This window comes from Dermacentor andersoni, chromosome 1 (assembly GCF_023375885.2).
Source record: "Dermacentor andersoni chromosome 1, qqDerAnde1_hic_scaffold, whole genome shotgun sequence".
In the NCBI taxonomy this organism is placed as follows: Eukaryota; Metazoa; Arthropoda; class Arachnida; order Ixodida; family Ixodidae; genus Dermacentor; species Dermacentor andersoni.
In genome coordinates, this window is record NC_092814.1 from 122,025,603 (window position 1) to 122,081,971 (window position 56,369).

At 48.5% G+C, this 56,369-nt stretch overlaps 1 protein-coding gene and 1 non-coding gene across 2 annotated transcripts; one reads left to right on the forward strand and one right to left on the reverse strand.

The window, feature by feature from the left end:
* Positions 1-6,687: 6,687 nt before the first annotated feature.
* On the reverse strand, positions 6,688-36,482 carry LOC126544025 (guanidinobutyrase-like). The gene is made up of 7 exons (XM_050191210.3): positions 36,104-36,482; positions 19,003-19,128; positions 15,884-16,068; positions 13,331-13,531; positions 10,368-10,515; positions 9,262-9,356; positions 6,688-6,926 (listed from the first exon to the last, which is right to left on the reverse strand). Exons 1-7 carry the CDS (start codon positions 36,294-36,296, stop codon positions 6,825-6,827), a joined length of 1,050 nt encoding a protein of 349 aa, XP_050047167.2. The 5' UTR covers positions 36,297-36,482; the 3' UTR covers positions 6,688-6,824.
* On the forward strand, positions 7,694-7,766 carry TRNAS-CGA (transfer RNA serine (anticodon CGA)). The gene has a single exon. It is a non-coding gene; the product is annotated as a tRNA-Ser (tRNA).
* Positions 36,483-56,369: the final 19,887 nt, after the last annotated feature.

A 56,369-nucleotide genomic window follows, 5' to 3' on the forward strand; every position in this document is an offset into this window, starting at 1 on the left:
ATCCAATGGCCCAAATTGTCCAATAGCTTGGACCGCTAGGTATGTACTCGTGGTCATCGTGGTCGTCACGTCATCGTCGTCACACAGTCGTCATGTATTAATTGTCATACCGTCGCCGTGAGGCCGTCGTGGTCGTTTCACCGTCAACCCTCCAGCTTCGTCATTCTACTCTCGTCATGCTTTCGTCGCCACGCCACCGTTGTCACATAGTCTTCGTAATGCATTCGCCGTCATGCCACCATCGTGAAGCATTCGTCGCCATCCCATTGTCCTCATACCATTCGGCGTCTTGACATTGCCATTACTGCGTCGTCGTCATATATACAGTATAAGTTATGCATTCGTTGTCATACCTTCGTCGTGATGCTATCGTGGTCATTCTATCGTCGTCACTGTTACGTTTCGCCTACAACGCGCGGTAATGCCGGCGCGGATGCAACGGACGCCGGGGCTTTGTTCAAAACGGCGGACATTTTGGCCTGTTCGACGCCGCCGCAACGCCTACCCGCCAAGCGTGTCCAGGCGTGTTTCAGTGCCACGTGTCTTCGTGTGTGCGTGTGTGTGTGTGTGCCCTCGCTTGTCAAAGCGCGGCAGCCGGGGAGCGGAGTTCCCCGAATGAGGAGCCTGGACGTCTCTCGGCTCAACTGTTCGCGCCGTCGTGTGGGTGAGGGTTGGCGGTGCGTCACTACACTCGGTTCAGCAGGTCTCTCGGCCCGACAGTTCGCGCCGTCGTGGGCTCATGCTCCGCCGTCCCGTGACCTTCATCCCGTGACCTTCCCTCCTTCCCTTTTGGACCGCGACGCCGGGAGTATAAGAGCAGCTGCCCCCGGACGCCAGGGGAGAGGCTCCGATTTGTACTGTTGAGTTACGTGCTCTCCCGTCTCTCCACTTCGGTCGAACTGACCGGCCGCTCTTTTGCTATGTTAGAATAAACAAGTTGTTCTGTTACCAGTCTTCTCATGCTTTGCCGGGACCTTCGGATGCTTCCAGTGCCCCAGGCCGCCAGGCCAACGCTACCCTTGGGGCTTGCGACCCATTGGCAATAACGGGCGTCAGCACCGAGACCCCAACAACTCGGGCCAGCGGTGCGATTCCAACATCTGGTTGCCAGCGGTGAGATCGCGCCAACGGAGGCCAGCAGCGAAGAGATGCGGTTGACTGTATGCTGAGCAGCACAACGACCATCCGGGAGCAGCGCAACGAGCCCTGTGTGATGACTGGTTGCCTGCAGCGGAACGACTGCGCTGAAGTCTTGGCTGCAAGGTTTGGTGAGTGCGGGACTTTCTTCTTCTGAGTTTTGCCAGGCTTTTGTTAGTGTTAGAAACAGAGCTGGTAATTGTGGTTGTCGTTGCTACCGGGTTAGTTTGCGGCAAGACAATAGTAGGCAGTAGAGAAAGCAGCATTCAGAGCAGCCATGGATTTGAAGTCGTTGCGCAAACCGAAATTGCTGGAGCTTGCAAGAGAGTTGGGTCTGGATGTCTCAGACAAACTCAGAAAACCAGAACTGCTAAGGGCTATTCTTGAGTTAGAAGCTGAGGATGACGAGCTGTCGGAATGCCTTGAGACCATTGAGGAGAGGGAGCTTGAACTTAAAGAACAGAAAGAGAAAGATGAGCGTGAACTTAAAGAACAGAAAGAGAGACAGGAGCGTGAACTTAAAGAACAAAAAGAGAAAGAAAAAGAAGAGCGCGACCGTCAACACGCTTTGGAAATGAAGCGTCTCGAGTTAGAGATGGAACGCGCTCGTAATGGAAGTCAGGCACACGGTGCAGGAGAACGAGTATTGTTCAAAATGACTGACCTGATGCGGCCGTTTAAGCTTGGAGAGGACATTGGTTTGTTCCTGGTTAACTTTGAGCGAACGTGCGAGAAGCAGGGGTTCTCTCGGGAAACGTGGCCACAGCGCTTGCTCACTTTGCTACCCGGCGAGGCGGCCGACGTAGTCGCACGCTTGGAGAGAGAGGAGGCAGAGGATTTCGAGAAAGTGAAATCGAGTCTGCTAAAAAAGTACAGGCTGTCAGCGGAGGCGTTCCGTCGGAAGTTCCGGGAAAATGAGAAAGGCAGAAGTGAGTCGTATACAGAGTTTGCCTACAGGCTAATGTCAAACATGCAGGAGTGGCTCAAAGAAGAGAAAGCGTTTGGTGACCACGAGAAAGTTCTGCAGTGTTTCGGGCTAGAACAGTTTTATAGTCGGTTACCTGAGAACGTGCGGTACTGGGTCTTGGATAGGCCAGACGTTAGTACGGTGGCTAGAGCCGCTGAGTTAGCCGAGGAGTTTGTGACGCGTCGGGCTCGCGGAGCTAAGGACGGTCAAAAGGGTGAATTTGGCTCCAAGTTTGAGAGGCCGAAGTTCACACCCATGAGAGCAAAGGGGGATACACGTAGTGCGGATGCGAGTGAAAGCAGTCCGACCGAACGTAAGGAGACGGCGGCAACCGAAGCCGAACGCAGAAAGCGGTTCGAGACGAGGCAAGCGCGCGTTTGTTATACGTGCCAGAAGCCGGGTCACTTTTCGGCGCAGTGTCCAGAAACAAAAACACAAGTCGTGTTTTTGTCTATATGCAGCACTGACGAGAACATGAAGCTTCTCGAGCCTTACATGCGAGACCTCCTCGTGAAAGGGAAAGAGTGCCGAGTGCTTCGCGATTCCGCAGCTACAATGGATGTAGTTCACCCCTCTTACGTAGAACCCGATATGTTCACGGGCGAGTGCGCATGGATCAAGCAAGCAGTGGAAGCTCATAGCGTGTGTCTGCCGGTAGCAAAAGTGCTCATTGAAGGACCTTTCGGAGCACTTGAGACGGAGGCCGCAGTGTCATCTATGCTGCCCCCCCAGTACCCGTACCTATTTTCGAACAGGTCCGATCACCTCCTGCGCGAGAAGGGGCTTTTGTTTGGTGAGGCTAGCGTTCAGGCCTTAACCAGATCGAAGGTTCGGGAGCTCGCTGCAAAGGCGGTAGTTGCGGGGCCGACGTTGTTGAACGATGAGAAAGGGTCAGAGGCGCAGCAAGCTAGTATTCAGAGCACGCCCGAACGGGATAAAATTGAGCCTGTAGCGTTAAAGGCACCAGATACTGGAGAGGAAATTCCCGATGCGGGAAATTTAGAAGAGCTTCCGGTCGAGCTTCCGGGACTAGGCTCAGTGACAAACAGGAAAGACACCGATCAAGTCATTAGTGACTTAATAAGTAAAACCTCGCTGTCGCCTGAGCAGAAAACAGAACTACACCAGCTCTTACAAGAGTTTCAAGGTCTGTTCTCTGAGAGGCCTGGTAGGACTTCTGTCCTTACTCATGACATAGAACTTACCTCCCCAGAGCCAGTACGATCCAAGGCGTACCGGGTGTCACCCCGCCAGAGCGATATTATGGAGGCTGAGGTAAAGAAAATGCTACAGCTCGGTGTTATTGAAGCGGGTGAGAGTGATTATACCTCCCCTTTGATTTTAGTTGAGGTACCGGGCAAGGAACCTCGTCCTTGCGTCGACTACCGCAGGCTTAATTCCATCACTAAGGATCAAATTTATCCGATCCCTAACATCGAGGAGCGCCTTGAGAGAGTGAGTAGCGCTCAGTTTATTTCCACCCTAGATCTTGTCAGGGGTTATTGGCAGGTTCCACTTACAGAAGAGGCTAGTAGGTATGCGGCGTTCATTTCACCCATGGGGACATTCCGTCCTAAAGTTTTGAGTTTTGGTTTGAAGAACGCGCCATACTGCTTTTCAAGCCTCATGGATAAAGTGTTGCGGGGACAGCAAGAATTCGCTTTACCGTATCTAGACGACGTAGCGATATTCTCCGCATCCTGGCCGGAACATATGGCGCACTTGCGGGCAGTGCTAACCCGCCTGCGCGATGCGGGCTTGACAGTCAAGGCTCCCAAGTGCCAGTTAGCACAGGCCGAGGTTGTCTACCTCGGACACGTGATTGGTCGGGGTCGTCGCCGCCCCTCTGAAATAAAAGTGGCCGCTGTGCGAGACTTCCCGCAACCGCGCACGAAGACCGATATTCGGTCGTTCTTAGGTGTCGCCGGCTACTATCAGAGGTACATCCCCAGGTACTCTGATATCGCGGCTCCCTTGACGGATGCTCTGAGAAAGACAGAGCCGCAAACAGTCGTCTGGGATGAGACGAAGGAAAGAGCTTTTAGCGCCCTAAAGAGCGCCCTAACAAGCCAGCCTGTGCTACGATCGCCCGACTACACAAAAGGGTTCGTTGTTCAGTGTGATGCTAGTGAGCGAGGCATGGGCGTTGTACTGTGCCAACGGGAAAATGGAGAAGTAGAACACCCCGTCCTGTATGCTAGTCGTAAGCTGACGAGTCGTGAGCAAGCGTATAGCGCCACCGAGAAAGAGTGTGCGTGTATCGTGTGGGCCGTTCAGAAATTGTCATGTTACCTAGCCGGCTCGAGGTTTATCATTGAAACGGATCACTGCCCTCTCCAATGGCTGCAGACCATCTCTCCCAAAAATGTCCGCCTCCTGCGCTGGAGCCTCGCTTTGCAACAATATTCCTTTGAGGTACGTTACAAAAAGGGGAGTCTCAACGGTAACGCCGATGGCTTAAGTCGAAGCCCCTAACGTGGGAATCAGCCTCAAAATTGCTTGTTACTGATGTTTTTCTTCCTGAGGCAGGATTTTTAACCTATTGCTTTTGTATAGTGTTTCAAAGTGATGATGTGCTTTCTAGTGCAATTTTCCGATTTGTGGACGCGTTCTGAGTGCTGCTAAACTACTGTAAGGAACTAGGCAGCAGTATAAAAGGGGAAAGAGCCTGGCAGGGCTTAGTGAGGTTTGTGCCGTGCTTGCTGACTGAGCGGTTGACTTTCAGGCGTGGTTCTAACGCTTGCCGGAAACGAGAACAAAAATGTCAACTCTCCCGAAGTCACTTTGCAGTGTCCTGTGTGCACCTGAACGTGAGAACGAGGCCTTCTCTGTGCGCTGCGCTCAAGAAACGCCCAAGGACGCCCAACTTCGGTTATGAGCATCATCGAGCGACATCCCTCCGGACAGCGGATGCAGTCCCCTGACCATCGGGATCTCCTTCCCCCGGCGGGGCGGTCTGTTACGTTTCGCCTACAACGCGCGGTAATGCCGGCGCGGATGCAACGGACGCCGGGGCTTTGTTCAAAACGGCGGACATTTTGGCCTGTTCGACGCCGCCGCAACGCCTACCCGCCAAGCGTGTCCAGGCGTGTTTCAGTGCCACGTGTCTTCGTGTGTGCGTGTGTGTGTGTGTGCCCTCGCTTGTCAAAGCGCGGCAGCCGGGGAGCGGAGTTCCCCGAATGAGGAGCCTGGACGTCTCTCGGCTCAACTGTTCGCGCCGTCGTGTGGGTGAGGGTTGGCGGTGCGTCACTACACTCGGTTCAGCAGGTCTCTCGGCCCGACAGTTCGCGCCGTCGTGGGCTCATGCTCCGCCGTCCCGTGACCTTCATCCCGTGACCTTCCCTCCTTCCCTTTTGGACCGCGACGCCGGGAGTATGAGAGCAGCTGCCCCCGGACGCCAGGGGAGAGGCTCCGATTTGTACTGTTGAGTTACGTGCTCTCCCGTCTCTCCACTTCGGTCGAACTGACCGGCCGCTCTTTTGCTATGTTAGAATAAACAAGTTGTTCTGTTACCAGTCTTCTCATGCTTTGCCGGGACCTTCGGATGCTTCCAGTGCCCCAGGCCGCCAGGCCAACGCTACCCTTGGGGCTTGCGACCCATTGGCAATAACGGGCGTCAGCACCGAGACCCCAACAACTCGGGCCAGCGGTGCGATTCCAACATCACAAAGCCGTTGTCATGCTATGTCGTCATTACGTCGTTGTCACGCTATCATTTTACCACCGTTATCACTTCAGAAACGTAATCCCACTGCCGTCATGCCGTCGTCGTTCCTTCTTCGTCATTCTGTCATAACCATGTCTTCGTCGTTCAATCGTGGTTTGCCGCCCTTGTCATGCCATCGTCGTCAGACAGTCGCTTGTCATGCATCCGTTGTAATAGCGCCGTCGTCATAATGTCGTGATCAAGCCATCGTCGCCATTCCAGTTTTGTCATCCAGTTGTCGTCATGCCGTCGCCGTCGTACGCTTGTTGTCGTCCCATTGTCCTCAAGCTGTCGATGTCACGCTGCCGTCGTTAGACTATTAGAATTTCAGAATCGTCATATCACTGTCATCATGCCGTCGTCGTCACACCAACGCTGTCGTTCCAGCGACGTCGTTCCGTCATCATCACTGCGTCGTCGTCATGTTCATGAGCGACCTTGGCAAGTGAGTGCCATAGCAAAGCGAGCCGATTCTGGAGACAGAGTGCGTCATGTGCCGCCGAAGCAACTTCTCAGAATGCATGACCACTACAAATTTTAAATAAATGTGACTTCAGCAATACGGTGTCACTACACTGCTTGAATGCTAATCCCATTTCCGTCGACAGTCATCGTGAGATGGGTTGTGCCGCATTTTTTTGTCAGTGTATGTCGCTGCACTAAAGACGTGACCATGGTAAACGTATTCAATATTTCTGGTGATTTCAGGTTAACGCTGTCAGGTCCAGGAACGAGGACGTTTGAAGAACTTCCTATGTACATTACACAGCAGTCTGTCTTTCATGGGGCTCTCGATTGTATAGAGTAAGATTTCCTTACTGTAGAAATCATAAAGCTGGATTGTGTAAGCACAAGAGAATGGTAAAATAAGCGGTCGTTGTGTGCGCGTAGTTTATTGACAAACAATAACGCCTGGAGTATCGATCGGGTCACTTATGCTGCACCCAGCACATACACACTGGCCAATGTACGCTGTGCAATGGCACAACTTTTCTTTTTCTTCTTCATTGGCTTCTAATCCAGGCACTTCACTCCTGGTAACACGCATATCATCTCGAAGAGCAGGTTAGCGGCCGTCAGTGCAGTGTTGCCGCTTGTGTCGTATGGTGGTGAAACCTGCAAATGATGCGCGCACACAAGGAATACATTTAGGTGGCGTTTGATTAAAGACCCCTTTAACGTATCGCTTCCAAAGCGCAGTAAGGGACCGATTACGTAATCGTATGAATTGGAAAACCGTTTTTATGACAGGTGGCAACATATAAACCACCTGCTTTTCGAACAGACTTTCCAGAAGTCGAATGTGACAGACGGCGCCGTTCCGCCTTTTTACGTGGATTTTTAGAATAGGCGGACATTACATGCGTGAGAAATCGCAATGTAAAGTTAGCAACTTATAATATTCACCAATTAACTTTTTAATTATTGGCTTTAGATCACGTGTTGACAAGCCGAGCAGTAGTGAAGCCGTGTCTGCTTAACAGGCATCTTAAAATTAGTGCTACTTTCGAGATATCGTTACCCCATATCTACCAGAAATGCATTGACGTTTAAGATCGTCCCGAACTGCGTGACAGACGCTTTGGGGAAAATATTGACGGGAACGACAATGTATTTCTCAGCACATATTAAGTGCGGATATCTCGAAAGTGATCATCGTCTTTGGATTTCTGCTAAGCAGAAATGACTTCATTACAGCACTTGGCTTCAATTTCGCATATTTGTGAAATGTATCATTCCAGCCATTGTACCTATACCTATTTATATGCTTCAGCGCCTTCGAAATTATTCTTTTGCATAATCGGCGTAATAATTTTGGTCTTTATTGTGCAAACAGATTTTGGTAGATTTATAAAATGTTACTTTTTTGACAGACGCTGTCTGCCGCGGTGGCTCAATTGGTAGAGCATCGCACGCGAAATGCGAAGGTTGTGGGTTCGGTTCCCACCTGCGGCAAGTTGTTTTTTCATACACTTTAATTTCCATTAATTTATCTTTCTTTATTTCATTTATTAAGCACAAGTAATTTCCCCTATGTTGTCCTTGGTGTCAGTGTTTGTTGGCTTCTTATGATACTTTTTTCCCCGTGATATATGACCGATATCTGGAGTGGGCGGAAATGCATGTAATTTGCTTTGTCCAAGACAAGTGTCACTGGCTCCGACAGGCTTCTCAAGTTGACACTGTCATATGTTTGCTCAGCTGTTCAGAAATTTCTATCATTTATAGGCGGTCTTGTTGCTTAATTCGTAATGCTATGTGTTAGTCTCCCTTTCCATTGAATTTCCCTCTAATGTTTCCGTTGCTTACTAGACAGGACTCAATCAACTTTTCCAAATCCATTAGATTATTGGTCCCCTGGTAGGTGTATCCTCACATACTCTAAGTACCCCCATAAACCGTATACACCTATAGTGGGTATGCACCATTTTGGTTTGCTTTTTCTAAGGAAGCCAAAACAAACTTCTTCACTTAATGTGTTCTTCAAATGAAGTTCCACTGACTGTTCTGTCCCAAGTAACCCGAACGGTGAGCATTCACTATGATGCATTTTGTGCCTAGCCGTGCGCGCATATTTAATCGCCTTTTCTCAAATCTGAGCGTTCTTGTGCTCTTAAAATTACATATAAACAACATTTAAACACACACAATGCTCTTCTTCATGCAGGGAGAGTGCTAGCTTGATGCTGGCGAACATCGCGTCGAACTTCCAGGTTGGCCAGCCGGCATTTCGTTCGAACAGCTAGGTAGCACATAGTCTGCATCGTTCTTGAATTCGATAATGTCTCTGCAAATTCGCTGTTCGCGTCTCTGCCTATCTAGTACTGAACATGCAACCCTGGCCTGTGATAGGTGTGCGCGATCGGCACATGGTTATACAGTCAGCAAGAATCACTGTAGCATGGTGTTGGCTGCACACACTGATGTTATAGTGCGTGGGTGAAAAGAGCAAGGGAAGAACCCTGCTGCCCGCTTAGTTCCAACAGCACTATGTGCCGGGATTCATATCAATGTGCTCCGAAGTTGTTTCGCGTGTTAGCCCGTCGCTTCGGCGACGTATTTTTTCGTTGTTACAGCGAATCGGGCGCTAAGCAAGACTTTTGCGCATCACTTAAGGGCTTCATTGATTGACGGACCCTCGGAAGTTGACTGAGTCAAGTTGCCCACAGGTGCTCAAGCTAGCTCTCGTGCCGATCCTACTTGGAGAAATACCTGGTGTTAACGGCGGAAAACGTAAAAGGGACACGAGACGAGAAGACATCACAAGCGCTGTGAGAGGTCTGTGCAGCTCTTGCGGTGTCGTCGTCTTGTCTCGTGCCCCTTCTATGTTTTGCGCTGTTAACACCAGGATGGGAAACCAACAAGCCCAATCTACTATTCTTGGGGAAATGCGTCATTCTCCTTTCATAAAGGTGACGCTGTGATCGATGATGCAGCGACCGCTGTTTACCTCAACCAAGTCAGCGCCGACGATGTTGAGTCCCTTGCAGCTGCGTATGACCTCAAGCGCCTGTGCGCTTGTCAAACCACCAATTTCTGGAGTACCTGAAAGAGAACGCAGTACCGCATAGCACGCTGAGCGCTTACTGCAGGTGAAGCAACGCTGTCCTCATCACATAAGCATAAAACCCTCAACACCACTATCACACGGACGTGCCAAAATTTTAAAAGAATTAATTTTAATGCTTCCGAATTTCGAGCACTATTTGGCCAACTATAGCGTGCTCTTTCCAAAAACGAAGCGTATGAAATTGTTGCAGAGTCGGTTATGCACGATTGCACTGCGCAGGCGCTCGGCAGGCTCTGAGGCGCCTGTCCATGCGCAGTGAGGCCAAACTCACGCATGGCGCTGCAGGCAGGGACGCAGTTCCTGGTCTGCAGTAAAATGTTTACTTTCTCCACAGCTTAATGGCATAAAACCTTATTAACTACAAGCACAGCACCACCTACAGTTTCAGTCATGTCCTATTGAGAAAGGGACGCTAAAAAGTAGACCTAAAGGGCATGCTTATACGCGTATACATATATGCACGCGAAGAACACTGTTCAATGATTCGGCTAAGAAAAAAAAAATGTTAAGCACGAGAGGCAACTGGACACGAATTTAACGCAGAATCTGCTGTATGAAGTCGCCACGGCAGCTGACATCTTGGGGCCGATATTAGCGAACGCCTCAGCTCCCTTTCGCGGACCCTCCTACAAGCCCATATCGTCGTCGTTCTCGTCATCGCATTTCGCCAAGCCGCTTCCGGGCTTCCGTGCGACTTTCTTTTCATCGTCCTTTTGGCCCATATATTGATGGGCCGCAGCACGGGGGGGTGCAAATTCACAAGGAACATATAGGGCCAGTGGCAGCAGAAAAAGAAAGAAAGAAAGAAAGAAAGAGAAAACGAAAGAAAGAAAAAGGCAAGGGCACCGGGAGGACGGGAGCCCGGAGGCATTCATAAAGTAATGCGCGTTAAAAGCGCGCGAGCCACTCGAATGTCGAAAAAGCAATAAAGCGGGGCGGCTGCCGGGGGAATGGTGCGCGCGTGCTTAATTCCTGGCGCCTCTCACCAGTGCCTGGGGCGAATGCGGGGTCCAGACAATCGATGTCGAAAGATATATAGACGGGGCCGGAGCCCAGCACGGGCAGCACCTTGGTCTCCATGATGGGCACCATAGATTTGAACCAGCATTCCTGCGCCTGGATGATGTGGAAGCCCTGCACGCGAGCAAGCCGGCGCCGCATGTGGAGTAATGGCGGCGAGCAAGCGGCCTCCCCAAACGAGAACGGCCGCACGCTGCGGCGCAGAATCGCTACCCTGCACGATTATATGGCCCGCCCCTTCGACTACACCATCCCGAAACGGAAGCACTGTTCTCGCTTTTAGGTCCAAGGGTTAGTCCTCACCTGTACTCTCTCTGTAAGGCTACCTTTCCTTCGGGCTCGACCTCCACTGACGGGCCACCCAAGTGCAGAGATCTTAAGGTTCTAAATGAGGGAATCCGCGAGCATTTCACAATGGTACATCTATAGCAAAAGAGGAGAAGCGCTCATGACAAGCTCGTTCGCTTCTATATTTAACTGGCTCTAGTCTTTCGACATTCTTGACCATAGGTCAGCTGTGGTTTGTGAATTACGTGGCAAAATTTCTGAACAAAAAACAACATTGCTATTTGCGGCACATAAAAAAAAAAAAAAAAACACCAGCTGCGTGAACATTCGAACGGCCCGGATGCTTTGTCTGCTCATTTGTGTAACAGCCTAATGTATTGCCAAACAGTGTTCTAATATTAGTGGACTTTCTGGTGCCATAATATTTAGTGGAATAAAATACGCTTTTAGTTGATATAGCAGATATTTCAGTCGCTGTTGTATGAAAGTTCTTTGGCTGATTTACTGCGAGTTCACAAGGATGTTTAGTGACTTCTAGCGGACTTTGAATCTTGCTTTAGCGGAATGGCAGCAGTGATTTGTACTACACATAGGGTGTGTTCCAATTCTGGCCAGCATCGGATATAGTCTACGTAGACAGCTAAGGAGACAGCCGGAAACAGCTGTGAAGCCAAGTAACGGAACGCGTTTCGAGCAGTCTGGAAGACGCTTCTGCGACGTGACGCCACCACGCGGCGACAAAGGAAAAGTTGAGAAAAGCACACGTTCTTTCTGTATATTAAATCTTTGCGCCTGCAAAGCTATGAAGAACACAATGTGACTTACATTAAGGGCATAGGAAAGTGTGTCTCCATTCACTTGTGGGCAGACGACCTTCTCGTCGAGTTTCCAAAGGTCCTGCTCAGCCGCCATATTGTTTGGACAGGAAGGTAGCCTGCATCGTTTTTGACTTTCTTTTCTTTATTTGTTTCCATTGCTAAAATCCAATGACGGGGGCTAAGGTAAAAGCTGCAATGAGGCAGCTTGAGGTGCCCTTAGCCCCCGTGCTGTCGTTCTCGAAGCTGTCTACTTTGACGTCTTCGTGAGAATTGGAACGAGAATTAAGATGGCCGCTGTCCACTTAGCCGTCTACTTTGCCGTCTACGCCGAGTATTGGAACACAGCCATAATTAATAATAGACGCTGCGATAAAGTGACTATTCGCATATCTCTTACTGCTCATTTTATATTGTAAAGATCAATTTTTAAAAGGTTAAGAAAAAAAAAAAACCTTCGGCGTAGACATAGTTAGGCAAGTTTCTTTCGGTTTTTACTGCATACATACAGATGTCAGATTAATAATTGATGCTTTCTGGTATTAAAAATGCTTGTTTACAATACTCAATTTTCTCTTTAGGTAAAATTCTTCATAGCAAAATTTTAACCCATTCACTAAAATTCTTAGTGGATTATAGCGGCCTTTGAATGTTGTTTTGGCGGCATTCTGGTAAGAAGCTATGGCGACACTGCTTCCAACTTGAAACGAGATTCGCTACTAAAAGCCAGAAATGTACTCATTTGTGAAGCTGTAGTCAGGCAAGCCGTAGGGCTCCAAGAGACGCCGAAAGAACTCACATTTTAAAGTATGACTCGTCGCTATAGAGCTGAATATTGCTTTTGCTCTCCGGGGACTCATGCTATATCATTAAATGTTTGAATGGGTTGCAACCAGACGCAAAAGTATTATGTATGCATCTACATCGGTATTACAATTCGGAGCCAACGTTGACGTTACAAAGACTTGGACAAGTGCTGTTATACATTAGCTTTCCCAAGACCAGGACGCACAAAATGTCCAACTCGGCTTAGAGTTAGCTAGCCCTCAACGAGCAATGTATACAGTATATGCGTTCAAAGGACGTGTCGTGCGGGATCATTTGGTTCGGCAAATTTTCACCGTGTCACGTGTTACCTTAATAGTGGTCACTATCACTGTTAATCTAAATTTTGGTTGTTTAGAGTTTATATCTTATATCTATCGTTGCACTTACTTTTTTTACTGTTTTCTTAGTGGAATGCCCAAACACGTTAGTTCGTCTGGTAACGGTTTTCGAAACCCCAAACGATGCTGGATAGCCAGGTACCTGCAAAATGCTTCGAATAACATCGATTCCCACAGCGCGTGGGATCGGTCAGCACAATTTTTTTCTTTTTCTTTTTGACAGAAGTAGTCACCACAACAGAGGGTGGCGACGGTTGCAACACGCCACCACTTTCTAGACATGTGGGCTTCTACGGAAGCTTCGCTACCAGTTTACTTATACCTTGGACTGTACGCGATGGAAAAGCAGATCTGTTTTGCACATGCGGTCGACGCCGCGCTCGTTGGCCGGAACCATATCTGGAACATAGCTGGAACATCGCTATATCAGCCCTCTACATATTTGCCTCGTCACAGGGCTCCTGTGAAAAGCTGTGCCTTGTCTGCCTAACAATAGCTTCCAGTGTCCCACTGTTGAGTGCGTCACTGAAGGAATCAACAGGATTTATCGGGAAATCGGCGGTCCAGCCGAGTGAAACTGATATCTCCAGTTTTGTCCGCGCGTGCCCAGTCGCTCGCAAGTGGCCAGCAGGCCGCCACGAGCGGTGTGTGTATACGTACGTGCTGCAGGCTCCATCGCTCCTCGTTGGGCCCGTAGACGGAGCCGCGCAGGCCGATCTGTACGACGCGGCGTGTGTCCAGCAGGCCCTCCTGGACGGCCCGGTAGAAAGGCGTGCCGTGCGCCACCTCACAGTGCATCATGGTCGGGTTCACGTCCGCATGCGCGTCCAGGTGCAGCAGCCCCACGGGACCGTGCTTCTCCTGCAGCAGCACCGTATACCCATGGGCGCCGCCATATGTGCTCACGTGATCGCGCCCGACATTGAACGCCGTTCGATCGGCGTTTGCTCGCTTGTTTACCATGGCCACGGCAGCCGCAGGCACGGCTCAGACAGCCACTACTTCGGTCACCACGTTGAGCAGTGAGTGGGTAGACGACACAAGACGTTGGACAAAGCTGCAGTGGCAGTGTAAGTATACCGTCGAACGCCTCTACAACGAAATGACCTGTACAGCGAATGAATATATCCCGGTCAGATTCCTATCTTTCATATGTATTGTGAACACCTCTACAACGACGAACACTAGAACGAATTTGCCCGTACAAGAAGAAATTTAGGTGCTCCGACGGTCTTAGGTCGGCAAACTTATTCATGAATCGACTCACTCAGACTAAGACTCACCCTCCTGTCTGAGTGAGTCCGGCTGAGAAGAATTTTGGCAGTTTGAGTCTGAGTAAGCCCGGCTAAGCAGAACTTGGGTGAGTCTGAGTCCGATTGAGCCCGGCTGAGTAAAATATGGGTGAGTCCGAGTGATTCCTAAACAAAATAACGTTTTGTAAGTGAGCCTGAGTGAGTTCCGTTTATTTTGCCGACCTACGCAGATGGCTGATTTGTTGCTGTATACATGCAGCTGCTGCGCTGCTGCGCTGCATGCCCTCCACCGAAGACACGGAGCTGAGCTCTGCGCTAGTGCTAACGGCGGCGCTAGCGACGCACTTGACCAGCATGCCGATATCAGAAGTTGTTCCGCTGCACTGCTCCAGGAATCGCTGAACTCGTACGATGCTTGTTGTAACGCAGCAGCGGATGTGACCAATACATTGCAGTTGAGGATGACGTGATGATGTAGTCGTAACTGTCTACCGACGATGGCTTGAAAGCCATCTAAGGCAAAAAGGACGCGAACGTCAAGGAAGGCAACAATGATGAAGACACTGTAAACGAACCAAGAATTTTGACGGCGAGCGAGGCGATAATGAAGGTGTTCAAGAACCTGCAGTTCTACGTTGCGTAGTTCCTGCGTTTCGCCTCGGAGCATGATGTGAATTAACCTAGGGGCACATGGTTGGCTGCAGTCCGACTTCGGTCATACAAAGCGGGCACAGAAAAATGTGCGACTTATTTCACTAAGTCTCTCTTTATTGCATGCCAAAAAGGTTTTTTTCGCTTTTTTTGTCGAGCGTGTTTAGCCTGTACTATTGTGAGCGTTAGGATTCACGACCTTTACAGCGAAGTGACCTGCATAACAAAGGATTTTGTAGATCCCAAGAACTTCGTTATCAAGGCGTTTGACTGCAACTTCAATTTATTCATTCTATCTGCGCTGCAAATTTAATAGTGAGCAAGCTTACCAGCTGAAGGCGACGAATAGAGCAGCCTGATGTTTCTTTTTACCCATTACATTGTAGTCTTTACAGCGGCAGATTTGTAGGGCTGTTACGCCCGTGCTCCTGTTGTCCTTGTTAACTCTATGTGCAACAACTTCGTTTGGGAATAAGCTTGTGTGTGCACAGAAAATGTTTGCGACCTGCTACGACCACGGGGGTTAGCTCCGACTACGTAATTTGAATTTGAATATTTATTAGCCAAAGTATGGTCATACAAGAAAAATGTTGAGAAGCATACCCCAATTCTTGTCACCTGCACTGATCAGATAACTCGGGAATGGTTTTCTGAATACTTACAGCGCAAGCTAAAATGCATTCACGTTTGCGTGAAAAAAAGAAAAGCAGTTTCAGCCGAAAGGCGAAACATTAGTTGCGATAGCAAATTACTAGACAGCTATACACAGTAAGATTAGCAGAATTGAACTCTGTGCATTTACGTGCCAAAATCGCGATTTGATTATGAGGCACGCCGTAGTGGGGGACTCCGGATTAATTTTGGCCGCTGAGGGATCTTTAACGTGCCCTCAATGCACTGAACACGGGCGTTTTCGCATTATGAAACTGAAGGAGCAGCTAGTTTTTCATGCTTTCAGTGTACGCAGACAAAGGCGACACGCAGATGACAGTGGTCTGTAGCGCTTGGCAGCACCGCCTACGCGACCCAATGATTTTGCGATTTGATATGTGACGCCACACAAGTGGACATACCCTATAATATGAGAAATAGATGGTGACAAGCGAGCCAGTGTCGCTTACCAAATTCATGTTTTTGTCAGCGCCGTGTCATAGACACTGTCCGCTTTTGAGATGCTGCAGCTTCTAGCTCGTATACATCGTGTAATCTAAGTGGCACCGAGTCAAGGAATAAAACGGCGACGTCAGGACGTATATGCACTGTGATATGCACAACTATTTGGGCAAACGAAGGATGCAGTTGCGCCGACCTTGATCGCCCTCAGCACAGGATAGGTGGTGGTGTGGTCGCCCCCGATGCCCACGGGCACGCAGCCGTGACTCAGCAGGCCCCGCACGAAGCGCTCTATGTCGCCCACGGCGCGCTGCGTGTCGTACATGGTTACCGGCACGTCACCCACGTCGGCCACCTGCAGGTTGTCATAGGGCGCCGCGCCTGCGAAAGAAACAGGCTCGCCAAGCTGTCCATGTGACCACATTCAACGGCACGCCAAGTGATGCGGAAGGCTCCCTCGCTGCGTCCGTAAAGCGCGTATGCGAGGCTGTTTAGAATCCGTGAACGATTCTTAAAAGACCGAGGGGCAACCACACAGAACGACGCGCCTTCGTCACGGCGTCTTCCGGCGTCGAGGCGCCCATTTTTTACTCTGCATGATACTACGTGCTAGCATCTTGACCGAAATATTTTGCACCTGATTGCCGATTAATGCGTACAGTCCACGGTATATGCTTCTCGACCTTGCTAACATCATGATTATCGCGTGGTGGGATATGGAGATGTCAACACTCGACACCGCGCCAAAAAATCCGCATTTATGAGATAAGCCGAAAATACTCTCCGCACGTGGTTGCCACTTTATGGTTAATCAGTGTCGAACTTTAAGGGTGCGTCGCTGAATCGAGCGATGGAAGGCCTTTTCTTTTTTCGTATGAACGTTGAAGATGACCGACGCTGAACAGTTCTGATAAATCATATATATTATACAATGTTCTCAGACAGACAAGGCAGGTTGGTCGGAAGGCTTTATTCTCCATGCGAGGCTGGTCAGGTCAGACGGCATTGCGTCACTCAGCTCGAAGCCGGGAAACCGTGACGGCGCAATTGGGACTGTAATTTTCCGCACTCATCTTGTTCTTTAGATAGGCGCGCCCGGAACGTACGTTCCTTTTGTTCCCTTTAGCAATAGAAACAAACCCTGCGCAGGCTATGTCCATTTAATGCGTTTTGGCGGATCTGTACAGCCAGCATATGCTGTTGTTGATTACTTAAATCATTTTTGCTTGACGTGTCAGTGCGTAGATAATAACGGGATATCTCAACGGTACTACCTATGGTACTACGCCTGTGACCTGCCTTACAAGAAGCCACTGATGCCCTTCACGAATGATCAGAAAGCTAAAATGATCCTGGCTCTGGGGACGGCGCACGGCGACAAGAGGAATGTAGCTAAGCTATTCCGGATGTGGCATTGTGGAGTCCGAGAAAAATACTTAGAACACACGAAACCCTTTGCGAGACGGGTAGTTTCAACACTATGGTGTCCCTGCGCATTCTATTAGTTTGTCTCGAGCGTGGCTCGGCAAGCTTTTTTTCTGGGCAGTGGATTGGCCAACACGGACCTGTACCGTGGCCTACAAGGTCGCCGGACATGACACCACTGGACTTCTTCTTGTGGGGCTGCGGGAAATATCGCGTGTACAGCAGCCAAACTACCACACCGGACGCCCTAAAGGCACAAATAAGCATAGTCTGCCGCGAAATTCCAAGGTCGTTAGCCAAAGCTGCAACAGCACAAGTGTAGGAAAGTAAGTACTGTATTGCTTCAGACGGTGACCTGTTTTGAGCACGTGCTATAAGTGGCAGTGGAAAATAACCGCTCAAAACTGGTGTAAAACGTGACTGCTTAACGCACCTTCATGATGTCAAACTGTTATGTACTATCCTTACATAAAAAGGGCTTGCGACAAAGATAGAAATAGGTACAAAAACTGCTTTGTTTTTCCTCTTTTCCGGAGTTCAAGAGACAGAAAGGGTAAAGACTAAACCATTTGCACCTTTGGATGTTTCTTTTTTGGGGGCTGAGACACCTTACGTGCTATTGGTTTTTTTTTTTAATGAAACTCCTGAGTAGCTCTTTACTGTTCTTACGACAGCTGCTTTTTTCTTTTTTCGCGCTTTATTGCGCACTGTTTTTTTTTAACATTGATTGAATTTCTTTTGTAGCTTTGTTTCACGATACGCGAAGGTTAAAGCTATACCGAGTGCCTCATGATCGAGCACACCAGTCTTGCGTCCGCAGATGCTGACGCTTATCGCACCGCGCTAGTTAGGTCCGAAACCTCTCGAGCCATCCTACATGACGAAGCCTTGTACGATGCGGCGATAAACGAATGCAGCCGTATATCTTTCAAAGGTTGCTGGGAGGCGCTTGAGTAGCGGCGCGCGAGCACGCATCTATTTCGTATTTCGCGTATTTCGCGGGCTTTACCTTTTTTCTTGGAAGAAACAACCAGGCACACTTCAGCACGAAACAAATGCTTGATTCGGAGTTTAATTGAGGTGCGCTACCACTTTGGAAGTGATATGATTGCAATTCAAGCAATAATTAAAAGTTCACTAATTAAAAGCAATCAATTAATTAATACGTGATGAAAGAAATACAGCCTGTAAGTACACGCGACTGCCGCTACTATGCAGTCGGTACGATTTCTCTAGAGCTCTTTTTTTTTTTAAATCTTGGTCCAAGTCCATACAGTCCATACGTCTGGATATGATATAGACTATCGTTTTGTCATTATTATTATTGCTATTATTATTTAATTCCAACTGACTAGCTCGTCTTTGCCTGCGAACAGCTCAATAGATTAAATGTTTCACTTCCCCAATCATCACAATTAATTGATTGAAAAATTTATCCTTGTGCAGAAGCCGACGACATAATGCGCTTGTTGTCAAACTTTCCAATCCACAAATTAATGAATCAAGCGCAAGAAAAAAAAAAAAAAGGAACGAGACGCCTCTGTTGACTCTGTCTTCGCCTATCGGATTCCGCCTGCTCACTTTCTCTCCTAGACGCACCCGGAGCCGCGTTAGCCGTTCATTCATGACGCGGGTGTCCTCGAAAACCATTTATACATTACAAACTGAGCGGAAGGCCATTCGACTGGAGTACGAGCCAAAGAGGCGCGTGCACTCTGCGCTTTCGTCGTGCCACAACTCGGAGGGTCCTCGACCGCGCAATCGCGCGGCATAAGCGGACGCTGTCGAAAGACGGCGAGTAATCAAGCGCCGCGTTCGAAGCGCGTGTGCACATTGGAAGCAGCGGCACTACAGCAGTTGCACATACGTAATACAGCGTGAAATACCCACGGGTGGCCATATTGTGCGGCCGGAGGAGCGACGACTCGCAGCGCACCTGGCGGGGACCGAACCGGGCCCCGCTGCGGTTCGACGTGCCGCAGTCGAAGGGGACCCCGTACACGGCCACGTCCAGACCTGCGCCGCGCACAATCCGAAGTTTGCGAGAGGGACCTCCGACGCGCTTTTCTGCTGGCTAAACAGGAAAGTCGGGCAAAGATGGTAACCCTGCCGACTTTGACGGTGTGCAGTAGAGCTTAGTTGTACGGTAACACCGCATATATTCCGCTTGCAGTGAGCGCAAGTGTAGGTCACACAGTTGACCGCTTGCTTTCCATGAAAACAAACAAACAAACAAACAAACAAACAAACAAACAAACAAACAAACAAACAAACAAACAAACAAACAAGCAAACAAACAGAAGAAAACAAACGAGCTTGGTAAACAGTCACAACCCGACGAACCTATCGTAGCAAACGTATAAGCCACAGCTACGTTACCATTGGGCGAAAATGCAAAATTATTAGCGACCGCCATATAATTGCATGCAAACTGACATGCAAACTGTTCGCATTAAAGGTGACACAATCTAAGACGTGTTTCTTATTTACTGTTATGATTTTTGCAAATGTTATTATTGCTATATTGATTAGACAAAATGAAAATTCCATACCATATTTCAGATGGGCGAAGATGCTGCTGCTTCCTTTTCAGCATATAATATAGCTTAACATTTCTTCGCTTGTTTTTCGCTCAACTTCGTGGTTACACCGACACATTTATGCAAAAATGTAGTGCCTATAACTTCAGGTAGACACTGTTTACCGTACCGCGCAGTCGAACTAAGTACGCCTCTCAACTAAGTGAACATGCTATAGCAACATTTCTTGATCGTTTTTCTTTTGCATAGGTTGTGTCTAACGATATGAAACCCAAAGCTATTTAAACGTCTAATAGAATCACTCTTGTTATCTTGCATGTAATATTAACAGATCCTCGCATTCTGCTAAATATTTAAAATTTCTACCGTTATTGTTTGTCACTGTACTCGGAACTCTGAGGCAGCTCTGCCTCGCATCCATGAGTGAATGTTGTGTTGTTTATTTTGACCATGGAAGAAGAAAAAATATAGGAGGGAGCATGACGTCACGCAGCCAGCCTTGGCAAGCGAACGCTCCGTGAAGCCACAGTGGTGGTCCAACACGTGACCTCTTGCGTGGAGATCACGGAGCTAGATTTGAGATTTGCTGGGACGTTTGGTTCCCAGTAGCTATGCTAGTATAGTTTTTATTCGGTGCGCGCTTGCTAAGCTGGCCTGCCGTGGCACTGCCTGCAGATCGTGAACACTAAAACCAACCACGCAGTTCGACGAGCGATCACGTGTTGGGACACCAGGTTTGGCTTCAATCGCGTTGCGGTATGCTCCCTCCTATCTTTTTCCTTCCTCCATATTTTGACTATACGAGTGCGTCTGAGAGGGGCCCGTGGCCTCATCAGGCAAAGCCATTAGTCCTGTCGCCACTCGTCATTTTTGTAGATGCTTGAATAAACCATTATTCGATTATATTTTATACGTGAGGAAGATGAGGAGGGGGGTTGAATCTTCAGTTCAGCTCATGCCGGTAGCCGGAGTTTCCACATCGCCTCCTTGGACTTAGTATGCAATGTGGCGTCGGTACAATGAACTTAATCCACACTGTTGCGACTTGGGGGGTCCGAAGATGTGGTATATCGTTTCATCGTGGAGGAATAAGGGAACGTAGGGCAGGGTCCGATATCCAGCAGGTTTTACACACAAGTTTATATTACACATTTACAAACAGAGAAATAAGTTCATAAAGAAGTTGTAGCAGCCGATTACTCCAGGTGGCCGTCGCTCTTTTTATCCCCTGCGTGCTCACTGTTCAGTCGCCTCCCCCAATCTGGCTTCAGGAGACGGATGACATCAGGTCCCACCAATCCGGAGGTTTGTTGCCCTTTCCTTCCGAAGGGAGCTTTGTCGAAAACACACGCACATCATTGGGTACAAACAGGGGATGGGGGATAGCAAACTGACCCCGTCTCCGGCATAGACGCGCCAGTTTGGGCTGATCACAGGTGAAGGACAGTCGCCTCTTCAGCCTCTTTCATGTTCTTGTGCTGCCCTCTGACGCACGCCGCTGGAAACGTTTTGGAAGGGTGTCGGCGATTTCACCGGTTGAATTGTGTACCTGCGCCCATGTTGAGTGTGCGTCAGTTGTGCATTTCGTGGAGCGCGATTAATTATTAATAGTTTCTCCGGGGCAACATGTCGTCCACCCATCGACTATAGTGGGTGAACAGGCCCGAGTGCGCTGTTGTGGTAACAGCGCGGCCAATAAAGGCACGCTGAGTTCCGTCTGCCGACGCGGATGCCTTAGAGTTCGTTGTCGCTGATGTCTGTGCTTGCAGCTCGCTTTTTCGTATTCTTTTTACACATTAACTAAACATTTTGCATATTCAAAAAACCTCTGAGCGCAGCCTTCCACGTTGGATTTGCCAAAGCGGTGCATTTGTTTACATCTACATCAACAGCTTCAGATCGCTGTTAGCTTCGGATATTGTAGAAACGGCGCATCGCTTATGTGAAATAATCTCCAAACGTAGCAAAACATACATATCTGCACGTATCAGCCGCGTTGTTCCTCCCTGAGACGAGTCAATATGAGCGGCCGAGTCACTTGAACGACTACGACTGTGATCCAGACACATATATATTACGGGCTGTTACTACTGATTCGCTCTTTTCTTTAACTTCATCATATTTACAGTTTGCGCGTGTCATAAAGTATTATTGAGGTCCGTGGTTCGAATCCCGGTGCCGCGCAATTTTCCACCGGATTAAAAAAAAAAAAAATCCGCGTGTTGATAAAATTGCATAAACAGGCCTGGAGTGTGGCCTGATGCCGGTGACCAGAACCGGTAACACACTCCCTCACCAGAGCAGGATTGGCCACCCTGGTGCAGTACTTGGCCACAACCTCCTATATGAACACAACAATCAAACCCCGGCCCTCAGTCCCCAGCAGCTGCGAAGCAACTGACCACGGCGGCGGTCAGACCTGCGACGCTGCAGAGGGTGCTAAGAATCCCTGGCTCCGGACAGGCCGCCATTGGAATATGAACCTGGCAACGTTTAACGCAAGAACATTATCTAGTGAGGCGAGTCTAGCAGTGCTATTGGAAGAATTAGAGGGCAGTAAATGGGATATAATAGGGCTCAGTGAAGTTAGGAGGCCAAAAGAAGCATATACAGTGTTAAGGAGCGGGCACGTCCTGTGCTACCGGGGCTTAGAGGAGAGACGAGAACTAGGAGTCGGATTCCTGATTAATAAGAATATAGCTGGTAACATACAGGAATTCTATAGCATTAACGAGAGGGTGGCATGTCTTGTTGTGAAACTTAATAAGAGGTACAAAATGAAGGTTGTACAGGTCTACGCCCCTACATCCAGTCATGATGACCAGGAAGTCGAAAGCTTCTACGAAGACGTGGAATCGGCGATGGGTAGAGTGAAAACAAAATACACTATACTGATGGGCGATTTCAATGCCAAGGTAGGCAAGAAGCATGCTGGAGACAAGGCAGTGGGGGAATATGGCATAGGCACTAGGAATAGCAGGGGGGAGGTATTAGTAGAGTTTGCAGAACAGAATAATATGAGGATAATGAATACCTTCTTCCGCAAGCGGAATAACCGAAAGTGGACATGGAGGAGCCCGAACGGCGAGACTAGAAATGAAATAGATTTCATACTCTGCGCTAACCCTGGCATCATACAAGATGTGGACGTGCTCGGTAAGGTGCGCTGCAGTGACCACAGGATGGTAAGAACTCGAATTAGCCTAGACCTGAGGAGGGAACGGAGGAAACTGGTACATAAGAAGCCGATCAATGAGTTAGCGCTAAGAGGGAAAATAGAGGAATTCCAGATCAAGCTACAGAACAGGTATTCGGCTTTAAGCCACGAAGAGGATCTTAGTGTTGAAGCAATGAACGACAATCTTGTGGGCATCATTAAGGAGTGTGCAATAGAAGTCGGTGGTAACTCCGTTAGACAGGATACCAGTAAGCTATCGCAGGAGACGAAAGATCTGATCAAGAAACGCCAATGTATGAAAGCCTCTAACCCTACAGCTAGAATAGAACTGGCAGAACTTTCGAAGTTAATCAACAAGCGTAAGACAGCTGACATAAGGAAGTATAACATGGATAGAATTGAATAGGCTCTCAGGAACGGAGGAAGCCTAAAAGCAGTGAAGAAGAAACTAGGAATTGGCAAGAATCAGATGTATGCGCTAAGAGACAAAGCCAGCAATATCATTACTAATATGGATGAGATAGTTCAAGTGGCTGAGGAGTTCTATAGAGATTTATACAGTACGAGTGGCACCCACGATGATAATGGAAGAGAGAATAATCTAGAGGAATTCGATATCCCAGAAGTAACGCCGGAAGAAGTAAAGAAAGCCTTGGGAGCTATGCAAAGGGGGAAGGCAGCTGGGGGGGATCAGGTAACAGCAGATTTGCTGAAGGATGGTGGGCAGATTGTTCTAGAAAAACTGGCCAGCCTCTATACGCAATGCCTCAAGACCTCGAGCGTACCGGAATCTTGGAAGAACGCTAACATAATCCTAATCCATAAGAAAGGCGACGCCAAAGACTTGAAAAATTATAGACCGATCAGCTTACTGTCCGTTGCCTACAAAGTATTTACTAAGGTAATTGCAAATAGAATCCGGAACACCTTAGACTTCCGTCAACCAAAGGACCAGGCAGGATTCCGTAAAGGCTACTCAACAATAGATCATATTCACACTATCAATCAGGTGATAGAGAAATGTGCGGAATATAACCAACCATTATATATAGCTTTCATTGATTACGAGAAAGCGTTTGATTCAGTCGAAACCTCAGCAGTCATGGAGGCATTGCGGAATCAGGGTGTAGACGAGCCGTATGTAAAAATACTGAAAGATATCTATAGCGGCTCCACAGCCACTGTACTCCTCCATAAAGAAAGCAACAAAATCCCAATAAAGAAAGGCGTCAGGCAGGGAGATACGATCTCTCCAATGCTATTCACAGCGTGTTTACAGGAGGTATTCAGAGACCTGGATTGGGAAGAATTGGGGATAAGAGTAAATGGAGAATACCTTAGTAACTTGCGCTTCGCTGATGATATTGCCTTGCTTAGTAACTCAGGGGACCAACTGCAATGCATGCTCACTGATCTGGAGAGGCAGAGCAGAAGGGTGGGACTAAAAATGAATCTGCAGAAAACTAAAGTAATGTTTAACAGTCTGGGAAGGGAACAGCAGTTTACGATAGGTAGCGAGGCACTGGAAGTGGTAAGAGAATACATCTACTTAGGACAGGTAGTGACTGCTGATCCAGATCATGAGAGTGAAATAATCAGAAGAATAAGAATGGGCTGGGGTGCGTTTGGCAGGCATTCTGAGATCATGAACAGCAGGTTGCCATTATCCCTCAAGAGAAAAGTGTATAACAGCTGTGTCTTACCAGTACTCACGTACGGGGCAGAAACCTGGAGGCTTACGAAAAGGGTTCTACTTAAATTGAGGACGACGCAACGAGCTATGGAAAGAAAAATGATAGGTGTAACGTTAAGGGATAAGAAAAGAGCAGATTGGGTGAGGGAACAAACGCGCGTTAATGACATCTTAGTTGAAATCAAGAAAAAGAAATGGGCATGGGCAGGACATGTAATGAGGAGGGAAGATAACCGATGGTCATTAAGGGTTACGGACTGGATTCCGAGGGAAGGGAAGCGTAGCAGGGGGCGACAGAAAGTTAGGTGGGCAGATGAGATTAGGAAGTTTGGAGGGTCAACATGGCCACAATTAGTACATGACCGGGGTAGTTGGAGAAGTATGGGAGAGGCCTTTGCCCTGCAGTGGGCGTAATCAGGCTGATGATGATGATGATGATGATGATGATAAAGTATTATTAGAAAAAACTGTGCTCGGCATAAGCACCCGCCAGTTCTCTCACCAAAAAGCGGATGCCATCGCTGACACCGTTGGTTACTGAGCGAGTTTATGTTGCTGTACCGAATGCAGTCTCTTCTTTTCCGTTTGACGCAGAGGTAAACAGTGCTTCCCTGAAATTAAGAAATGTATCAGCATAACAACACACACAGACCCACCACCTACGGGAATGCGACCGGCAGCATTCGGGAACGGTGACCAAAGTAAAAGATGTTGGCACAGCGCTGTGTCACCGCTTGCCGCTTATTGTGTACGTGCCCTGCGAAGTGAAGATTAGTTATCAAATCGCTATAGCGTCACAACTGAACTATAAGAGCGGTTTCCTTCGTCCTGACTGCCTATTTTTTAAGTTCAGGTCCATCGGTAGCGGGCGCACGAACTCGACAGGGTCAGGCCTAACCCAACCTTCGTAAAACTGGATCAACATTGACTCAATTTTCACGTGCACGGCTTGAGGGGACTGAAGCTCGTGAATTTCAACTTCGAAGCCGTGTCTGCGCATTTTGAGCGCGAATAATTATATTTACAAGCGAATGAGCTGTAGCTATCACGTTGTCGGTTCGACGGCTGATTGCATAGAGTTCGGTCAAGCCATCATGGTCGGCACGATGATTTTGTCGGTGCCGTCGACAAGAAAGCCCGTCGCGCTGTATGACAACTCGCACCCGTCGGTTGCGTCGCTGTCGGCCTATTACGATCAAACGGTCTCAGTGACACAGTGCTGAATAGTCGGCCAATCGTCGGCGAATCGTCGGCGGCAGCGTCTTGTCGGTCTCGTATCAATCCAGTGTTACCAGGCCTTAAACGAGTACATCAAGCCAGGCACGCGTTGCCACCACCAGCAACAGTGGGCCGACGCTGCAAGAAGACTGCGCCAGCAACGTGTTTTTGTAGTGTCGCCCAAGTTTAACGTAAAGGTTTATCGATAAATTTGACAGCCGTCAATTCAAAGCGGCAACTACGTGGTTGACGGTGCAGTCCGGACGAAGTCCTGACCCTTTCCTGTTTTAAAGTGGAGCTGCAGTCTTACGCTACGCACGTTCTCGGCACCGCACCGGCGTCGAGCTACCAGTAGAGTTTCAACGCGGTACACGGCACAAGTGTTCGTTGCAGTGAGCGTCCGTGCGCTTTCTTTTTTTCTGGGGTAGTTTCCCCCGATATCTGGCCGCGTTGCGTCCCTTCCAAAACGTTTCGCGACTAATCCGCTAGGGCAGGGCGCATGCGCCGTCACGCCGTGAAAAAAGGCGCATTGTCCAAACCTCTCCTGACAGCGATGCTCCACTGGTGGCCATAAATAATCCAATTTGATAACAATTTTGACGAGGCCGTTGGCCCGTTCCCCATAATCGCGGTATCCGTGACCGGCGGTTGTCGCGGGGTCAACGGTCGATCACAACAACACCGGTTAATTTGGGGTATTTATGTTAATGCCCTTTGCTGATGATTTTATTATTTCGAATAGCGCTAAAATATTTTTGTTGAGTGAAACAACGTTTCTGAAGACAACCTGGATTTGCTAACTGGTTTGCTATAGTGGCGTTTTGTTGCATCTATGTGCTGATAACACGGTGGACGATAGAAAGAATACCATTTCAGCGTAACATTAAGTACGCACACGATACATTCACTGGTAAAAGTTATATAAATGCTTTTGCATATTCAGTGAGAAATGCGGCTATGTACTGTGATGGACTTACGTGTATGAGCTGCGCCTGTGAGGTTTGTCTAGTGCCTTGAGTACACAGCGCTAGCTCTTCAGCAGTGCGCTGCCTTGAACGTCTATCATTAGAGTTGTACCCGGGAAAATTTTCCGTCGCAAGGAAAGGGTAACATGCTGCATTTGCGCTGTCTTAACGGTGTCGTAAAATTCTTTTACGTCGTTGCCGGTTCTCCTCGTTTTGTTTTTTTACCGGCGCGGACGGTCCAGGCCGGTAAAGGATACGTGCCCTGGCGAATGCGAGATATAGTACGACACAGATTAGGCAACAATTCCTTCAAGATAAGCGCGTTAAACACCCGCAGGCCGGCTGTGCGCAGAATTTTGTTGCGCGACGTGTGCCCCGCGTGAGACCTTTAATGCGAAAAACATTCTTTGCATTATTAGATCAGTTTTCCTTCCGGCTATCTATGCAAACAAAAACATGGGCCGATCCAGAAAAGAGCGCAGTAAAAAACGTGGGCCGAACCTAAAGGTAGCGCAGTCTAAACGTGCAGGCCCAACCTCGTCCATGGCGCTCTTCAATAATAAAAAAACAAACGCTTAAAATTCCTTGGGTGCTGGGCAGAATCGCGCCGGCGCCGCACGGTTCCTCGCGCGTAGCAGCCCCACGCTTTAGCGCGCTGATCTACGAATGCCCGCGGCGAGGGGGTACCGTATTTTCGCGATTCTAAGCACCCCCCGATTCTAAGCACCCCCCCCCTCTATTTTCGCGAAAAAAAATGGGAAAAAAGTTTGTATGCGAATCTAAGCACAGCGCCCCCCTATTTGTTAGGAGGAGCGCGTAGCCAAGGTTGCCATGCAAGCACGCTTGCTCACTCCGTCATCGAGCCGGAGCCGTCGGATAGTCCGAGTTCCGAGGTGGCACGGCGTCCGCTGCGCGAATACGCCGTACAGCCGGACTGTACGGCTGTACGGCGAAAGCTGCAGAAAGCGTCCCCATCAACCATCGCAAAGTGGATTTCGGATGCTTGGAAGCGGGTCCAAGTGGACGTTGTGGTCAAATCATTTAAGAAGTGCTCAATCACAAACCACTTCGACGGAACGGAAGATGGCCTGCTGTGCGACACCGAAAGCGGCGGTTCAAGCGGTGCGACGAACTCGAGTGGCAGTGATAGTAACTCAGCATCCGACACAAGCGGCGGGTTCACTGTCTGCACCGATTTTTCTTTTGGATGTTTGCAAAATAAAATTTTATTTCTCGCACCCGTCTCGTCGTGATGTCGCAGCGAAAAGAGGGAGGGGGGTCATTCTAGATTTCTCGAATCTAAGCACCCCCCTCCACTTTGGGCATCGCGATCCTGAAAAAAATGGGGTGCTTAGAATCGAGTAAATACGGTATTAATATTTAGTTTTCGCACGCACCGGAGCGCCACGCATTTCGGAGGCAATGCCAGCCCTTTGCGGGCGCGCCGTTAGATGGCGCAGTGTGTCCAGAGGGACACGCAAGGGAGGAGCCCGGCTACAGTGCGGCTCATACGCACCGGCGCGCCACCGGTGCAGTCTCGGAGCCCACGCAGAGGACTTCGCGGCGCCGCCGCTGGATGGCGCGGCGTGTCCAGAAGGACAGGCCGTGGGAAGAAAGAAATCGGAAGGGAAAATCTTTACGATAACACACAGGGCAGTGCCTTGATATTTGAGGCTCGAGCTGGTTGCCTATAAGGACAAAATATACCGGAGCAAATATTCGCAACAAGATGAGGCATGTGTCTGCTGCAGCAAAAATCCGGAGACCACTCAGCACATCCAAATGGAATGCGAAGGCTCACCAAGTGATGCCCATAGGTAACGCACGCCTTCCTGAAACGCTTGAACTTAAAAGTGGACGGAAGCATCAACCCGTCAGCAGCCGAGATGAGCAAGAGAGGTTTATAGTATTGGTGGAAAAAAGCGGGGAAGAGATCGGTTCGACGAGATCCATTACTGGCGTAGGTATCGGTACCAGGTAGATAGAGAAGTTTTGACGAAGAGAGAAAATATTAATGAGATGCATACAAAAATACTAGAATGAAAAGAACGTAAACATACCTGATTCACTCGAGCAGGCTAGGTTACCATTTGTCACCACCCAGTTTTAATGGGGATGCCAATATATCATCATCATCGAAGCGCGAGAAAGGAGCCTGGCTGGAGTTCTCGCCTCATACAGACGAATTTCGGCTATTTGCATACTTGCATCGTATATGAGATCTACTCAAATTTTTTATTCACGGCAGAGGAAAATTATAGAAACGGAAGTTTCTAGCAAGAACTACCGTTACCATAATTATGCAAAATAATTCGCAATGTTATCCAATGTTCAAAACAATGACAGAAAGTCAATATCACACACAGCAAGTCCCGCGGTGTGTCGCGCATTATTTCCAGTATCGCTTGCAGTAAGCGTTCGCAGTGGCGCGTGATCAATTTGTATTGTGAACAATACTGTCGGGCTGGAATATTCAAGGTTCACTTTGTACGTAGACATTCGAAGTGAGGCCCGTGTCAAGAACTCGATGGGAGAGCTCAAAGATTCAGCATATACGCTTAACCATGGTGCAGGAACCCGTTTTTGATGTGATAACTTGCCCGACTGTCCCGCAAGCTTCTTCTGCAATTTTTGTCAAAATATCTATTCAGGATATGCAAAAAAGTCGCAGTTTCTCCTGAAAGGTTAAGCATCGATTGCGATAGCAAACTAGTGAGTAGCTATATCAAGTAAGGATAGTAGTATTATGGTCCGTGTAAACTTGTAAACATGGGCACACTAACTAAATTACCAAGCATGGTGTCACGCGCGCACAGGAAAACATGTACGCATGTGACTCGATGACCGCGGAAACTCGCTGTCAAAACGCTGGCGGGAGGAAACGCGGCAGCAGCAGCGAGTGAAATGACATTCGTGCTGTCTATCGCTTTAACTAAAAGTGAGAGCCGAGAACACACAGCACGCACAAAGCTACGAGCCGCCGACGCACCTAGACTCTGCCCCCCACGCAGATCGCTCTCAATATACGGCTGGACGACCGCGCGTAGCCGCCACATGCGTAGTTGCAGCCGGAGTAGAACACCCCCCCCCTCCTTCCTTTCGCCCCTCCACCCGGTGCCTCGCAACGTTGGGTGGCTTGCGCAAGACGGGAGACGGCGCGCTTCCTGCCGGCTTTGTACTGCTTTGTTCTCTTCCGCGCGGGCGAGATCGAGCCATCATCGTCGGCTTCCCTCGCACGCCTTCACTCGCACATACAGCGTAGGGCGCGCGGCGATGCTGTTATCGCCCTTGGGCTCTATACGGAACCTCACGGCGACGGCGACCCCGACGGTGGAAATGCGCTTGGAGTGTCCATATAATTGCTATCGCAATAAAATAGTTTGTAGCACGGAAGAAGAATTTCCCGATAGACACATGCCTTGTACTCTAGCTTTGATAGTGCAGATGACCGAAGAGTTGGAGATCAAACCAGGGGCACTGTAACGTAAAGCTATTCCAAGCTTTTCTATTTCAATTCTGCAATCAGCCCTCCGCAATCTGTAAAAAAAAACTTTTTTGGACCACGTCTACTACGCCCGTCATGCGACGTCACGAAAACCACGATCGCTCCCAATCTGACATGACGTCTACACACTGATTATGCATGGTTCGACCGAACGAAAGAAAAATAATTATTTCTGATTTGACGCCTTTTCGCCGTAACCCTCTGCTATTGGTCAAAATGTTTCAAGCTGCACCCACTTCACCTGCCTGTCACGGGACGTCACAAAACCGCGCTAACTTACCGCGTTAAGGTGACGTGTACACGTTAAAGATGCATTATGCCGAACAAAACTGAATTTTTTTTCTGAATAGCCGCAGGTTGTCCCGATCAGAAAAGAATAAAACATGGCTGCCGCCGATCGCTCATGCACTGGTTACTCGCACCTGCCGGAGAGCATGGGTTTATTTGCGTATAATAGACAGTTTTAGAATAGTGTTTATCGCCTTACGCACGTTAAACGTAATCACCTTTGTGGTACGTTATGGTGCGCGCCCTTTCAATATAGAATAGAATTTATTGATAGGAAAGACAGAGAGGTCGACCTGAGCTAGTGCGCTTTAGTCTGCTACTCTGCACTGGGGAAGAGGGAAGGGGAGTGAAAGTACTGGGATGAATGATGATGATAAGAGAAATGGTGAGTGCTTATGTACATGAGACTTGCTTATGTACATGAGTCTTGCTAGAGCCGCTCGTCGAGCTTAGTGTCCTGCAGAAACTTCAACAACACTTTAGTTCCACGCATTGAAGTTGCAGTGTCAGGCCATGGGCCGAGGATAGCTTCCTCCGACAGTGGTTGCCTGCCAACGCTGGCTAGGAAACTTTCTAACGTCCTTCGCTCCAGCACATATGCTGGGCAATCACACAGTATGTGTTCCAGTGTTTTAGGCACCTGGCAGTGTTAACAATCAGGGCTGTTCGTTTGGCCGATGAGGTGCGCGTAGCGACGGGTGAAAGCAACGCCCAGCCGAATCCTGTGTAGCAATGACGTTTTGCTCCGCGTAACCTTCGGGGGTATTTAAGTCAAGACAATCCATTAGCAACCATCCTGCTGTAGCTATGCCGACGCGTCTCGTTAGGCCTACGGGCGCCTGAATCGCCGAACGATTTCAGAAATTGGACGTGCTATGCGCTCATAACTAACGTTTCAGGTGAGTTTAGAGAAAGCGAAAGCTCATTTCAGTACTTACTGGCCATCAACGCGAGTTAGAGCGCAGCCATCACGAGAATTCAAGCTGAAGCGGGAGCCATGGGGGCCGCCATGTTCGACAACGCTATTTCTTAACGTATACGTAAACATTCGAACGTTAAACTCGCCAAATAACATACGTTATCATAGCGGACGTAAACCGCAGAAACCCAATAACGTTCAGAGCATGCGCAGCGATGACAACTCGATTTCTTTATGTACGTAATGCGTTTCCGTTTGGTTGCAAACGCTAAACTAAAGCTGTCTAATAAAACGCTTTGCGGGGCCGTATAACGTTATCGAGCCCTTTCGGCACGTATTGGCCTCGAGCTCCACCACTGGAAAAGCTGGCGCCACCGTCGGCGTGACGTGCTATGAGGGATCACGTGGACATAGCGGCCGCGTCGGCTGCTTCGGGAGCGCCGAAGGGAGCTGAAAACGAGAGTTTCAATTCCCTCGTAAGCTGCGGTCCTCATTTAGTGGCGAGATTTTCCCGCTTCGAGTGTCTCCTTTAGAACGCTTGAAAGCACTACAATAGGTAGTGGCTGCCTTTGAAGGCGCGCAACATGGTAGGCTACTTCTCGGTCCCGCAATGCCGGACGTACGCAACGGAGCCCGGTGTGAGCCTTATTCACACGTAGCCGCAGGACAAGCTGCGTGAAGCTTGGCTCGCGAAACATATAACCGGCAAACAGTCATCGGCGACAACTCGGGTATGCAGCAAGCACAGACGCGAGGAAGATTTCTGCTACGGCGCTGGGTCTGCGATCTTCGGAAAACGCGCACTGAGACGTCGCTCGAGTCCGCTGCCCGACTAATGTCATGATGGTTTGGTCGATGAACTTGTCGGTGCTATAGATACTGGCAAGTTCACTGGAGTGGAAAGGGAGCGTAAGAAGCACATTATAAAAAAGTATGACATAAGGTCATGTTTGTGTTATGAAGTAACGCACTGGATTATAAAAAAGAAGCAGCGGGAAATCGCACGCTGAGAACACCGATAAACATACAGTGCGACGCAACTCGAGAAATAATATTGAAATGTCCAAGAATTTAGAGGAAGAAAAAAGATTGAATCGTCGCGATGGCATATCCCCGTAGGCGTCGAAGTCTCTACAATGAAATTATTTTTGAACAGCTCTGATAGCGCCCGTGCACGCAACAGTGGTTGCTTGTATACTGTCAAATGCTCATATTCTGCGGCCTAAAGCTCATGGCACGGTGCGAAAACGCGCACGCGGCGAAAGCGAAACAGTGCGGGGACAAGCGTGCAGACGCGCAGTCGGTCGCTGCGAATCTGCGATCGCTGCATTGAGGCTTCATTCTATTACGCTCCATTTAGTTAACGAACACTATAAGGACATAGTTCACACAGCTTGCTCTCAGCGTTTACCTACCTTTCACGCAAGAAGCCGGTTCGGGAGACTCCATCGCGGCGACCGCGCGCAGTGGCGTTCACTGTACGTATTCGGTAAAGAGATAGCGTCTGTAAACGATTCTGTGCTTTCAGTTTGCCCAAGATTATTATTTAGACAGTAAAAAACTTCTCTCGTTTCGAGAGCACTTACACAAATGTCCGGGAGAGCTCGCGCATGGTGTTTTTTGTAAGCGCTGACAGCAAAACCTATGAGGAGCGCGCCGCGTGATCCCTCATACTACGCCAGCGAGACGCTTCCGATAGATGGCGACTCCGTAACTCCTCGCCGCCAATACGACATCGCTCTGCCAACTCTGCTGAGCATCCGTTTTAGCGGTATTTTCGCCTATCCGTTGCACGCCGCCGCAATTTTAGACAAGCCACCTCAAGCTAAGAAAGGGAAAGCGAACCAATCGCAGACGCCGGCACCTCCCTCTTCATCCGGTTATCTATTTTCACTGCGCTGGCTCGGCCCCATCGAAACCCTCTCCACTTGAGCGTGCTCCTCGCCTTTTGTGAGACAATTAAATAAGAAAAAGTCGCTCAATGTAGTCAATGTTATTCGTTTTGAAAGCAAACAAAGGTGATCGCCTATAAACGAAGAGAGCTTTTGGTTGGGCTGTTCAGGCAACGCTGCGGATCAGCGCCCGATGCTTACGTGGGGGGTTATGTAAATTTGAGGTCAGGAGATTGGAATGAAAACATATTGCAATACAATAATAGGGCCCGAGAACACATACCACAGGACCGGCGTCGTATGTGTTGTTTGTCGGCGTCTTTCTTTGCGCCTTTGATTTCCTCAAGTCTCACCAACTCTCTCAAATGAAGATTATACTTGAATAGGAAATAGGGTTTGGGAACTGGCGTCACAGAGTCTCTAGGACAACACGGCGATAGCGCCGCGGATGCAGCTCAGGAAGTTCTTATAACAAATATTTCTGAAAAAACTCCGTGAAAAGCTTGCACAATATAGATAGTTATCTGCATCGCATCCTGATTGCCGCATGATGCTTTGTACATTGAAGCTGTATATGACTAGCCGATTTGTACGTCCGTCCGTCCTTCTGTCGGTCGCCTGTACGCCGAAAACTCCTTCGGCACAACCCCATGCGCATGCGTGAAAAAAAAAAAAAAAAGAAAAAGGATAGAGAGGCGCGCGATTAGCCAACACCACCTTAACAGCACAAGGCTTGTTTACTCCGATCCATGACGTCACGCTGCCTGGCCCGAAATTTCCAATGACAAGGCTGGCGTGATGAAGGCGGTGACGTCAAACATGTTGCCTACTCGGGGGCATCCACATTAGATTCTATGGCAGCCGGGGAAGGTAACATGATTTCATGGCCTTCACTCTACGAAAAGTTTACATCCTTTGAGTCGTATCTTGCCACACAACAATAAACGTCATCTGTCTTGTCCGCATTTCCTTTCTTTAACGCTGCGAGCCCGGTACTTCCCAGTGATGAACGGCATGCGCGTTATCAGCATGGCATATAACATTGCCGACAGGAAAGTAGAGGGCGCGGCGTTTTCAAGAAAGGAACCGCAAGCAAGGCAGATGACGATTATAGGTGTGTGGCAGATATACACCCCAAAGGGTGTAAACTTTTTTTAGAGTGTTATGCTATCTAGGTGGTGTTGGATTAGCTGCGCCAGTAGTGACGTCGTTACTATCCGTCGCAGCCGAGCGCGAGCACAGCAGTTTCTCTCCGGCTAAGAAATGGTTTCTTGCGTCATACGCACTCCTGAGGACCAGGCAGCTTTTGATCAGCAACGCCGCGAGCAGAACCGGGAACAAGCTCGTCTATACCGCGCCGATGCTGCAGCCCTGGCACAAGAACAGGTTCGTGCAGCCGAGCGCAAGCAGCAGCTGTGTACTGGATCTGGCAGCCTACCAAGCAGTCGTTTAATGAACCGCCGGGGCCGCACGTTTCAGCTTTGCTACTTAACCATCTGTACGGAGTGCTTGGGCGGTGATCTTTATGTTCTTGATTTTTTTCTGAAAGAGGGAAACAGTACACCAGTCTCTGCTCTTTGGATTATTTCTTTGTTCAAATTGAAATACACAGTATGTAGGAGAACTCAACACCGGATGGTGTCGGCACCTATAATGATTTCCATTTCGTCGTCGTTTTTCAGCGTTTTCTGATGGAAATCGGGTCATCTGTTTATATCTATTAATTTTATTTAATTCTTTTATACGATTTCTGTTTCAACGAAGTACGGAGGCAAACTTTCAGAAAGGCTTATGAGAAAAGTACAGATACATGTGGCAATGTCAACTTTCCTCATCTTCTTTCGTAATTTTTTTTGAGTAGTTAGGCATTTAGGCTACAAGTATGTATACTTTGCAGTTGGAATGATATGCGCACGTAATTCAGCTTGTCAGAAACAGCGTGTGGCCAACCTTCCCGCACGTGGTCTTGCCTTGCCTGCTTTACAGAGTTTTACGATACATATACTGCTGCTATTCCATTTCTACGCAGTGGACAAAACGCTTGTGGCCTTCGTTTCGAACCTGTGCTCTAGATACTTTAGCCACGTGCAATTTTCACGCACTTACATCGCTTTCCGCAAGTCGTGCACATATCACGCGCCATATTCCACACGCGTCATCAGATGGTAACAGTAGAAAGGCACTGGTAAATTGCGGTCTTATGGGGAAAGTGGGAAAGTTCGCAAATTGTAAGAAATCAGAAGAAAAATTCAACGAGAAAAGCCGTAATTAAATGCACTAACCCGATGCTCCTATTTGTAGTTTTAATCATTGAAGGGTATGTATGTATGTATGTATGTATCTATGTATGTATGTATGTATGTATGTATGTATGTATGTATGTATGTATGTATGTATGTATGTATGTATGTATGTATGTATGTATGTATGTATGTATGTATGTATGTATGACGCAGGCACTGTTTTTTCTACTTACGCAGTAGAACGTACGCGATTAAACAAGGTCGCAGCGGTGTTAGAACAAAATATTAGTTCAATCTCCTTTTCTAGTCTCGAGGTGGGTATACTCTCAATAACATTCTCCTAGCTGAAGAAGTACCGCGCTTCTCAGCGCATGCATGTCACAAGGAACTGTCACGTAAACAATCGTGTAACGAAGTGGCGGGTAAGAAAAAAAAACAACAGCGGGCAAGGCGGCGTATCCGGTAGGCAGCTGCGCGTGCGGACGAAGGGCGCGCATTTCGCGGCTTCGGGTTTTTATCCGGTCCGGAAAGGGGAGCCGCCTTCACTCACCGTGCGCCGAGGCCGCGTACGGGAGGCGCATGAAGGTGGCTATGCCGCCTGGTCGCGGGCAGTCGTTGCCCGACAGCGGCTGGTTCAGGTTGGACCCGTGGCGTCGCCCCGGCCTGTCTCGCAGGTGGCCGGCCAGCCGCCGAACCAGCAGCAGGGCCCGCATCGCGCGTTTCACCGCCTGTTGTTGCTGCATCGCCAAACCTGCGTCAGAGCGCCGCGCAACGCTCGTGTGCGGTGCCTATGCGCGCGAACGGCAACGTAAACGGAGCCTGGCGTGATGCCGCTCCTCGCCCTCGTCGCCTGCGTCGCACGCCGCCAAGCGACGGCGTCTAACCACCAGCTGGACAGGCGCCCGCTTTAGGGCGGCGGGGCGGAATGTTCGACGCGCGTGTTTGGACGCGGTGCAATATAATGCACGCTACATAGCGCGGAGACCGTGCTCGAGCTCGCCAGGGCTCTGATAACGCACGTCGATAAGCTAGCTCTGTTCAGGAGACACGATAAACACAGTGCACGCGCCTTCCTCCCGTGCGGCGCGGGCTGAAGGCTGGTGCTGGCATTCCTATGGCAATCGTATGTTGTTGCATATGAAATAACAATTTGGTGCTGTAGCTAGACTGCACTGGGCTCATGGTATTGGCTTCACGTCCTCCGTTGTTATTTTTTTTTTCTTCGCAGCGCGTTCTTCGTCGCGGAAGTTTTAAGCAGAAAGAAAGAGAGAGAGAGAGTATTTCAGCGACTTCAGTGGGCATCAGCAGTATTCAGCCAACGAGATGGCGCAGACGGCGTAGCCACATGAAAGAACCTGGCGCACGTTCAACTGAGTGATCTATCGCATCAATGAAAGTGCTGGATGAGTTAAAGGAGAACACTGGTGCTTGTCCTTGATGTTAAAAAAAACAATTAAAACACATCTCTGAAGCAGAATATTTCATTCTAAATAATGAATGAGAGAGGGGTTAGTTATTTATGTCTATCTCTAATATAGTCGTAATTGTTGAAAAATCGAAAAAAAGAAACAATGCATGCAAAGCGCATTCCGGAGGCGCGAAGCTCGAATAATGTCAGAAGTGTAATTTGCACTCCGATGTTTTTCTTTTATAAATATTATTTGTTGTTGCAGCTGAAATGTGGGCACAGCAATCGGCTTGCAAAATTTCGAAATAAATGTCCTTTGTTTGCTATGAGTATACTGAACGAAGGATATTACTAAATGAACGTGTAATATCCTTAAAAAATTAAATTATGGGGTTTTACGTGCCAAAACCACTTTCTGATTATGAGGCACGCCGTAGTGGAGGACTCCGGAAATTTCGACCACCTGGGGTTCTTTAACGTGCACTTAAATCTAAGTACACGGGTGTTTTCGCATTTCGCCCCCATCGAAATGCGGCCGCCGTGGCCGGGATTCGATCCCGCGACCTCGTGCTCAGCAGCCCAACACCATAGCCACTGAGCAACCACGGCGGGTTGTAATATCCTCGTAAGATGGAGAGGAATTCCCTCCGCTAATTATTGATTTCGATGGAAAGTAATTATTTACTATAATTTAATCAAAATAGTTTGATTCCAGTGTGCCATGTGGGAATGTGTGGAAGTGCTGGCTGCACAACGTCATTAATTTCCTAGTTGATTCGCAGAAAGAACGCGGGAAAGGTTCAGTCTTTGAAAGGCCGATCAGTATAGGCAGCTTCGCCGTCCACTTTGTTCGCTGCATGCGATGCGGATTGTGCGGGAAATTTGAGTGCTTCGCCGGACAGGATAAACCTTGCTACACAGTTGGTAGTTGAGGGGGCGCGTTAAAGAACCCCAGATGGTCAAAATTAACTCGGATCCCCCCCTGCGGCCTGCCTTATTAGCAGATCGTGGTTTTGGCACGCAAAACCCCAGAATTTAACAGTCGAGGGGATCGCTAATGCAGCGAAATCTCGTGTCCTCTCTGCAACAACCGGGCCGTAGGCTTCTAGGGCGTACAAGTGATTTCACCTCCCTTGCTGCTTCACGTTGCAGCCAGCAACCCGTTTGAGTGAAATGTTTTTCCCTCCAAAGTATGCATGTCTAGTGATAAACGCGCCTGGATATTTCAGCGTTATCTGAGAGGGACCGACAGTGCGGGTCATACGAGTACTGCCACGTGTGGAGACTTATGCGGTTCGCGATTTGCACAGATATGCTTTTGAAAGATTCACTCGGCAATGTTTCGTTTAAGCTATGTAGGTGCGTACGTGTAGAATAAATGGGCTCAAACTGAAGAGGTTGGAAGCCTCGGGGTACTGCATTTCGCTTATAGCAAAAATATAAATTCGCTTAGCAATAAATTAGTTAATAAAGAATAATAGAAAGGGCAGTTTAGCACGCGCAGCTCTAACATAAAAGAGGCTGAAAAAGATGAAACAACAACAAACGCGAGTCGCTGTACGTCACATCCTCCCTAATACTTTGAGCACACATCCGTATTAATCAACAAGTATTTCATGGAAATAAAAGCTGTTATTTGAAGGCCACTAATTGGCCATTGTTCAAGTATCGTTTCAAGTGATAGTGCACGGTTGCCCAGCGCCCTAAGCTTGTGGGGGGGGGGGGGGGGGGGCAGTCCAGCAACACGTGGACTATATGTCTTCGTCAAACGCGCCACACGCCCACGACGCAGGGTTCTCACGATAAACTTTGTCATGCGAAACTTATGACAGCCACTTACGCCATTCTGTCCATTATTTGAAGCAATCGTAGCCTGTGATATGGCTGCAAACTTTGCCCACTGAGTACAAGCCCGACCGTGCTAGATAAGGAAGCAATTCCTTTCCAACAAGAGATGAAGCATTGGGGTGGGCATAGAAACGTCAACCTTAATAAACATAGTGTAGCTTGCGTGCGTTCCGAGTTACTCTCCAGAAGTACACAAAGAACACTCATTATGAAACATGTCTACGTTGCTGTCCAGATTGCGTAACATCCCACATGTTTTGCCTTACCATGTATTTATCTCGCTACCACGTTGCTGATCACATTTTCGCCTCGTTCCCTGTGGGGGACAATCTGCGCCGTTGACTACCGCTGTTTTATCTGCCTTTTAAATGTGAAGATAGCGCTGAGATAGCACAAAGAAAACAAGAATACTGCACTTGCATTGTTTAAAGAACACTTAAAAATTATTCGTTGGAAACAACGTTTGCATTGGTTAAAAAATTAAATTATGGGGTTTTACGTGCCAGAATCATGATCTGATTATGAGGCACGCCGTAGTGGTGGACTCCGGAAATTTGGCCACCTGGGGTTCTTTAACGTGCAGCTAAATCTAAGTAAGTAGCAGGCTAGAGACGCGCTCTCCAGGCCCGACCTCTCCTCTCTTCATTAAAATCCACTCTTCCTCCTAAATCCAAGTACACGGGTGTTGTCGCATTTCGCCCCCATCGATATGCGGCCTCGGTGGCCGGGATTCATCCCGCGACCTCGTGCTTAGCAGCCCGGCAGCGTAGCCACTAAGTAACCACGGCGGGTGTTTGTTTTGGGGAAAACATTATAAGATAGAAAAATTAATTTTATGTTACGTAAGTGCTAGTTTCAGGGCTATTTTTCTGCAGTCGTCGTATACAATAAGCACTACGTTGTGTCTTTGGTTACATTCGAAAACAATGTATCTACATATTTTTGTTCTACCTACGAACAATTACTAGCCCTGAGCAGACAATGCAAAAAAAGTATGAGCTCAAGGGGACGGTTGGTGCGGATCTTCAAAGGTGGCATTGCCAGCTGCCTATTGTTCCTGCGTGTTTTCTACCAACCCTGCTTTCGTGCTAAGGATGGCTTATTCCCAATTCCAGAAGTACACTTCGCCGAAGTGACAGTACAAGCAAACTATGGTTTTTCATGTTGACATAGTCACATTTATTTATTTATTTATTTATTTATTTATTTATTTATTAACACACTGTACATTAGGTAAATATTTTCCTTCGTCCTAGTCTATCCTCTCTTTATGTTACGAAACAATTATCTAATCGCATTGACCTACCCTAGCATGAGTCGCTTAGAAAGAACGTAGCCGAGTCGTTATGTGCATGTCTCGCCGAGGTGGCGTACGTTCCCATGACAAGATGATTTGCCTTGTCCCAGAAAAGGCTTTTACGATAGGCCTGGACATCGACCTGTCAAGTGTGAAAAGCGTTCAAGCGGGCGTCCCGATATCGACATAATTGCCCTCTTCCCGGAAAAAGCATTGTGCCTTTATTCCCTGAGCAGACACAAAGAGAAGGACGAAGGGAAGAAAAATCGAAGGGCAGAAGCTCATCGACGACAGAACCTGACGAAAGCACTAACACATCCAAAGGCTCCCCAAGAAGACGTCGACGATTACAAGAACGCAAGGGGTTATTTAAGGCAGTCCTGACTCCCGTGTTAATCAGAACCGCTAGAGACTCGGGTAAGAGCCACAACCTTGTACCAATGAAGCGAATAGATTCTTTTCTACTTTTTTTTCATCATCACGATGCCCAGCTTCGTCGTCGTTTCCTGATTGTTGCGGTGAAGACCCACCTCACCCGGTCGGGATCGTATCAATGCTAAGCCCGAGGACGCGGGTTCCAATTCTGGCCACGGCGGCCGCCTTTCGATGGGCGGCGATATGCAAAACACTCGTGTACCAGGCATTGGGTGCGTGTTAAAGAACCCCAGGTAGTTAAAATTAACCCGGGCACCCCCACTACGACGTGCTCATAATCGTATCTTGTTTCTGGCACGTAAAACTCAGGTAAAAATTAAGGTGCATGACATGTCGAGACACACTTAGACGCGTTAACCTATTCTGGCGTCTTCAGACACATGTGTATTCATTGGTCCCCTCAGGGCGTACTGCACTTAACTTGGGTCAATGAACGACCGATTTCTCGGAAATTTTTATTTACGCAGATCCGGAGGCTTGTTCGTTCGGCTCGCGCAGTTGTTTACTCGGCAGGCTCGGCTCGCGGGTCAGGGCTAAATGCAGCTGCAGCAAGCAGGTGGATTTCAATCTTCGACGAAAACAGTCAGCGGTTCTTTCGCACCGTGTTGTGCGAAACGGTCGCAGTAATTTTTCGAGTGACCGTAACACGAGTTTCAAGAAAGACTTCCATCGATGACGTCAAAAACAAAAACAAAAAAACAAAAAAGAAACCAAGAAAACAGTGGGTTTTTCTAATGGAACAGCTTGGCCATGGATCCAAACAGAATACCACGCCATCTGCTTGCGTGTAAATTGCACTGACGCACACGTTTGTGTCAATGCACTGAGGTACCGAGACGTCAAGGCCCGCCAGAGCTTTGCACAGATCTTGAGACGTGTCACCGAAGAGGCCCACGCGCGACTACGTGTCGTTAGCGTAACACGTAAAGGTTTACACTTTGCGGATGACAAGTGGTTACTAAGTTGAACAAAGTAAGCTCAGAAACATTCTTACAAGACAACGTAATGTAATGGTCGTTAGTTTGAAATCACGCCGAGCACGCGAAAGAACCCCTTGGACATGTATGTTGGACAGTGTTCGTCCTGCCTTCTTCCCGTCTCGTCGGCGTGTTTAGCGCTGTTTTCTTCGGTGGATGTATACAGTTGTGTACCCAGAGAAATTGTGCTTCATAGATGGCTCCGTGTGTAACATCTGTTTCATTGAGGAAAAGGGCTATACTGACATACGCGGAAGCAATGCTATGAGGTCGTTGACTGTCATAAAAGAAACCGCCCCGAAAGAAGTCTGTCATAGCATTGTGAGTCGCACACGGAGCCACTCGAAACAAATAGCGTGAAAAAGAATCGCAAAACGGGCAGGTGTGTCCTGAAAGAGGAGCTGAATGCTGAATACCCGGCGCGTAACCTGAACGCGCGTTTTCGGTTCCCGGCCACGGCGGCAGCATTTCGACGGCGGTGAAACGCTGAAAAAAACATTCGTGCACTTAGATTAGGTGCATGCACGCGAAGGAACCTCAGGGGCTCAAAATTAGTCCGGAGCTCTTCGTTATGACGTCCCTTGTGCAGTTTCGGGACGTTAAATCCTAACAGTTAATTTTAAGAGCCAACGCAAAACTCTCGTTTATTTGGGCTTTATCGTTGTGGTAAATGCTTTACCCTCCGTGGTCTGGGAAAAGGCCGTGAAGTCTACACTGTCACAATGAGACGTCTGGAGTGTCATGACAGCGGATCGGGAAAGTGCATCGGCGACAACGATGCTGGAACCGCAGTGTGGCGGATATTTGTGGTAAACTCTGATATATACGACATTTGGCGCTGTTCTCTGGCTGTGTGCGCGCTTCCGTCTGACTTCAGTGATTGAAGAGCAAATGTGAGAGGTTTGTGATCAGCGATGATGTAGAAGTCGGCTCCTTCGAAGAAATGGCGAAAATGACGAACGGCTTGATAGGCGGCCAGGAGCTCCCGGCCAAACTTGCTGTAGCGCTATTCTGTAGGATGTTAGCTTGCGGGAGTAGAACACAATGGGTTGCAAACCTCGTTCACGGCACTGCTGTAGCGCGCCCCCACAGCGGAGTCGTACGTGTCCACCGCAAGGCAAAAGCGCGAGTTCATTTTTAGGTAGACCAAGAGCGTAGCTCGACTGAGCGCGTCCTTGATCTTCTGGAAACAGACAGTGACTCATTTGTCCGCGTCAGCTCCGCTGGCTTCAAAGATGAGACTAGTAGGTCGTGCAAAGGCTGCAAGATGTGCGCACTGTGCGGTATGAAACGTCGGTAAAACGTTACCAAGCCGAGTAATTCTCGCAGTTGGTGTCACGTGGATAGCTGTGGAAAGTCTCTGACGGCCCGAACCTTAGTTGGTAGTGGGCGAATGCGTGAAGCGTCGATTCTATGCCCCAGGAAAAGCAGGGTCGACACGCCAAATTCGCACTTCGCAGCATTGATGACGAGCCCGTGGTAGTCTAAACGCTCGAAGATAAGCACGAGGGGATCGCGATGTTCCTGTGGCTTGCTGCTCGGGACGAAAAGGTCGTCGAGGCACGCATGGCAAAAGTGCAGACCGCGGAGCACTTCCGTTTATAAAGCGTCGAAATGTCGGCGCGGCGTTCTGGAGGCCGGACGGCGTCCGTACAGCCCGAAAGAAGTCACGATTGCGGTCTTCGTAATAGCTTCTGATGCTACAGTAATCTAATGGTAGCGAGGATAAGGTCGATCTTCGAGAAAATTGTTGCGCCGTGTAAACCTGCCGTGTCTGACATAACGGTCAGGCACGATTACCTGGTTGAGCGCTCGGTAGTCCCCGCACGGTTTCCAATCACCTCTCACAGTATGTGCTATGCTGCTGTTGTTGACAGCCTGGAGTGGTGAAGTCGGTGGACGTTGGTGGGTGTGGCCGGTACGACGCTAACATCGCCACCTGCGCCAACAAGGAAACGAGCGCCAGTTACCCCGGGTGGTAACAAAGTATAGAAATGGGCGGCACGCAGGAGGGGCTGAGGCATTTACAGCCGCTGTCCTATCCCGCCCAAGAGCACGGGGGAACGCAGTTACGGGCATCGTCACGGAAGCGACGATGGTACCAACATATCGAGATGGACCGGGACGGCGGCGACGACGGTCGCCCGACGTGCTGCTCGATGGGGACGGGTTTGCCGATTTGCCACGGCGTCAGCAAGCCGGGACATTTCTGACACTTCTGCGCGCAGCTAGGCTACCGGTTCACTGGCTTGTGCGTTGACGGCTTATATGGGAAATGTTGGAATTTGCATGATTTCATCCGCTAATTCTGCAATCTTGCTGATGCCAAGATCCCCTGCGGTGGCGAGTATCAGACGAACTTGCCGTGCAAGCGGCCAGCTGAGAAAAATTCAGAGCCATTCCACTCTGTGAAGGTGGATGACCAGTGGAGCTGTATATATGCTGATAAATATGTTGATAATAAGTATGTTGACTGAAAATAAAAGACACATACTACAATAAATTTCTTTTTTTTTCACCGTTCTTTTATTGTTTGATTAAATTGCATAGCCAATGCTCTTTTTATTTTTAACCTTCTTCTGTTTGCTTTTTTGGATTTATTGTTTGATCACCAAGGTGACGATCGCTTTATGGCCGTCATGTAATACGGCCAGTGGTTCTGTGGCGCCACTGGAAAGGTTCTTGGCCAGTGTGAGGTCTATACACGACCGATGACGCGTCGAGGGCACACTGATGTTTGTGTAACATTGAATTAATGCCGAACCTTTCCATGAGGAACGTCATGAACCACTTTCCGTCTGGCCGAGACACTTCTATGTTGAAATCACCCACAATTACGATGGGAGTGGGGACGGTAGGGGTGATCCAACCGAAGGTGCATACACTTAGCGTTTGCGGCACAACCTTCGTCCGTATTACGTGCCGCCCGCCGTTGCCGCGCACGTTCCCCCTTCTGTTCACGACGGTGTTCTTCGTAGGCGTGCTGTTCTTCCACAGTCATCACCGCACGCGGCCTTCCCATTGCACGGTTGGAAGGGAACTAAGATAAGGTTACGTGGTCTGCCTATAGCGTCCGTGACGTCTAAGCGCAATCCATACTAAACAGTGTCTGTTCCTGTTTTACTTTTTAATACGATGTTTTTTTATCACTATACGTTTTGACACTTCCCGCGATTAAACGCAGCTGGGGCCCACCCAGCGATACGCTTTTGGTGTGTGCTTTAGCGCTTTTAGCTCCGGGGTGGCCGCGATCTTTTTTACCTACGCACACAAACTGCATAAACCTCCAGAACCTAACGTATAACAGCTCCATTGTAAGAGCTTACGAAGAAGAGAGGCGTCGGTGGTGCTTGCCTTTTCAACCAGCAGGCGCTGCATGCGGCGAAGGCATGGAGAACGACTGAGGAATATGGAAGACAGTAAAGGGGCTGGGAGAGTGGTCAGGTATTCGTACAGGAAAAACACTGATTCACAGTGGAGGAAAAGAACTAGGAAGCTTACCAGCAAGTACGCGATCGGTATACTAACATGGCAACAAAGAACGTCTAACGCAAAGTCAGAGAGGCTGAGACAATGTTATGGGTAGCGGCGATGGAAAAGAAACCTACTATCTGTAAAAGATAGTAGATAGGATAGTAGTAGAGTGGGCACGGGATGGCGGCAACCATGCAGTCGCCGCTAAACCCTATTTGCTTCTTCATGCAGTTCATCGTGCTCCTTGGAGTATGGCTGTATCCCTCGACCTGCGCATGTGCGGTTTCACCAGTGCTCATCTATAATGACTCACCGACACCGTTGCCAGTCCTGCTATCTGACGCAAGTCAAGATCTTTGGTGCCAACAAGTAATCCAGGGCGCCATCTTCATACCTTTGCACACGGATTCACAGCCGCCAGGAGCGACATCTCCCTTCTGGCTCTACTTAAGCAGCTGCCTTCGTCCGGCCACTTTCAGTGGGCACGGGATAGCGGCAACCATGCAGTCGCCGCTAAACCCTTTTTGCTTCTTCATGCAGGTCTGTGAAGCTCCGTATCTTTACTCTAAACGTACGAGTAACGTCTGTCTGCTGCTTTTCCCGTGCCCAAGTGTATTTTTTGCCTCACTGTGTGAATGTGCGTTTGTTGCAAGGCTACTCATCCTATCTGGTGACGTTGAACTTAATCCGGGACCCGCAACTGACGCGCAGTACAAAGAACTTCTTGCAGCCATTTCTGCCCTTTCAGCAAAAATAGATTCACGACACACAGAGGTAATGAGTGGTCTCGCCGAATTAAAGGAAAAGCAAGCTCAATTAACTAATCAAGTGTCCGATTTAACCACTAGATTAACGACAGTTGAATCGCTTGTTGAATCACTTGAGCTTAACCCATCGTCAGCTGACATACCTGCAGTTGTAGCTCACGCCGTTAAAACTGAAAATGCCTCCCTCCTGACACGTCTCGATGATCTAGAAGATCGCTCCCGCCGGGATAACTTAATATTTTATGGTATTTCTGACACTCCGTCAGAAACATGGGCGCAGTCCGAAAAATTGGTGTGCGAATTTTTATCTCATCATCTTAAGTTTGAGGTCCCCGAGAATATGGTATGTAGAGCCCACCGACTTGGCTCGTATACTGCTAATAAGACTCGCTCGATTATAATGAAATTTTCTTGCTCAAAACTAAAGGATAAAATTCTGGTACTAAAATCTAATCTGAAATCCACCGGAGTATCTGTGGGCGAAGATTTCTGCCGAGCAACGCGCCAGTCTAGGAAAAAGCTGCTTGATTTTGCTAAGGCATCAGGACAGACATACTCAATACGGCTAAATAAGTTATTTTTGAACAAGAAGTGCTACGTTTACTGTTCTACCACTGACAATGTATGCGAAGTCAACATGCCACGTGCAGCACGCTCTTCTGTTCGGTCGCGTCAAGCTATCGAAGGAAATGGTTCGACATAGCTAGCACATGCGCAATCTAATAACACCATATCTGTTTTTTTCACTAACGTGCGAAGTCTACTAAATAAACGTGCTGCGGTGTCCTCACTGATTGATTCATGCGCTGCTGACACAGTATGTCTCACTGAAACATGGCTCTCTGCTCGGATAAAAAATAGCGAAATTTTTAATTGTGAAAAACTGTATCAGGTGGAGGTGTCTTGATTGCAGTTACTGAAACGCTCACTTCAAGCTCAGTTTCCATAGAAACACCACTTGAACTTGTTTGCGTGCACGTTGTACTCGACAACAGAGCTGTTATATTTTGCACATGCTATCGCCCTCCTACTGCTTCGACATCATTTTGCGATGACCTTCACGACGCATTGAACAAATTAGTTGTCAGATACCCTAACGCTCCCCTTTTTCTTCTTGGTGACTTCAACTTTCCCGATATCATTTGGCGTAACGACACGGCAACGTCCCAGTCTTCTCGGAGTACCCAGTTCATAAACACTTGCTTGGATTTCCACTTCACCCAGCTTGTACCGAAACCAACGCGCGTGTCTACCTCTTCATCTAACATACTAGATCTGATTCTCACTACGAACCCTGACACAGTTTCCCCAATTATTTACATAAAAGGCTTAAGTGATCACCTTGCACTCACTTTTCATATCAACACACGGGCTCCTGTTAAGAAAACTACGAAGGTGATCCGCGATTACAGCAAAGCCGACTTGCCTTCCATAACCGCTGAAATGGAAAATTTCGCAGCTTCTTACATCGCTAATTGCGATCAGCGCTGTGTTGAAGAAAACTGGTGCATATTCAAAAATAAATTGTTGTCATTAATCGAACGTTTCGTACCGCAAAGCACAGTCGCTTGCAAGCCACGGTCCCCTTGGTTCAACCCCTTTTTGAAGCGACTACGTAACAAAAAAAAGCGGTTGTTTCGTCGCGCAAAAGCTTCATGCAGTGACGTTGCTTGGTCCGCTTACTACCTCACTGAAAGTGACTACAACACAGCCTCCGCTAGTGCGAAACAGCATTTTTATTCTGTTACCCTTCCGTCCATCTTGCAAACTAATCCTCGTAAATTCTGGACCATAGTTAACGGTACTCCAAGCAAAATAATCCAATTAACATACCCAAATGATCAACCTGTTGCTCCTGAAGAATGCTGTAACGTATTTAATGATGTGTTCTCTTCACATGTTACCACAATGCCACGTGGATTACCGCTTGTATCCAATTCTGGTTTTTCGCCCATGGATCCAATCTCTATTGACCGTGTTGGTGTTAGCTGCCTAATTTACAATCAAAAAACGTCCTCTTCTGCCGGCCCAGACTGCCTGAACTCAAAAATTTTGAAGTGTACTAATGTATTTTCTGCTGTTATTTTGTCGCACATTTTCACTCAGTCATTACAGCAGTCTGTTCTTCCACACGACTGGTGCGTGGGAAAGCTGATTCCAGTTCATAAATCAGGTAACACACACTTACCCAGCAATTACAGGCCTATCTCACTAACAAGCATTTCATGTAAAATTCTTGAGCATATAATATATTCACATTTGGCTGAGTTTTTAGAATCAAACTCCTTTTTCAACCCCTGTCAACATGGTTTCCGTAAGTTCTTTTCCTGTGAAACACAGCTCTTAACATTTACTAACGATCTCTTTGCAATTTCTGATCTAGGTACCGACATTGACTGCGTATTTCTTGATTTTGCCAAAGCCTTTGACTCTGTGACCCATGATTTACTTCTGCTTAAGCTGTCTCAACTTAACTTGGACGCTAATGTACTCGAATGGATAAAAAACTTTCTTTCTAACAGGACGCAGTTTGTAAACACTAATAACTGTAATTCTCGGTTTTCTAACGTACCAGCAGGTGTTCCTCAAGGGTCAGTCCTGGGTCCACTTCTCTTTCTAATCTATATTAACGATCTTCCGAACTGCGTTCTTTACTCTTCCATAAAGCTTTTCGCGGATGACTGTGTTCTTTACCGTAAAATTACTAATCCTTCAGATTCCCAAGAGCTGCAGGACGACCTTAACCGCGTAATTGAGTGGTGTTCTAATTGGTGCATGCAACTAAATTCAAATAAATGCAAGGCCATGCGTATATCTCGTAACACTGCCACGCACACCTACTTTATTAATGGTGCACCTGTGACGTCAGTTAGCTCTTACAAGTATCTCGGCCTTCACATATCAAATAACCTTTCTTGGCACTCGCATATTGACTATGTTACTAAAAACGCTAATAGCATGCTTGGTTACTTACGCCGTAATTTTAGCTCTGCCCCTTCTTCCCTGAAGCTAACTCTTTATAAAACTTTAGTTCGCTCCAAATTGGAGTATGCTTCAGCCATTTGGGATCCGACTCAGTCTTCATTAGTTTCTACTCTTGAAAGTATTCAAAACTGCAGTGCACGCTTTGTATTATCTAATTATTCTCGCTATGCAAGTATTTCTTCAATGAAACGAACTCTTTACTTACCTGATCTTTCGTCACGCCGCAAATCTTCCCGTCTCTCCCTTTTTCACAAAGTTTTTCACTTGAACCCCCTTTTAAACGAGACCCTTCTTGCCCCTCCGTCTTATATTTCTGCCCGCACTGACCACAGCCTAAAATCGGGGTGCCATTGTGCCGTACTAACCGGTACAGTGACTCATTCATCCCCAGGACAAGCACGGACTGGAATCGCCTTCCCGCCTCAATCGCACTCATCACCGACCCTACTAACTTCAAGACCGCCGTTCAGAATGCCTTTTGTTAGTATTTTTGTTAATACATTTTTTTGTATTTTTTACTGCATTACTTCTTGTTTTGACTCCACTCCTTTCTGTAACGCCTTCGGGCCTTGAAAGTACGTGAAATAAATAAATAAATAAATCTGTAGTTACTTAAGAGGGAAAAAAAAGAAACGAAATCCGGGGTGGTATTCTGTAAGAGTCCACCTAGTGGACTGTCCATTTCGGCCGCTGCTGATTGGCTAGGGCCGCCCGTCTCCTCTCTCGTAGAGCTGCATCCAATAAACAGTGTCCGAAATGGATAGTCCACTAGGTGGACTCTTACAGAATACCACCCCAGGGAAGAAACAGTTTATGATAATTCAAAGAGAAGCTCTTTACTCTTCGAAGTGCCCGCCGTGGTTGCTTAGTGGCTATGTTGTTGGGCTGCTAAGCACGAGGTGGCGGGATGGAATCCCGGCAATGATGGCCGCATTTTGATGGGGGCAAAATGCGAAAACACCTGTATACTTATATTTAGGTGCACGTTAAAGAACTGCAGGTGGTCCATATTTCCGGAGTCCCCCACTACGGCGTGCCTCATAATCAGATCGTGGTTATGGCACGTAAAATCCCATAATTATTTTTAATTACTTTTCGAAGCGAGGTCAGGATGCCTTAGAACAAGCGAGATACGAGGAAGAAGCATGCGCTTGCTACAGCAAAGCTAGGGAAACGATGGAACATGTTTTATTAGAATGTGAAGATATCTGCCCAGCGGTCGATTTAAGCACCTCTGGCTTTCTTGAAGCCCTTGGGTTCAGCGAAAGCAGAGAGAAAGTAAACACGTCCTTAATAGAGATTAGTAAGAGGCGATCAGAAGATTGGTGGAACAAAAGTAGGGAAACGACAAAACGGAGGCGTATAAAAACAAAGTTAACAATAGGGCTTCAGAAAGTTTGGTCACGGGAATTCATCGTGTATTTTTTTCTTTTTCTTTTTTAACATAGTTAGGACATTACGCAATATAATAACAAAAGCTTGGTGGCGCAACGCACCACCCCGTTCCAGAGGGGACGCTCATAGCATCCATCCATCCATTCAGCATTGCGTGGGCGTGCGGTCGCCGAGCTCTTTGGCCGCGTGAAGTTGCTGCAGGCGCTGCTGCTTTTAAAGTGAAATCCGCAGATTCACCGCATCATTTAGCGTTATATGAGGAGACTCGAGCGGTGGCGTGGCAATAAGCTCACGAACTTCGGTGATGACGTCCGCAGGCAGATTGGAGACAATGTGAAAGTTACGCGTTGTTCAGAAGTAATCCGCTACGCAGAAAAACGCGCGTTCGTCTGCAAGAACCACAGGCCATGATCGGTGGGCCGGAAGGTTGGGAGCAGTGGGAGCTCCACCCGAAGTTCGTAGGTGGCAGACGCAGCAGTTGTAGAAGGCGCGTTTCCGGCGGGTCGCGTGTCTTCGTTCATCGCGCCTGGCTAACGTAGGCGTGTTCGATCGGATCATCACTGTAGCGTTGATAGGGGTGAGGCAGAGACGAGGTAGCGAGGCATCCTAGAGACGAGCCGCACCGACGTTCGCTGCGAACATTCTTACGGCGAAGCTGTATGACTCGGATCCCGGGATTTGTTCGTCTCCGTCTACAGAAAACCGTTCCACGAACTGAAGCGAAAATCTCGATTGAGAAAACGCATGCAGGACACACCCCAGTATTCGTTTCAATAAATAAAAGCACAAAACAAGTGTCAAAACCACATAATAGATGATAAGGCGCGTTCGAACAATGCGAAGCACGTAACGTTCGCCGCATGCATTTCCCGGTGAAGATCACGGTTGCATACGCTGCAGTTGCCGCTAGAGAGAGAGAGAGAGAGAGAGAGATGAAGAGGAAATGCAGGGAGGTTAACCAGATATCAGTCTCCGGTTTGCCACCCTACACTGGGGTTGGGAGACAGGGGATAGAAAGAGGGCAGAGAGGAAATGGTTAAAAAATGTACTCACAGAGACACACATGAAGGGCGTTCCTGTTAGAGACGTTCACAAAGGCCGGTAGATCGCAAGAAGCGCAATAGCGCTTGCACGGCCCTCTTCTGTGACGTTAGGTCCTGTCCATGGTGCAGAATTCTTTCTTCCCATAGTGGTCGGTCGTCGAGCTGATTGAGTTCGTGACGAATTAAGGGATTCCCTCTGTGGACTGTACTGCGGGCAGTCGCACAAAATATGGCCGATCGATTCTTCACGGCCGCAGTGGTCACAGTTCGCGGTGTCGGCCATCCCTATGGGGAACGCATAGGCTTTGGTAAAAGCAACGCCCAACCACAGTCGATACAAAAGCGTGGCGACGAAGCTTTGATAGGACTCGAAGGCTTAATGCGGGATCAAAGGAATATAGTCGGAAATTCCTGAAATGTGGCTCATTCCATTGCGACGGGATGAACTGGCGAGCAAGGAGGCGGAGCTTCCGTGCTGCGTCAGTTCTAGAAAGTGGTATTGGTACGCGGTGGTCTTCAGTATGGGCTGAACGGGCAGCTTGATCGGCCCATTCATTGCCGATAATCCCGCTGTGATTTGGAAGCCATCGTAAAGTTATTTCATGGCCTGCATCACTTACATGGTGCATCGTCTCTAATCTGAAATACTAAGTGTTCGTGCGGCCCGCGTCGTAAAGGTGACAGTAGAGACTGCAGTGCCGCCTTTGAATCGCAGAAGATTGTCCACTTGTGTGGCGGTTCATCACCGATGTAACGAGGGGCGGTAAGGAGCGCTGCGAGCTCTGCTGCCGTCGGTGACGTCGCGTGAGTCTTCTTAAATTTGATGGTTGCAACTTTCGCTGGTATGACGACTGCCGCAGCGGAGCTGTTTGTCAGGACAGATCCATCAGTCTAAATATGCGTAGAGTCACGGTAGTTCTCGCACAAAAGTAGTAACGTGAGCTGTTTAAGGGCTGGTGATGCTAGATCAGCTTTTTTCGTTATTGTCAGGTTGACTTTTAGCTGAGCCAAGGACCATGGAGGAATCGAAGGTCTCGCAGCAGGAGGGAAACAAGCTGGCGCATGATTCACCATGTGCGGTTATCGTTTGACTGAAATAGGTGCGTGGTCTGTTCGCTGGTAGAGAGGCTAGGTGGTGGCGAGGAGTCCTTGCAAGATGCCTTATATGGGTCTTCAGCGCTTCAATTTAAATGCGGATCTTGACAAGGTGGTCTCTAGCGATTGCTATAGTCGCCATTGTTGATGCACTCTGAGGAAGGCCTAGACAGATCTGGAGCGCTTGAGCCTGAACACTTTGTATTGTGCGTAGATTCGTTTTGCCTGTGTTGGCTATTGCTGGCAAGCTGTACCGCAGAAAGCCGAGAAAAAGCACCCTGTATAGTTGTAGCATAGCACTTGTCGACATTCTCTAAGCCTTGCCAGGGTCAAACTTGAACAGGTGGCAGGTGCCTGTCAACTGTTCATTCAAGTATGCTACGTGAGGGCTCCGTGACAAGTCCCTGTCACTTATGACATCTAGAAACTTGTAAGATCGAACGTATGGTATTACTTGGCCATTTATTATTACGCTGTAGTTTGTCATGGCTTTGCGCGTAAATGGCACGAGTGCGCATTTCTCGGAGGAAATTTTGAGGCCTCAATTACGGAGGTAGATAGCAGTTTGGGTGGCAGCTCTCTGAATTCTCGCTCGCGACTGCAGGCGTGTTACTGCAGACGTCCACATGGAGATGTCACCTGCGTACATTGATAGCCTAACTGTGCTTGGCACGTGCTAAATGAGAGCAATTAGTGTTAGATTAAATAACACAGGGCAAAGTACACCGCCCTGGGGGACGCCGCGGTAGCTATAATTTAGATAAGTATGGCCTTCTTCGGTGCTTACAAAAAAACGTGCGCAGCTTGTACTAGTGGTGCAAGGCTGGAGTAAACAGTGGAACCTGTGATCATCTAGTTTTTACGCGGCTTGCCTAAGTTGTTTGTAGGTTTTGCGAGGTTATGCTACATTTTGCTAAGTTGTTGGTAGGCTTGGCTAAGTCGTTTGTAGGTTTTGCGAGGTTATGGTAGGCTTGGCAAAGTTGTTGTCCGGGCGGGCTTGACGCTTGAAGTTTTCGAGTAGTCGGAGGCCGGGATCGCTTTCTCGGCAACGTCGAGCGTTCAGGCGCCGACTCTCTCTTTGCCTGGACCGAAACTCGGGATCCTCGACTCGGCGTTGCCTCTTCTCAGCCGCAGCTTCGATGCGGTGTTTCCAATCAGCTCGGCGGCGACGCATCGCTTCTCGATTGGCAGTACAGCGCTCTTCCTGATAAGCCACTTCTTCGGGCGTCTGGACTTTCTTCTGTTTTCCGATGGCAGCAGCAGCACGTACTCACGGAGGTGTGTCGCCGCGCCGGCTGTTCTGAGTTTTTACTCGCCTGTGACGTCATGAATCCGCTCTTCGCGCGTGGGGTGCGAGGAGGTTACGTGGCTCGGTGCTCTCGCAGGTGGCTGCTAGACAACGCGACGTGGCGCACAGCTGGGCTGAGTTTTCTGGTAACGCTCCACGGCGGAACTAAAGCTTAAACAGCTCCACTGTTAAAATATAAAGGAAACCGTCAGCGATTGAAGCGAAAAGAGCGTATATTCTTTGGTATCACGTATACAACATAGAGCACGGCATTCGTTTCAATAAAGAACAAGCACAAAACAAGCATCCAAACCACATCATTGATGATAAGACGCTCCTGATAACAATATGAAGCACGTAGCGCTCCCCCGATAGGTTTCGTGGTAAAGATTACTGCTGCGCAAGCTGCCGCGGCGACGGCAGCTTGCGACGTGGGGAGTGACGTCACTAGCCTTTCATATATAAAAGAACTAGCTTAGCAATTGATTTCATTGTTGTTCCAGCACTTCCATGGGCTGGCATGCGCCTAGTTAGGATTACTTAGGAGCCGCGTGAATGCGAGAAGTGGCGAAGGGCAATACGACCAGAGGCGACGTGTGGCCAAAATTTCCATTACTCGCATTACTACTATTACTGTAAATTACCATTATTACAATGCAATAAACCCCCCACAGCTTTGCTGGACGTCCACTTTGGCAGGGCCAGTATGGTGTGTGAATTGTTCTTTTTTTTTTTTTTTTTGCTGCAAGAAGCCGTTGTCAGCTGAAATAGGGTCGATTGTATTCGTTCGTGCGTTCATTTCTTCATCGCATTTTAGTTCAGGCGTGGTTGCACGTATAGTAAAGAATATATTCGACGTGGGTCGAAAGAACTATCCTCCTGATTTAAGCCTATTTAATAATTTCAATAAATTCTGGGGTTTTACGCGCCAAAGTCACGATCTGATAATGAGACACGCCGCACTTAATAACAGTACGGATCTGGATAAAAAAAATGTGGATCACCTTTTTAGCTGGAACTTATATGGAACCAGATCACGAGTGTATAGCGGGGGACTTCGGATTAATTTTGACCACTTGGGCTTCTTTAACGTGCACCCAATGCATGATGCATGGGCGTTTCTGCATTTAACCCCCATCGAAATGCGGCTGCCACGGCCATCCCGCCACCTCGTGCTTAGCAGCGCAACGCCAACGCCACTAAAAAACCACGGCGGATTATCTGCGACATTCGCGGCTTTGTGAAGCAACTCTAAAAAAATAAAATAAAAACAGGAAATAGGAGAACAAGCGCCGAGATCGAGTAAAGGTGAAGTCAGTAAAGGCAACTTCGGAGATGTCTCGCTAATCTGGTGGGTCTTGCACATCCTGCAAGCAAATGGATGGTCCTGCAGACAGCACGCATCTGATGCAAATTGTATGATTCTTCAGACTGCGGAGGGAGCCTCGAAGCGTTATCCAGAAGTTTGTTCATGTGTCACAGGAGTTCTTTGAATGTTTTCCAGAAGTGCCGAGTTCGGGAAGAGAGGCTCTTGTGAAGATGACGAGTGGTTCTCTATAAACGAAGTGAGGAGTCCGAGGTTCACAAGAACTTTTCGCAATAATTCAGTTAAGGGAATCAAAGAGCCAACATACACTCTAGGGCTGTTTTTCACTGACCGTCTCACAAAGGAACACCAAACGCAGCAACCTTCCTAGCTCCGACCTTTGGCTTTATACGGACAGGCGCGAGGAGGCCCAGTTTAACACTCTGAGCGAAGATGAAAAATATTTCCGTTGTTTTTTCTGCATTGTTAGGGCAATGAAAATGGCAGCGCAGGATATGCTGTATGTCTGCTACTTGATGGTATACTGTTACGTCGGGGCGCAATTGGCGTGAAGAGGGCATTGTAGTTACTACTGGGTCTTTCTAAGAATAAATAAATACATTATACATCTCTATGCTGTCAAAAATAAGGGTTCCGTTTCAAGCGCACAATCTGGCATATCGTAAGAAAAACAAAGAACAACCGTTAAAAAAAAAGCGAAGGCCCTTTAGCTAAGCTCGCCGTTCATGCAGCAACAGAATCAATGCGCGCACGCACGCAAAAAGGACTTTCTCTTCGATTATTACTGCTTGCGTGCATGATGACGATATAGCAGAGTTGAGGTGCGGTGGGAGGCGAGATGATGCACATTCCGCGTGATGCTGGATGGCCCCTGACCGCTCCTTCGGCGGTCCTCTCCCACGTGCCCTCCGCCATTACGTTTCACAGCCGCACTCCGGAGCCGCGGGGCGGCGCCTGCATTAGTCGTGTTTGCGCTGCTGCGCCGCCCCAAGACAAAAGAATCGCTCGCATACCGGGACCCGACGACCATTGCCCGCGCTACTGGGCCATATCGACTCGGAACCTCGGAACGGTTTATTAATCTCGAGTTGTATACAAGGCAAAGGTGCTGCGGAGATGAGCCGTGCGAAGGTGGGAGAAGCGAGAGATCCAGAAGTCTCAAAGGCTGGCGCGCTAAATATCGTCAGAATTTTGGCACAAATAACAGAGAGCCGACGGCGAGAGGACAAAGAAAAGAAGCAACAAGCGCTCGCGCGCGCGCACGTCCAACAGGTACGCGCCCGCTGCGCGCCTTTGTCGTGCCTCCCTTGAAATTCCACAGCGAGAGAGACGGCTCTCGGGGATATTAACTCGGCGCATGCGAACGCCGGATTTATTCTTCTCGGGCCGAGAGGGGGGACGGGGGGGGGGGGGGGGACGTGGAGGTGAGCGCCAGTGCCTTTGCCTGGCCATGAAATGAAATCTTGCAAACCGTTTT

Coding starts and splice junctions, on each gene's coding strand:
- LOC126544025 (XM_050191210.3), bottom strand. CDS start 36,296: ATGCAGCAACAACAGGCGGTGAAACGCGCGATGCGGGCCCTGCTGCTG. Junction 19,129..36,103: donor GTACGCGGCCTCGGCGCACG/GTGAGTGAAGGC, acceptor TGCGCGGCGCAG/GTCTGGACGTGGCCGTGTAC. Junction 10,516..13,330: donor AGCGATGGAGCCTGCAGCAC/GTACGTATACAC, acceptor GCTCGCGTGCAG/GGCTTCCACATCATCCAGGC.